A 72,089-nucleotide genomic window follows, 5' to 3' on the forward strand; every position below is an offset into this window, starting at 1 on the left:
CCTTCCGGGGGTGTAGTGGCCCTCCCGCCTGCAGTGTCGGGCCTCAGAACACCCCCAGGTGGGCATTATTTCCACAATAACACACATCCTGTTAGGCATTATTGCTTGCATTATGGATATATATCTTTTAACCTATTAAGCTTTAGGGTACACACACACACACACACACACACACACACACACACACACACACACACACATACACATTAAATACCAAGTTTGCATGTCTATATTGCTTACAAAGTCACATGCCTAGAATATTTCTACATGATAAGGTCCTGTTAATATTTTCTAAATATTATAAAGGTTTATCACAACAGAATGTCTTCAGGTCATTTACCAAGTCCTGCTGATATAAGTGCAAGCTGTGATATGCCACAGTGAGGACTTAAGTACTGAATACTGTTCAGAAAATTTTGCATACAGAAAAGGAAGTTTAAGGGCCTTCCTTTTGAGATTGTTCTTCAACTCTGCATTTGCCTATAGTGTGATTTATTGGGATGCATTTAGCAAATAACTTCTGTGAAGTTTTTCTATTCAGGTGAGCCATAACACTTGTTGCCAAAGTCGGTTTGTAAGCAATTGTAACAAAGAACATTCTAGTATGCAAGGCAATTTTGTGAAACATTTTATATAATAAAAATGCATTTTACCTGTGACAGTGCAACAACAATAACAACAGAATCCAGTGATTTTTCTTAAACTGAATGTTTTTCTCACTTGTAATGATATATTTAACTTGGTGAACTGGACAATGTAACTGATTTTGAGTGAGTAGCTTCTTCATTCCAAACTTCCTTTTTCAGGAAATCACTGTCTTGACAACATCGTTTCAAGTGCACTATTTGGTTTTATGGAATTCATCTGTATTCTGAAACCCAGTACTTTGTGTTCTCAATTTAGACATTAACCATAACTCTGGTTATATAGGAAGCTGTATGTATCCCATTCAAAAACAGAAGTACTGTGCAAGGGCTAAGACAGATGAAAGGAGTTATACCACAGTGAATGTTAGTTGATTTGGAAGAAGTGTCATTCCCTATCCTAAACATGGGTTTATGTGAAATCTCATGTTTGCCAGGGTCAGAGACAGGACACAGCAGTCTTCATTTCCCTTCATGGTTATACAGAAATATGTAATCATTTAACATAAGGCATTACACTGAGAGAGAGAAACAACAATAATGATTTTGCTGCAGTTGGTTTCAATAAAAAAAAATTCTCTCAAAAAGGTAATCTCAAGTTAAGCTTCTTTAGATCAGCTGGAGTATTAGCTTTTAAATAGCATTCTACTCTCCAGATTGCTCATTCTTTTATGTGTGATGATGTTATTGATTTATAAAACAACATGGGCATTTTCACCTTAGGCAAGCATTGTTTTAAAGAATAGCTGCAATTTGCAGAACAAAACACTTACATACAAATATGAGAACTGCATAATTAGATTTTTAGAATACTTAGGAATAATATTGTATCAGTGTTAAGGCTATTAATTAAATACTGCAATGATTTATATGAATGCACAGCTAAATACCAAAGGAAAGACGACTTACTTATCTTTCAGAAGTCAGTATATTTTTGATAGGCTTCATAACTTTAAATGGAAGCATGTTACTTCCATCTAAAGTTCATCAAAAAGAAAGTGTCAAACATCCATAATGGTGACTCTCTGAAATACTAACAAGTTAAACATTGAAATAAAAAGATTTAATGCATAAGGTAAGGCCAACTCCAAGAGGAGAACTGTGAGGAAATGTGCAGAAACTGTCATTGTGCACACAAAGTCTAGCACTAACTCAGAGTCTTACACTAAGTAAGTGAGTAAATAAGTAATTAAGTAAATGAATAAATAAATGAAGTAATATGGACTAAAACTTATGCTGTATAAATAACATACTATACTACAAAAATAAATAAATAATATGCAATCACCATATCAAACATGATGGGACTGTACTTAAACTGCTATGCTGCGGTGAAGCCATGCTTCTGTGACAATTATTTACTACATCCTTAGTAATTAAAATTCTGTGTGGCACTCTTTTAATTATTTCACCTTTTATTTCAATGTTCTGTTTGCACAATAAACTTTAGATCAAAGTAATACACTAATATGCTTTAACCTAAAGTTAGGAAGTCTTTCTGACAATATTTTCTTTTTCTTTTTTTTTTTATGCTGTCTACTCCTGTTATAACAAATCATTATCTGGCAGTTAGTGTAGAGGATAGAGGCACTGAATTTTTAATAAGTTATTTCCTGTAATTAAAGAGTACAGGGTTTGATTCTTTCCAAGTGCCTACTATGCGATTCTGAGTAAATCAGTGCTCTGAGTTAGCTGCTTAAAAGAGACAAATGTGTCTACTAGGTTAGCACGTGCATAAAAGAAGTTTTCTTCATATGCTCACCAAAAAAAAGAAATGTTACCAAGTTCAATTCCATCACTAGCCAATATCATTTCTCCTGTTATTTTATATACACCATACAACTCAGACATACTAAATCACAGTCATAGTCAATAGTGTTTACAAAATGAATAGAAAATGTTTTGCTGAAACAATGCAAATTGTCAAAGGACATCCTCATGTTCTTAACAATTTTCTCTCATCTTAGAGTCTGCTTGCTTTTCTACAGAAAGATTCCTAATTTATCATGTATGAATCCAAGATGAAATCTATCTGGCACTATAAGGGCTGAAATCCAATTTATCTAGAGTTGAAATTACAGCTGAGAGGAGAACTGAAATAAATACCTTTGCAAAATCTAGATAGGTGATCTTAACTAATAATAAAATATCTACAGCATCGATAACTTTGGTATAAAGCTGAATCAGATTAGTAGTACAGGAGCTGTTCTGGGGTAAGCCAAGTTGATTAATGTCCTTGATAATGCAGTTATTTACCTTAATGCATTGCAGCATTACCCCCTTCAAAGCACTTATCCAGTATCCCAATAAGGTTAGTAGGCCTAACATTTTCTGTAAGTCTGTGACCACTTCCTTTGTACAAAGCTATGATATTAGGAAATCTTGGTAGGATAGTATTGTCAACTAATGGTCAATGTGTGAATGACATATACCGTGCCTTTATTAAACAAGAATCTTTTTTTAATATGGAGTGGCAATGAATGGGACTACTCACCTTTATTATTACTTAGTGTGTACATAAACATATATACATATATATATATATATATATATATATATATATATATATATATATATATATATATATACATATATATATATATATATATATTGTGTGTGTGTGTGTATATATATATATATATATATATATATATATATATATATATGTGTGTGTGTGTGTAAATAAATATAAATATGGATTATTTTATATACCTTATTATATATGGATAACCTTCACAAGATCAAAATACCATAACATCAAAATTCAAATAATCAAGATGAGAAGATTGGAAGCCCAAGAAGTGACCGTTTACAATGCTGAAACTTGCAACATTGAAGCAGCTATTGTGTATGTCAAACAGCACTCTTCTGAATGAAGATTGCACTGCAAACAAATCAGCTTCATTTACCTGAAATAGGTTCAAACAGTTAAGAAATTCTCATTTTTACAGAAGTAACTAATTTAGGCAACATTGATGAATGCAAGAAAAGTCCATAAAAATCTATTTAGAAAGTACTGAAGAGCAGAAAAGTGATGGAGCCTTTAAAATGTATTTACAGTCTCTACAGAGATTCTCAAATAAAGCAGGATTTTTGGGTGCTTTTGTACTCCAAGGGAGCAGAGGGAATAGCATGAAAGAAAAAGAGTATCCGCAAATTATCATACCTTTATGACAACTCCAGTTAGATTATTTTATGGTGCAATAGATTATAAAATAATACTAACCACAAAAAGAAATGCAGAGGCCTGGCATTGCAGAAAGTGTATTCCTTTAAAAAATACCAAGTCCGGCATAGGCCTTTAACTGTAACCAAAAGGTGAGTTTAGAACTGTGATTGAACACTGATGGTATAGGTGTCTGAGATAAGAAAAAGGTATTAAGACAGCAAAGATGTGAAAGGAAACACAAGGAGCAGATGTCATTGTCAGATTCAGAAAGAAGATATAAAGAAGTGAAAATAGGAAAGAGTATCTATATAATGAAGAAGGTTACTTTAATGGCCACAGTTTGTTACGGTAAGCAGGTACTAGAGGTGATTGTGGGCACCAGATTTATTTAGACAGAAAAAATGCATTAAAACTAATATGTCAAGTGTGGTATTACAACTATAAAGTGAAGGAGGAGAAATAAATGCAATGAAAACCTGGATAAAACTGCTCCGATTGACAAAACTAGGACATTTTCCTGAGGACACAAAAGCAGTGCATTCCAAAACAAACTTACCTTAATTAGGTTATAAAAAGGTATAGCAGAAAAAGGCTAGAGGCACAACATCAGTGTTTCAAGATTTTAATGAAAAGCTGGTGACTGGGTCATAGTTTATATCACCACAATGAGAGTTAGGTCTATATTAGAACATCGAAGTTTCAAAACTTCGAATGTTTTAATATTGACCCCTATTCAGAGAACACTGACAAAATTGATAATGCAGAACAGCTAATTTTTTTCCTAGGGAAAACATTTGCTGTTCCAAAACACATACACACAACACAAGCACACCAAGCAAACAGCAATCCACACACATGCACCTAAAATCTTACATCTAACCCTACACTAAACTGTACATACACCACTAACTATCCACTTACCTTAACCCAAACCCTAACCCTAAGGTCTGTCACTATTGCACACTCACCTCACCCGCGCCCTAACCCTAACTCACCTACCCCACCCTAACCCTCACGTCCACACAGTCGCACACTTACTTGACCCACGCCCTAACCCTAACTCACCTAACCCGCCCTAACCCTCACGTCCACACAATCGCACACATACAGAACCTGTGCCTTAACCCTAACTCACCTATCCTGCACCCAATCGCATACTTACCTGAACCCGACTCATAACTTTCCACCACAGTGCTGAAAATAGTGAAGCGAAAGAAACCGACAACCGAATTCTTTCCCTAGGAAAAAATTAGTTTTTTTGTAGTTTCACTATTTTCGCTGAATAGGGGTCGATATTAGAACATTCTAAGTTTTGAAACTTCGATATTCTAATATAGACCCTGAGAGTTTAAGGCTAGAGGCAAGGATCTAAGTTTGTAGTCAGAGGTCCATGGAAAGAGACTGTTAGCAAGGAAAATGGAATATTCATTACTTTTAAAAGTAAATATTCATTACTTTGAAAAGTTAAGACTAGTAAGAATGTTATTCTGAGGCTGATAGGTAGCTAATAAACTGTGGCAAGGACTTGGTAGTGGTTTTGCTTCTTTAGTGATAGTATAGTGAACCCGTAGAATTTGTTTGCAGAAGTTTGTAAGGAGGAGAGTTTTTTAATGGAGGCAGATGCTACCAGACAGAGGTGCACTCCTTTATCAATGGCTGCTCTTGCTTCTGAGGAGAGAAAGTCAGAAATCTTGGTGACCAAAGACAGTTGTATGTTGATTTTTGCTTTTGCAATTTATATGTGATGTTGGAAGTTTAGGTTTAGATCTAACCATATTCTTAAGTAACATAAATAGAGCATGTTTCCTCTAAGGGGTTATATTGCTAAAAGTTATTTGGCAGTTGCTAAGCAGCCTAGAAAGCTTGTGTTTGGTTTCAAATACAAAGCTTATTTTTGTTTTCTTTAGAATTCTAGAGATGTTTTCATTGAGTTAACTGGTTAGAAAGTTGGGACACATCCTCTTCTGGTTGTTTTTTTGTTTTAATCACAACACAAGAAGATGAATCTGAGATGACTCAGATCAATAAATGCAGTATGTGGAAAAGGGCATGCTGCCAAAGACATCAGGGCAATCTTAAGTCATAGGTAGCATAATATAGGCTGTGAGACTGTCGTGGAAATATGGGTGAGAACAAATGGAAGAATGAAGTAGGAGATCTTAAAACAAAATGCAATGAGCAAGTTGCCAAGAGCCCCTAAGTGACATAGAAGGACATTATTCATTTTTGTTAATCACATAAGTGAACTTGTCCCAGACGTTTTTTGCCATAACCAAGATCATAGGCAGAAAATACATGTGATATGTCAGCACGCAAATAGCTAAACAGCATAATAGAAATTTATAAATTTGGGTGACAAATAAATATTTAACATATAGTAATGAATGTTTGCAAATTAAACATACATCATAAAATAGTTACTGACTACATGTGAAAAATAGAATTACACAATATAGTTGAAAGGCAGTACTTACAATATATCATTTATTATAAACAAAATACATATAAACTGCAATTAAAACAGTGGACAAGCTGGAATGAACTTCAGCTGAGCTGCAAACATCAAACACCAAGAGAAGGTATTACTACTAGCATGAGGGTAGAGTGAACACAAGCAGTGACAGTTGGGGGGAAAGGCAACAAACACAATTAAGGTAACCCATTAGTATGCATTTGTGAAAAAGATAACAGATGAGGACAGCTTAAGCTTTATATAAGCAACAACTGTGAGGAGTTTAACATTTAAGTAACTCCCGTGTATAAGAGTAATAACTTCCCAAGGCATATAATAATGGATTATTATAGCTTGTCCAGTAATATCCTTCAACTCAGTGTACAATCCGTTTCACACATTTATGCAAATCATTTGATGAGCACAAAACCTGAATAATACAACATATAGTGATTGGGTCATAGCAGGTTATAGGGACCAAAAGCACAATCACACAGCAGTAAAAAGTGTGTCTATAATACAGATCTAAAATGCTAACATATTGACTATCAACCACAAGTACGTTATACAAATATCTATGGAAATTATCATAGTCTGTTTTATAGATTTTTTTAACATACACTTTAACATCTGAATGGACATACTTTATCTTCATCAATTTGGTATTTAGCTGTTAAAGTAAGAATTGCTAGAGTAGTACAATGTACAAATAGGCAAAGAGCATTTTACAGAACTGCACTGTCATGAAGGAGCATACCATAAATACCACTTACTGTAAGGGGAGGGAATAGCAGGGGGTAGGAGTTTACCTGTTAGTTTTAAGGGGTGACTTGGGGACTTAAGCTCAAGGTTAGAGAGCAGGATATGGAATTCAGTTTAAGGAACAAAACTGAGGAGTGTAGGGTTATGGAGTAAGAGCAAAATCTATGATTAGAGACAGATCTGTAAATTTAGGTATAGGGAATGAGAGTGGAATTTATCATTAGGGAGTGACAGGGAAACTTAGGTTTAGGAAGCAACTGGGAATTTAGGTTTAGAGACTGATAGGGAAATTTAGGTTTAGGGTTAGGGAGCGATCACGGAATTTAGATTTACTGAGTAAGGGGAGATTAGAGTTTGGGTAGGAATTAAAGTTTAAGGTGAGGGTTAAGGAACAGGTGAGAGTTTTAGGGTTAGAATTGGGGTTCTGAGAATGCTATGTAGTTTGCTAGGATTAGGTTCCTGGAGGGCTATGTAATTTGCTGTGCTTCAGCTAGTGGTGGGAGGAGGACAGGTACCTACCATTTCCAATCCATGGGCAACAAGCTAAAAGTGCACTTCAGGTAGACCACATAATTTTCAGTACTGGTAGTTTTTATTGTTTCGTGTAATTTGACCCAATTTTCTTCACAGTGACTCTTAGTTGCTGGAAAGTTTTGTTTAAAAGTACATTTCTAAATTTCAGTTTTGTGAGAATCTGTCAAAGTTCACATTAGCCCATTATATATGCACATATATATTTATGTTGACATTGACACACACACACACACACACACACACACACACACACACACACACACACACACACACACACACATACACACACACATGCCTGCACTCACGCACACACCACACACACACACACACACACACACACACACACACACACACACACACACACACACACACACGCAGACTTTATCTTGATGTGAATTTGTACTTAACACACCACTGAATTTCATTTACATAAGAACATAGAGCATTTTAAAAGAAAAGCATTTTTTGTATTTTCCAAGAAGGAAATAACTGCCTTTTCCTTGAAAAACATTGAATGACATTTAACTGCAAATTTCTTTCTGACATAATGTGGCCATTGTATTGCATATCTGCATAGAATATCTTTCAGTCAGTCAGGCCGCAATTTATTTAGTTTTTTATTTTACTTTCTTTAACATTAGTTCTGGTCCAGTGACCCTTTTTAACCAAGACCAAGGATAAGCAAGCAAATACAATGTGCAAAAATAGAACACATTGTGAAAATGTATAAACATAAAGACTTGACTCAGATTTATGGATGCTGTCATCATATCATATACATACAGTTGCATAAATATCTGCATATAATACTTAGCAAGTAAAGAAACTTAGAGGATTATGACTGAAGCTCTGATCATAAACACATTGTAGTGCACGTAGCTTGGTGATTATCTTCTGGTATTCAGAAAAAGACAAACCAGTTTTGTTGTTAAGGTTGGGTCTTGCATCGTTCAGTAAAATCTGCCAGTACTCACCAGCAAATGACAGTGGCAGAAATAAAAGGTTTGTTGTTTTTGTCTGCTGTCTATACCAGTAAAGTGTCTCCAACTTCCTCAAATAAACTTATCTGCTAGAATAACAGGATGTGTTAGCATCACAAACTCTGAAACTCAAATGCATGTCATTATTTAGTGAAGTCAGGACTCAGTGATTTGTCCAAAAACACAGATTTTATGAGGAACAGACCAAAAACATGAAGCAATAATCTGGACGTTCTGTGAAAATCTGGCATGGATGTGAGCATAAATGTAATGGACTGCATTACACTGCCTTTCTGATGGCATCCACTATGTATTTTATGGCTTGGAAAGCTGGCAAAACACTTGAGTTTTTCCCCCTTTAATGAGTAGTACATGGAGCAGATAAAGCTCCATGCACTACAAAGAAGTATGATCATGTCACAGATCTTAACCCCTTATTAAGTGTTCTCAACATGGACGCCAAGATTCACCTCTTAGGTTCATAGGTATGTACTAGGCTAATGGCCCTGGAGCCTTTACAAGCCTAGCTCATAGGATTACAGTGGCATTGTGACACCTGACCTTAGTTCCCAGTGCCTCTGCCGAATAGAGCCACTGGAGTGATCCCCATTTTTTCTAATTTTTCTATTTCCCATCCACTCATCAAGATTTTTCTTGAAGAGGGCCAGTGAGGTGCTCTGTTTGACATGTATGGGAAGTCTATTCCATAGCATGGGCAGTATCTGGGTTATGAACCTGTCCCTCCAGCTTGTTCTGTTGATTATGGTAATGATGTTGAGGTCTCTGGAGGGTGTGGTGTGGAGGGATTGGGATTTCTTTAAATGTAGTATTTCTAACAGAACTGGGTCAGACATGGCTTTGTAAGTCAAGCAGAGATCGCTTATAAGTAGGTGATATGAGACAGAGAATAGTTGGAGTTTTTTGAGTATGTCCATATAGGTCAAGAGTTTAAGGCCTAGGATCCTCTTTGTGAGGTACTTTTGTGGCCTCTCCAGTTGTTGCAGGTGTCTAGTGGGCATTGTACTCGATGATTGGCCTAATGAGGGAAGAGTAAAGGGAGACAATGACCTCCGTCTTCCTGGATGCAAAACCCTTAGTAATGAGATGTGCCACATAGAAGGACTTTCTGATGACAGTGGCAATGTTGTGGTCAAAAGAGAGGTTGCAGTCAACCTGTGTCCCCAGATCTCTTATAAAGCCTTCTGTGTTCGGTGGACTACCATCAATGTGGTAATTAATGGGGACTGTGTTTTTCTCAAATGGGATGACAACACATTTTTTGGCATTGTGCTTAAGGCCATGGTTCTGACACCAATTGTTGGTCTCAGTGAAGCCTTTCTGTAGGATGTCAACATCACTTGGGGAGTTAATAATAGCTCCCAACTTACAATCATCTGTGAACCTTGTCAGCCAGAGTCCCTTCATGTTGGCCTGGACTTCAGAGAAGTAGATATCAAACAGGACAGGACCCAGGACCGAACCCTGTGTGACTCCACTCTTGACTGGTCGGCAGTCTGACTTGGAGTCAGCTACTTTCACACTGTGGGTTCTATCTGTGAGCCAGTTTGCAATCCACCTAGTGATATAGGGGTTGATGCCTAGCTTAGTGAGTTTTTTTATGATTCCTGATTGGGGAATTGTATCAAAGATCTTGGCCAGATCAAGGTAGGCTGTATGAACCACCTTGCCTTCATCCACAGCTCTGGTGACTGACTCAAAGAAGTCGATCAGGTTGAGCAAGCATGAGCTACCCTTCACAAAACCAAACTGTGTGGGATCCAGAGTTTGGAGATTCCCTGTATCCTTGTTTATTAGGTCCATGATGATGCATATCTGACTCATCAGGCTAATGGGGCGATAGTTCCCTGGGGGTGTATCGCTCCTCATTTGTGGCAAGGGATGACTGTAGCAGTGTGCCATTCAGTATCGACAAAGTCTGAGGTGAGGCTGTGACTGAATAGGGCACACAGGTGAGGTACCAGTTCACTCTGTAGTTCATGTAGAACACAGCCAGGGATATTGTCAGCCAGTAATACTGGGTGCCTGGCAATCTACTGGTATTGTGACTGGTCCTTTGGTGGGGGAGAAAAGGATAAAGTTGGCACTGAATCTGTCAGCCAGTATATTGGCAATATCTGTTGGCTCGGTATAGGAGGTACCATTGTGCAGTAGCTCAGAGCAAATCTGGGTATTGCTGTGGAGATTCTTTACATTAACTATAGAAGGCCTTGTGGTTGTCTTTACTGTCTGCTGAAATTCTGTTTTCATAGCTAGCTTTATAGGATTTGATGAGGGATCTCAACTTTTTGTTGAGGCTGATAAGGGAGTTTTTCCACTTTTGGGACTTCACCTTATTTTGCATCAGTTTCCTCCTTCTGTTGTAGAGTCTGTTTATGGCAGGGGACCACCAGATTGGCTTCCTTTTTTTGGAGGAGAGCGTCTTGGTTCTATTGGGTATGGTGAGATCCATGCATTTGTGTACGTAATCGTACAGTGCATTGGTGTATGATTTGGCAGCCATGCAACTGATCTCCATTTGCATGGGTGCCATGAAGTTAGTCACCTCTGTTTTTAGGAGTCCAAAGTTAGCTTTGGAGAAGATTTTCATGGTGGTTATATTTGTGGGGGGGAGTTGGGGGGTGGGAGGGATGTGGATTTCCAAGGTGCTTTCTTTGTGGTCGGATCAAACCAAGAAGGAGTTGACTATTGGTGTAGAGCAACAGTTGTCCATGTTAGTAATGACCAGGTCAAGGATGTTGCTACCTCTAGTGGGGGTAAGAATGAGCTGGTCCAGGGCACTGGAATTAATGAATTCTAGGAAATGTTGGGCAAGTGTATTGGTACATGAGTAGTTTTCCCAGTTAATGGAGGGGTAGTTGAAGTTGCCCAGCATGAGAGTGTTAAGTTGGACCCTAATATTCTCCATGGTGCTTAGGAACATGGAATGCGAGTCTTGGGACATGGTTGGGGGCCTATAGCAGGCTATGACCTGAATCGCTGTCTTGCCCAATATTATCTGCACCTGAAGTATCTCTGATGTGTTATGTTGGGCTGCCAGTCTGGAGGTGTACGCATCCTTTATGAATATAGAAACACCACCACTTTTGGAGCTTCGGTCCAAGTTCTGGGGCCGAAAGGTGTGGAATGAGTTATAGCCTGGTAGTGCAGGAGTGCTTTCTGTTACGTTGAACCAGATCTCTCTTACAGCACAAATGTCGATGTTCTCCATTTAAGGAGTGCTTTGAGTGAGTGCATTTTAAGATTTAGACTTCTAGCATTGAGCAGCATAACCCTCATATTGCATTTGCTTGTAGCTGTTATGGTGGCAATTTGGTCTTTGGAACAGTGCCTAAAAAAGGGACTATAGGGGTGGCAAGAGCCTAGGCCAGTATCTGGAAGCCCAGTGGTGACAGATGTAGGCCATCTCTGGCAATGCATCGAAGTCTGTCAATCATGTCATACAAGCCAGACAGATACTCGATGCCTTTAGAATAACACCAGAAACTTAGCCAGTTGTTGAAATCAATCATTTTCTGCATGTACTGTGTTATCATTCTGGGCGATGGTAGAAGGCTGCTCAGGGCTAAGGTCATACCTACCTGGGATACATAATCCGAGAGCTCCTTTATGTCTTTTTTCATGTAGTCCAGGGAGGTACATCTCTGGTCATTCACACCCACATGTACAATGACAGAGTCATATTTATATCTGTTGTTGAGGAACGGGAGTGCATGTGTTATGTGGTGGATCCTGGCACCTGACATGCAACTGACTGTTACTGTCTCCTTATTCAATCTAGTGAGTGGGATATCAGTGTGCCTCACTATCGAGTCACCTATGACTAGTGTGTTGAGCATGCTGTTTTGCCTTGGGGAATTGGTTGTGTGGCACACTGCTTAGGAGAGTTATGTATCTCATGATTAGTGTTGTGTTATGGTGGTCGAGTGCATTTCTGCCTTGGAGGTCTCTGCTTTTTGGGTAGATTTCTATTGGGAGCCATGTTCTATGTGGTGTGGTGCAAGTGTTGACTATCTCCTCTTGACCAGCTATTCTGGTCGTGGCTGAAGAGTGCATGGCTTCCAATATGGATATAGAAGTGCATCTCTCACTAGTCTGAGTGTTGGGAGGTAAGAGGAGAGGGTTGTCAGTGTACATGAGGCAGTTGCTACATTGCCTCAGGATGCCAAAATTCACCAGGTTAATAGGAGAAAGTACAGGGAACTGACCTTTAGACATGCCTGGAGGGGGTGGGCATTAATAAGTACTGGAGCTGTTTACTTGTGGAATGTTTAGTGCTGGTTTCACTTTTGTGTGCTACAATAATTGCAACTAGAAGTCTGTTAAAGTGCTAGACTAATAAGCTAGTAAAAGTGCAGGAGAGGAGAGAATTAGCAGATCTAAGGGAAAAATTAAAGAGCAGACTTTTTGGTACCACTCAGAAGCTTACAAACAGTCCTAGATACAGCAAATCTGTAGGGTAGATAGGCTGTGTTTACCACTCCCACTGATAAGCTAGAAGGCTTCCCTCTGAAACAGAAAGACTTGGGGGCTCAGAAGCTTACAAATAGTCTCGGATACAGCAAATCTGTATCTGAACTTGACTAGTTACAGGAAAGGTGGGAAACAAGTTCAAATGCAGGCCTTTAAACCAGAAAGTTGAAAGAGATGGAAAAAACTGACCAAACAACCAATAAACTATAATTTCTATCCAGAAACAACTCCTCTTGTGGTAGATAGGCTACCTAGTGCTTACCACTCTCACTGATAAGCTAGAAGGCTTCCCTTCAACACAGAAAGGTCTGGGTGGGCTCAGAAGCTTGCAAACAGTCCTAAATACAGGAAATCTGTATCTGGACTAGACTAGTTACAGGAAAGGTGGGAAACAAGTGCAAACACAGGCTTTTAATTAAGAAAGCTGAAAGGGATAGAAAAACTGCCAAAACGGACAATAAACTACAATTTCTGGGCCAGAAACCATGCCTCTTGTGGTAAATAGGCTACCTAGTGCTTATCATGCTCACTGATAAGCTAGAAGGCATTCCTCCAACACAAAAAGGTATGGGAGGGCTCAGAAGCTTACAAACAGGGGGCGTGGCCAAGGATGAACACAGGATAGCAGCAGATTTCTTCAGCTCCACCAATTTCATTACATTGACAGGAATTAATTACTTAAAAAATTAATTTTTGAAGTAATTTTCTTTCTAAATATGTTTGTTTTATATAGTTCTTGAACTATATCTAAAAAAGAAAGGAAATCTTAATAATATTCCTGTCAGAAATTACTTTGGAAATTTTCCTGTCAGTTTATCAGTCTGAAATGAGTTCCAGTAAGACAAATTCTCAAGACTCCAGCATCAAGAAAGAACTTCAGTCTCTGATAATTATAGTCCAGCAACTTACTGCTAAGATGGATAAGATGGATACTAAAATAGACACTTTCATAGAAAAAACTACAAAACAAATAGACTTGTTACATATGGACCTGCAACAACAGAAGATCCAGATGGCAGGCATAGAAGAAGCTGTGAATGACATTGAAAATAGAATACAAGAAGAGGAAATCAACATTAAGTTTCTGCTGAAACAAAATACACATTTACAAACAAAGCTGGATGACCTGGAAAATAGATCTAGGCGCAATAACATTAGGATTTTTGGACTGCCAGAAAATATTGAAGGTAACAATATTACTTCTTTTTTAACAACATGGCTCCCTAAAACTTTAGATTTACCAGAAGCATTCTCTTTTGGTATTGAAAGAGCACATAGATCTATAGCTAATACTAACTCTAACAAAAACTATCCTAGATCAGTTATAGTTAGATTTCTATCATCTTTTGATAAAGAGATGGTTCTTAAATCTGCTTGGGCTAAAGCTCCTGTTAAGATTAATGAAACAACTGTGCGTTTTGACAATGACTATTCTTCCATGGTATTAGCTAAAAGAAAAGTTTTCTGCCACTAATAAGGGAGCTTAAAAAGCACAGTTTAAAACATACCTTCTGTTTCCTGCCAAGCTTAAAATCTTCCTTCCTGATGGTCCTAAAATTTTCAATGACTTAGACTCTGCTTTACTGTTTATCAAAAAAAATAAGATTTTGGAAAAATAGAAGAAATGAAATGGGCTAGTCCTTCGTTAAAGAGACTGGCAACTGAAACTTCGTGGAAGACTTCAGAGAAGAAGAAGAGACTAAAAAAAAATGATTTGGACTATGTTTTTTCTCTCTCATCATTTTATTTTATTATTAATCTTTTTAAATATAGTTCCTGCATTTCCAAGAAGCAACAAATATTTTGAAAAAGATTTAATCAAAGTTATTCTCTGTGTGCAAAGAAATGTTTTGTTTCATAACTAGTCAAAATATCTGGAGATTTAATGGCAAGCTGTGATTTAACTTGTTTCTCTTTCTGAAGAGGAAAAATAAGGTCAGTAATTTGATACATTTTTTTTTTCCTTTAAAAGTTTATATGTTCTTCAAATGCTATTCCTAATTATACTTTCTTGATTACACTGCTTATGCTTGTTTGTAAATAATCTGTCATGCTTTAATTAATAATAATTAGAACTAAATAATAGTAAATAATATGTTTTATTTTTAACTCTATTAATATAAACAGTAAGTAACATTCTATTGTATATACTTCTTATAGCTTTCTCTTACATTTTTTTATTTCTGCCTTACACCCTTTTACTTTCTACTCTCTTTTCTTTTCTTTATTAATATATAGAAATGCTTTTGATCATATAGACACAGTAAATAATAAGATTTGCATAGGAGTTGAGTTGGGACAAAAATGTTGAGTTTTGTTACTTATTAATAATTTTGGGCTTGATTTCACTTACATTGAGTCTGTAATAACCTGTAGAATGCATTGTGAAGGTTTTGTCATGTTTAGATGCATTTATACTGCTAAATGAATGTTTGTCACTAGTTTTTAATAAGTTTCCCACCAAAATGTTAAGAGAGACAATCTGGGATGTGGGCTGTCTCATGCACAGTGTCCATGAGCTACTTCAAAAGCTTCAACTCTCAGAATTCTCACAGAGAAGCTGAAAGCAGCTGGTCTCACCTTTGACCTAGATATCACACTGACACATCACAGATACAGGAATGACACTACCTAATTATACTTTCTTGATTACACTGCTTATGCTTGTTTGTAAATAATCTGTCATGCTTTAACTAATAATAATTAGAACTAAATAATAGTAAATAATATGTTTTATTTTTAACTCTATTAATATAAACAGTAAGTAATATTCTATTGTATATATTTCTTATAGCTTTCTCTTACATTTTTTATTTCTGCCTTACACCCTTTTACTTTCTACTCTCTTTTTCTTTTCTTTATTAATATATAGAAATACTTTTGATCATATACACACAGTAAATAATAAGATTCGCATAGGAGTTGAGTTGGGACAAAATGTTGAGTTTTGTTACTTATTAATAATTTTGGGCTTGATTTCACTTACATAGAGTCTGTAATAACCTGTAGAATGCATTGTGAAGGTTTTGTCATGTTTAGATGCATTTACACTGCTAAATGAATGTTTGTCACTAGCTTTTAATAAGTTTCCCGCCAAAATGTTAAGAGAGACAATCTGGGATGTGGGCTGTCTCATGCACAGTGTCCATGAGCTACTTCAAAAGCTTCAACTCTCAGAATTCTCACAGAGAAGCTGAAAGCAGCTGGTCTCACCTTTGACCTAGATATCACACTGACACATCACAGATACAGGAATAGCAGATTAATAATATGTGTTAAAAACCTATGTCCCAAACATATACATTACTATAACTCATTTAATTCATCTGATTGACAAGCATAAATAATTTTATAACTCTATACTGGAAGAAATTGTCATGTGATATATTTTAAAGCAGTAGTATAGCATGTTTGTAAAATCTGGTTACTAAAATGTGTTTGCTGTGCATTATTTTGTATAAAGCAGACAGATTTATTGAAGGGACAGCAATGTAAGATGGTGCTCAGTAAAGATACAACTCAGTGAGATCAGATATATATATATATATATATATATATATATATATATGTATGTATGTGTGTGTGTGTGTGTGTATGTGTGTGTGTGTTTGTGTGTGTGTGTGTGTGTGTGTGTGTGTGTGTGTGTGTGTGTGTGTGTGTGTGTGTGTATGTGTGTGTGTGTATGTATGTGTGTATATATATATATATATATATATATATATATATATATATATATATGTATATGTGTGTGTATGTGTGTATGTATGTATATATATATATATATATATATATATATATATTACAAAAAACCAGGCACAAGATCCCAATTGTTTATGTACAAATACTCACAGTTCCCTTGTTAGGAAGGAGCGTACGCTTGATCAAATAGCAATGTAAGAAGCACTGACCCACGGCAATAAACGATGTAAACCACAGTTCCTTACGTTATTCCTGTACAAATCCAAATTGTCCACTTAGGATACAGACAAATAATAGTACCAACAGTAAATCCAACATAAAAGATGCGCCAGGTAGCTGAAAATTCCTTTAATAAGAATGAGCGCTTTCGCGATATTCAATATCGCTTCATCAGACAAACATTAAAACACCTACAACGTCTTATATACATTGCTTTGAAAAGACAGACCAATTACATGAAGCTGTAAAAAATTTTAAAATTCAAATACCTGCAAATCAAAACAATAGGGAGCTCTTCAGAACGACTATCTAGTCTGAAGATCCCGCTGTTTGTACAGATCAACCACACAAGCGCATAATAATGACGCCACAAAAATCCGCCCCTTCAAATAAATGAATATATCAAAGTAAGCGGTACATCAAAAAATAAAAATAAAAACTTCATGTATATGCAACAATACTAAAATAAAAGCCCTACTATGTTTACAACCAGTGTTGGTAAGGCTATTTATACTGCTAAAACACAGATTAATTGCCACTAACGGCCGTTCAAGTTATATAGTAACTTCTATAGAATAGTGCCCTATAGAAAGGGAACATATGTTAATACCAAGTACTAAAAAACTAGGATGGCATCCTATCAACATATATCAATGTTTATATTATAAATATCGGATGCTTGCCCAAACAGCGTAACTTGATTCACTACCAAATACGATCCCACTAATGGCCATTCAAGCTATATAGTAACTTCTATAGAATAGTGCCCTGTAAAAAGGGAACATATGTTGATACCAAGTAGTGGAGAGCTATGAAGGCATCCTATCGACATATATTAATGTTTGCGTTATAGATATCGGATGCTTGCCCAACAAGCGTAACTTGATTCACTGCCAAATACGATGTGTCATCTAATATTCAAGTCAGACAATGTACACAAAGTACATGTATGAATATCTAATATATATGAAATGTAAATTGATATAAAATATATAAATGTGAAGGAATATATCACACTAACAGAAATATGTGATAGACAACAATGTCCAACATGCATGCTGGAGAGTGAAAAAAGAGTGTTACTGGGTAAGACGCGCCAAATATGTACGGGTTGTCTAGAAACATAAAGTGATCATTAAATATGCAAAATTAAATATATTGGTCACTAAGGAATCGTGTATCAGGCATACTATAAACTGACTAAACATTGAAACATCTTATAAAAATGGCAATCCTTCAACCGCAATGACATGCTTTGCAAAAAATAAACATACAAACTAAAATATCTTAAAACATACGTTGCGGGTATGTTCATGAACTAAACGCTGATACAATATAAAAATATAAAACATGTGAACTAGAGCACAAATTACTACTAACTAAATTCTTGTGTAAGAAACGTAAATTCCTCATAACACATACGTTGCGGGTGTGCTCATAGACTAAACGCTAATACAATATAAGAATATAATAATACATATGTACTAGAGCACAAATTACTACTAACTAAATTCCTGTATAAGAAGCGTTATTTCCGGCATTTCAGGTCAATGGTTCAGATGCTAAAGAACAATTTACATACTATGGTGAAAAAACTTGTACAACTGAATGCAAACGAGGTCCGGGAAAACATACAACATGACAATGATGTATAAGTTGGGTGTCAACGTAAGGGTCTACCCTTTAAGTGGGGCTTGATAGAAACTGTGTCATTTAAACCTCTGCCCCTGTGTGCTCCCAACCTGAGAATCCATTTTTGTTCAGCCTGCTCTGTCCTGTTAACTATGTCCCCCATTCTATCTGATATGTTTTCCACATGGAGAACTTGAAACCAAAATTCATGCTGGGGTCCCTCGGACAACATATGTTTTGCCAAAGCACTACTACAATCCTCTCTATTAAAACAGTAATAATGGTCACGAATCCGTTCTTTTTAGTGATCTATTGGATTTACCAACATAATACCTAAAACATCTAATGCAATGTGCCACGTATACCACATTGCGTGTTTGACAATTCGCATTCACCCGAATGTCCCACAATCTCCCACTATCTGGATGTTTAAAGTAGTGGGAGGAATCTATATACTTGCATTGTGGACACTTATCACATCTGGATGTTCTCTCTAAACCTGTGCATTGTAAATAGGTTTGTGTTGGATGGCATAATAGTTGTTTTAAGTTGGGCATGTTGCTATACGTAAACCTTGGTACTTTGCCAACTATCTCTTTAATCTTGTCGTCACTCGACAAGATGTTCCAATTGTCATGGATCACTCTCCTAAGAACGTTGGTATTACTTCCAAAGGGTACAACTAACTGTTCATATCTGGACATATTGGCCCTATTCACCTTCTCACTAGCTTGGTTAGAAAAAAAGGGCTGGGCTCTATTCTGCCTTAAATCATTGATGCTGGAGTACACTTCCTGCACTTCATTTGTTAGGTATCCCCGACATAAAAGACCTTCCTCAAGAATATCAAGCTCTTTTTTGAACATAGGTTCAGTGCTCGATAAACGTGAAAGGCGCATGGCTTGGCCCTTCACTATATTTGCAAAAATCGATGGATTATGCATACTTGTCCTGTGTAGGTACGAAGGTCTATAGCATGCCTTTCTGTGTACACCAGTGAGTAATCTTCCATTTTGCTTAAATACTCGAACATCCAAAAATACTATGGAATGTGTGGAATAATCCATAGTAAATCTGATAAAGTTAGTGGCATTATTCAATCTGTGGTGGAAATCATTCAATTGATCCACAGACCCCCTCCATACTAGAAAGAGGTCATCTACAAATCTTTTCAGATATACCACCCTCTGAGTGCTCACTATAAATTTAAATTCAAACTCTGCCATCACAAGGTTGGCGTAGCTATTGGCACAGCTGGTGCCCATAGCTACGCCACTCTTCTGCCTATAGCAGTTATCCTCAAACAAGAAAATGTTGTTGTCTAACACAATTTCCATCATGAGGCAAAGGAAATCTATCCTTGTTGGTGTTAGCGTTGTTGCCCTGTTCAAGAAAGACTTAAGATACGCCAACCCTTGGTCATTGGGTATGCAGGTGAACAACGAAACCACGTCCATAGTTACCAATATAAGGTCATCAGGAAACGCCAAATTGCCAAAACTGGAAAAAAGGCTACTCAAAACCTGTTCCGTGTCCTTTAATATAGGCTCATGGTTAGTAAAACACTCTTTAAGTTGTTTATCTAAATAAATGGAGATTGGTTCCGTTATCCAACCTGCACCCGAAACTATAGGTCTAAAATCTGGTTGGTATAGGTTCTTATGTATTTTGGGCAGCCCACTAATTGTGGGAATCAAATGAAACTCCACCATGAAATATCTATACAAATCATCGGACATAAGACCTAAATGTTTACATTCATTCAGTGTATGCACTACCCTGTGTTGGATTGTAAGAACATCATTCAATGAAATTCTCTCATAAGAATCACTGATCAATAAGTTCAACATTTTGTCCTGATAATATTTGTGGTCTAATAGTAGGGCTTTTATTTTAGTATTGTTGCATATACATAAAGTTTTTATTTTTATTTTTTGATGTACCGCTTACTTTGATATATTCATTTATTTGAAGGGGCGGATTTTTGTGGCGTCATTATTATGCGCTTGTGTGGTTGAGCAGTACAAACAGCGGGATCTTCAGACTGGATAGTCGTTCTGAAGAGCTCCCTATTGTTTTGATTTGCAGGTATTTGAATTTTAAAATTTTTTACAGCTTCATGTAATTGGTCTGTCTTTTCAAAGCAATGTATATAAGACGTTGTAGGTGTTTTAATGTTTGTCTGATGAAGCGATATTGAATATCGTGAAAGCGCTCATTCTCATTAAAGGATTTTTCAGCTACCTGGCGCATCTTTTATGTTGGATTTACTGTTGGTACTATTATTTGTCTGTATCCTAAGTGGACAATTTGGATTTGTACAGGAATAACGCAAGGAACTGTGTTTTATATCGTTTATTGCCTTGGGTCAGTGCCTCTTACATTGTTATTTGGTCAAGCATACGCTCCTTCCTAACAGGGGAACTGTGAGTATATATATATATATATATATATATATATATATATGTGTGTGTGTGTGTGTGTGTGTGTGTGTGTGTATGTAGATATGTATATAAATGTTTCTGAGAATCTGCTTAACTATGAAGTATGATTTATAACAATTTCTATGAATACAATATTTTATTCTATTGGCAATAATGAGTTTGAGTAAATGCTCATATACAAGCAATTCAAGGTTTTTTTTTGGAAGCTGTTAACTGTATTTACATGACAGAAAATAGATTCATCCTAATATATGTAATGTCTGAATCATATTAGCCAAAGTTTTTGATTTAAATGAATGTTAGAACTTATTTTTCTCTCCTCTTGATTTCTAACATCAAGATTATTTGAATGTTATTTGAATACAAGTGTTTTATATTACATGGATGTATATAGTAGTATGAACAGTTTTTAAAAAAAAAAAAAAAAAGGTTTATTTTAGTTTATATTATGCTGTTTTACCAAATGTGTAGTATTGTCTTGCTAGATAATTGAATTGAGAACTGTTAACTTCAGTTAAATATAACTAGTATTAAATTGATAAGGTGGTAGCTGACGTACTGCTGCTTAGGGTAGGGGGTTAACTTGAGTGGTAAATACTACTCTAAGTTGGAGTTTACAACTCCAGGCTGGATGCAAGGTTTAATCCTTACATTATTTTCACTTGTTCATTGTTATTTGTATATAGTTTTGACATCCACAATATATTTTGTACATTCATTGTCAATACAAACAAAATTGAATCCTATACGAAATCCCATAAGAGACTCAATAAATACAGCTATATTTAAAGGTACACCTAAAGGAGGAGATGTAACATTACTTATCTTGTTATTTGTTATTTTGATAATAAGATTCTTAAGTTTTAAAAATGCCAAATGACATCTTTAAAAGGAATTTCTTTAAACATTAATGGATGGAATAATCCATGTAAAAGGGCAAGCCTAATAAGATACATTAATTTACATAAGGCCAACTTAGTCTTCCTACAAGAAACCCATCTCTTGAAAAAAGATATTGATAAACTAGCCACAAACAAATATACAGTATTGGTTAGTTCAGAGCACACTCAGAAAAAGAGGAGTGGCTATTTTATGGAATAAAAGTATGCCCATTCCTAAAACCATTAAGTCTTATCAGGATGACAAAGGAATGTTTTGTATGGTTACAATACAAATTAATGGGAAGACTTACACTTTAATTAATGTATATTGGATACCTGGAATTGGTATTAATACAGTGAAACATCATCTTGATAAGATCATGTCATTCTCTATAGGAGATATTATTTTAGCTGGTGACTTTAATTGTATACTACATGAAAGTGATACTACAACTATAGGAAAGAGAAGAATTACATCTAATGCAAAACATTTAAAGGATTTTGCTAATTCTTATCATTTGAATGATATTAATAATCAGATAGATTCAAAATCATTACCATACACCTTTTTTTCTAACAGATACAAAACTTATTCAAAAATAGATAGGGTCTTTATTTCTAACCAGATGGTAACAGATTTAATTAATTCCAAAATCATTTCATGTCCTATATCTTATCATAATTCAATTGTTTTTGAATTCATGATAAAAAATACTCATAATGTTCAGATCAAAAGGATACCAGCATACTTAACTCAACTAAAAGACTATAAAGAATATATACTTTCAGAAGTAAAACATTTTTAGACATAAATAACACTCCTGAAGTCTCCATTGTTTATGTTTGGGATGCCTTAAAATCATATCTATATGGACAAAGTATCAGATGGTATAATAATAAAAGGAAATCTTGGGATAAGGAATTGTTAGATATTCAAAGTAAATTAGACTCTTATAAACATAATAATAAAGAAAATATTATGGACAAGAAAGTTATTGAAGAAATAAACAAACTAAATGAGAAATACAAAGAAATTTTAACTCATAAAGTTAAAATAACTTTAGAGAAATACAAGTTTTGTCTTATTCAATAAGCCCCAAATACTTACATAGACTTAAAAATAAAACAAAAAGGTTGAATAAACAAAACCATATCAAAGAAATCTTTTCTCTAAGGAAAAGAAGAATGTTTCTAGTATACCAGAAATACTAGATGAATTTAGAAATCACTTTCACAAAATTAACCATAATAATATTAACATGGAACCTAAAGATAAAATAAAGGAGTTTATAACCACAAATATGAATAAAAAGCTTAATAAACAACAGATTAAACTATTGGACAAGAGTATTTCATATACAGAAGTTATTACACAAATAAATAAGCTTAAATCAAACAAAGCACCGGGTAATGATGGTATTATACCAGAGATATATAAAATCATTTCTAAAAATACATATTCATTAATACATAAGGTTTTTATTTTGGCCCAAACTGAGTTAATAACCCCCATCTTGGCAATATACATTTATTTCGCCAATTTTAAAACCTAATAAAGATCCAACTAGATGTTCTTCATATCGGCCCATCTCATTACTTAATGTTGATTATAAAATGTTTATGAATATCTTTGCTGATAGATTGAAGACAATCATTCCGGCATTATAGATATAGATCAGACAGGCTTCATTGTAAATAGAAATACTTTTGATAATATAAGAAGAACTTTAACATTAATAGATTTTGCAAATAGGAAAAAGAAAGATTTAACACTTATTAGTCTTGATATAAGTTCAGCATTTGATTCAGTAAGTTGGGACTATCTGTTTACCTTAATGAAGTGCACAAACTTCTCGGATGCATTTGTAAATCTAATTGAACATTTATACAAAGGAACATTGGCTTATATTAAGGTAGGAACATATGTTTCACAAAAAATACCCATTCTTAAAGGTACAAAACAAGGATGTCCACTTTCTCCACTATTATTCACTTTAGTAATGGAGCCTTGGGCTAATTTGATCAGAAACAGTACTGACATAGAGGGTTTTGAAATAGATGAAAATACAACATCCAAAATTGAACTTTTTGCAGATGATGTTCTAATTACATCAGCAGGATCTAATTCTTCTATACAGTCTCTATTTGATAACATGATGAATTTTAAAAGTATTTCTGGTTTAATATTCAATGAAGAAAAAACTAAAATACTACCTAGATATACATGAAAAAATATTCTCATTAGTGATTTTACTAAATATGTACCCAATTCAGGTCAGATAACTTATTTAGGTATAATACTATCTAAAGATATTAAATCTATTATATATAATAATTATAATACCTGTTTTCTTAATATACAAAATCTTTTAATACCTGGAATAATATGTTTTTACTATGGAGGAGAGACTTACAATTATTAAAATGATAATATTCCCCAAGATTTTATACTTAATACAATCAATAATACTTCCACCTACAAAAATAATTATCAAGAAACTGAACACACTAATGTTAAATTTCTTATGGGCACCTAATAGACCTAGGATTGCATTAAAGAAACATACTAATAGCTGGTCTCAAGGGGTATTTCTTTTCCAGACTTTAATTTATATACTATCTCTTCTATTGTAAAAGTTATTACTTTATTAATAGATCAGTCATATGTCACAAAATGGAAAGATTATTGGGAGCTAATTAGTATACACTTCATGAAAATCTCCTTAACACATAAAAATATGATTGTAAATAACTCCATGTTATGGTTACTAAAGGAATTTTGTACTTCACCTGTTACACCTAAACATATGGTTTGTTACCCATTAAATATTATTATTAGTTATCGTAACTTTATATTCATGCACCCTAAGTATAGGGAATGGAATTTTATTGTATTTCCTATAATGTATACTCAGGGTATGCTTTTGTCATCTACTTCTGAAGGAACTCATTTATCTATAGATAATGATCTAAAGTACTGGTATCAGTTGATATCTGATAATAAAGTTAAAATCTAGATTTCTTAAAACAAGAATTTGATCTAAGAGAAACTTGCTGGTTAGAGGTTCAGACCTTTAGACAACATCTCATTAATAAAATAGATTTAATGTCTATAACTGTTAAAGAATCTATTCCAACACTGATTGATTACTTGATATTAAATTTACAACATAAAGTTTCTGATAAAGGTAAACTTTCATACATACATAAAGTTATCAGACAAGAAACTTTTTACAGTGTAGATTCATACTGGAATTATTTCACTTCTATTAATGGGGACCCACCAAATCAACAAAATAAACAATATATATTGGAATCTGCTTATAGAACTACGTCTTCCATTGTCTGGAGACTTTATACATGGAAATTTTTACATAGATTTTTTTATACACCTTTGATGATGAATAAAATAAATAATAAAGATAATCTATGTAAGAGATGTAATGTAGAAATTAATGCTGACTGGGCTCATATGTTTTATGACTGTATAAAATTGAAAGAATACTGGAAGTCAATTAATGAATTTTTGCAGGCTCTTTTTACAGATAATTTCATTATTTCTAAATCTCTTATATTATTCAACACACCTGTACCTCAAATTGTTAAAAAGGTTAAGCTTCCCTTGTTATGGTCTATTCTAGCAGTGGCTAGGAAAATAATAACTAGAAATTGGATTTCTGATAAGCCTCCTTCGTTCAATGAATTTAAAAATGTTATGAATATAGTGTGCCATATGGAAATAAACACAATTAGGACTAGAACAAATAGAAAAACATCTTATTTTATTGTATGGGATAATTTACAAAATTTGTTAAAAAAATTTAATTTCAATAGCATGGTATTTTAGTTTAATTAATTGATCTGATTGTAGTGGATGTCTTTGTAAATACTTTAGTTGTTTTGTTGAATATTATAATAATACCTATTTTTAATTACTTGTATAAAATTGTTATGATATTTCTCTTATATGTTAAAACAATAAACCTGTTTTGAAAAAAAAAAAAAAAAAAGAAGCTTGCAAACAGTCCTGGATTCAGCAAATCTGTATCTGGACTAGACTAGTTACATGAAAGGCGGTTAACAAGCCTTAAAACTATTTTTGTTTTGTTTTGTTGTGTTTTTTTTTTATAGAAAAGCAGCTAAAACAGCAGTAAAACCAATTCAAATGCAGTGCAAGTTAGCACACATGAGTGTGTAGCAATATTAAAGCAAATACAGTTTAAATAAATGCAATTAAATTAAAAAATGACTAAAAAGTGCAGAAAGCAGTAAATTAGGGAAAAAATCAAAATGAAAGTACTTAGAGTATCAGAAAACAATACCAGCATATATATATATATATATATATATATATATATATATATATATATATATATATATATATATATATCAAATTAAGTCAAGCAAAAATTAAGACAGTGCAGAACTCTGAACAGTTAAAAAGTGCCAAAAAATATACTTATCAGCTCTATATTTCCAGATTGTTTGAGAAGCACTCGCAGTCAGAACACAAGGAGATTCTAGAAATGGTATTCAGGACTTTATGGAGAGAAGGTTTTGTTAAGGGTTTGTCCACAAGAGTGTAGACCACAAGAACCTTCTTAAATGTAAAGTAACACACCTGAAGCACAAGTGTTAAGACCAAAGCTTAAAATGCATAGAATAACAGATAAATTTAATTAGGCTACTAACAAGCAGTATTAAATGCAGCAGAATAAAAGCACTCGAACACTTAGCAGCACACAGCAAAAATAAGGTAATAAAGTATGAGGAACACAATTAAAGTAAAAGCAGGTAAATAAGGTTTACATTTTTTTTAAGTGGAGAGGGAGGAAAGAGAAGTGTTCAAAGTCAAAGAAGCAAGGGGGTAGTCCTGCCCAAATAATCTCACTGCACTATGTTGAGTGATCAAATGAGATTGGACTGGGGGCATTCATTTCTGAGGTGAATATCTTGGCATCCATGTTTAGAACATAAATAAGTAGGTTATAAATAACAATCTGATCATAATCCTCTGTATTATGTGTTTAAGCCACAGATGCTTAGAAATTCAACTCAAGAGTGAAGCTTGAGAGATGAAACCAAGCATCCATGTTGAAAAAAAAAACATAATAAAGCTTGAGAGATAAATCCTACCATTCATGTTGAAAAAACATAATAAAATGTTATGATCAGTGACCCAATCATAATTATGTATAGTGCATGGAACTTTACCTAACTCATGAGCTACTACTCACAGAAAAAAAGTGTAGGGAAGCAAAGTGTTTTACTAGCTTTGAAAGCCAGTAAAGTACTTAGCATATGCTGTCAGACAGCACCACATCTCTCAGCTTCTTTTCATACAAACTCTGGAGTAATCCTAAAATAGTCGGAGAACAAAGGATCAACATCAGGTCAGTTTTTAAAATATTACTCTAAGTCACTTAAAAAGTTAATATAATGATAGATGTGCATCAGTGTTCATGCTCTGAACATTATAACATATGAAACTCTAATATCTGACATTATTGCCAGACTAATCTACAGTGATTTACCAGAAAATCAAACAGAAAATAAAAAAGTATATGAGAAGTAGGGCAAAATATAAAAAAAGTAAAAAATGTTCTTCAAAATCCAGGGACATCTGAGAGGTATGGCAGCAAGCAGAAATAAAGTGGTCTTCTATAGTTTTAATGGCTTTAAAAGCTGTTCTGGCATACTTTCTGTTTGTAAGCGTGAAATAAATAATTTCTAACAATTTTAAAAGCCAGTTTTGCCTACTGAAACTGTTATTTTGCCAGCTGCCAGTATCGTCTGTCATTCCCTAGCCCAATCTTAACTGTGCTTGGGTGTCATTAAGAGAATTTTGTTAAGTACTCCTATGCAGTGTTAAGACTGGAGCTCACTCCGATGATGTGCTTAACAAGTTCATCTTTTTCTTTTTTTTTGAAAACACTCAGCATTTTTGTCATCACTATTTTACTACATTTCTGTGCAGTCCATATGCATGGGGCACTGATCAGTTCCTGTGGTTGGCCCATTTTAGGCATTTTCTTTACTTCCATGATTTTGGAGCATAGTGGGGTGCTCTTTCTACTACAATTGCATAATACAAGTATTTGCACTTCTGATTAAATAAAGCACATTTTTTGCAGTGAAATGAATATAGGCAATGAGACAGATGAAGAGATAGAAAACAAAGCAAAATCAAAAGGAAAGAAAGAACTCCAAATAGATGTAAATGCACATAATGCGAGGTAATGATGTAATGTGAAACTGGACATATAACTTAGATACAAAGCTGAGCTTGCTTTCAGCAGTAGCATTAAAGGTGTTGGAGAGGTAGAATTCTTACTGAAGGGAATATGGTCACAGTATTTATGGCATGTTAATTTAGCATATAAGTATATTTTATTACATAAGCTCCACTGCTATGTAATGCTGTATATATACCTAAAGATAAATAATCAGGACACCTAATCTCATGGGTGGGGCTATAGAAATATAGAAATTCAAAGCTATTCTTAACAAGAAGATATCAAAAGAGTTTAAATCCCTGACACTAAAGCCCTGCAAAGGATACATACTTAGATTTACATTAACTGTGTGTAGGTATAACCATCAAAAACATACAATTAATTGTGACATTATGTCTTTCTTTTGCTTCAGAATGTGTTTATGGTTGTCTCAGATATGCATCAAGTAGCTATAATCTAAATTTGTGCCTAAAGAGTTGTGTTTTGGGAAGAAACACATTTATTTAGTGACAATCTATGTCCCATCCTTGAATTCAGTAACTGTTGTACAAGTGCAACAAAACCAAGTTGGACTTTAGAGCTAAAGAAAGCAGAAAACTAAAAATATAATTGAATAAATAGTAAATTGTGCAATGCACTAGTTCTAAGTAACACTAAGTACAGTCTATTACTTAATATAGATCAGATGAGATTGTGAAAGATCTACTTCAATCAATGTAATCTCCCAGCCAAAAAAATAGACATATACATAGAAATATGCCAAGTACATACAAGGGCAGGCAGATTATGACAAAGAGAAATAGACAGACAAGCATACAAATGGAGACAGAACTGACAGAGACACAGAGATAGAGCGATAGATGGAGATAGACAGGCAGACGCACATGCATACAAACACATGAGTGCATGTGCGCACCCGCGTGTGTACACACACACACACACACACACACACACACACACACACACACACACACACACACAGACATGTAAATACGATATACAGATGCATAGATAAATGCTAAGAATGAATATTTGATAAGATATATACATGCACTGCTCAGCCATACATGGAAATAGCCATCAGTCAAGCAAAAGCACTTGACAAAATTAATTCAGACTAGTTGGTACCTCCCCCTTTTTTCTCCATTCAGATTATTTTTGTTTAGAGGAGACAGTAGCAAAACTTCTGAATTGAAATTGAGCTGTGCCATTATTTGCAAACACTTAATGCAGCTTAGTTTATTTTGCCAGGAAAAAATAATACTGATTATTTTACTAATCCAGGCAACAAAGAGTAAATGTACACAGCCATCAATGCCATGAGTAGATTAATATGACAAAGACAAAAGTACATTGCAATGAAGCTATATCTACTTGAATATTGATTTTTAAGTGCAATGATGATAATTTTGACAAAATGCTTTTATTATATGACATATAACCTGCTGTCACCTTTATATGTTGTTGCTTCTGCTACTGCCTAATAGTCCAATGGCCTTCCACAGATTATTAGTTAGATACATGATGCGCAGCAAATAGGGCAAAAATGCAAGATGAAGTTGAGTGCCAGACTCAAAGACTGCTGCTCACCATGGCTGCAAAAGTGATATATTTATGAATACCATGTAGTCAGCACTGCTCAGCACATATGCAGATGAACTATATAGCATTAATAACAGTGCAAACATAATTTAGAAACAGAAATACTGTATAGCAAAGCTGCCTGAAGAAACTGTTACATCAGAGATCATAGATCCAGAAACATGATTACCACCAAATAGTTTTCTAGGAGTGTGGTGTCTGTCGTCTTCTGAAAGTTACACTTAAAAGTGCATTTATGAAGGTCCCTTCTAAAGGTATGAAGGGGCTGGCATTAGGAAAAATCTGACTTAGAAGAAGGGAAATTTATTTGTTGCTTCTTTATAACTCATCTTTAAAGAAACACTGCTTTTGTAAACATATTGGACCAGTCAGTTCATACTGAATGTCATACAGTGAAAGGTATGCACTTGGACCTCCAGTAAAGCCCCAAGTCTGCTAAACTTTTTTGTTACCTTTTGCTGAATCTGGACATCACTCCCCAAGTCCATGTATGCCTTCCATACATCTCCATTTAGAAGAGAAGCAAAGTATTCTTGCTCATTTAGTTTGGGATCAGCTCCCCTCTCTGCATTTATCTCAAGTGCTATGTGGAAGGCTTCCAAATCAGCATCAGAACCAAGCTTCTTCATAGGGTAGTCGGTCTTCAGAAGGTTATCAGTGTTGTTTCTGGTTTGTGCACTACAATGGTCATTTATTTTATAAGTCTACCAAGTTGTTGCTGCAAGTTGACCAAGTATTGGTCATCAGTGGGAGATTTTAGTTTTAGGGCTGCAATAGTTTCAGCAAATCTTAGCAATTATATTGTTGATCCTGCTTTGCAATTTTGGTTGGTAACTGTAGCAAAAGCTGCCATAACTTTCTGCTGTTTTTCCTCAAGTGATCATTAATGGCTGTAACAGAGTGCCATAGCTTTAATTGTGTATTCCATTTTACAGCAGGACATGGTAGGTGTAGTAACATAAAGCCTTGTACCTATATACACATTGCTGTACACAAAAGTTAATAAGGGCACTTTCTGATATTAAATGTTTCCCTGTAATCAGCAAACCACAGATGAAAAAAAGGAACAAAGTATCATTCTCTGCAGTAAATAAGCAGCTTGATAAGTAGTACCAATTCTGTATTGCAAATCACAGGTGGGGAACATTTCATTGTAGGTTGCAGGCAGCCAGGAATGTATCAAAGTCCACAGTGCGTTACAAAACTTTAGTTGTTCACATTGTCCACCAATGTATCAAGTGCATGTTGCTTTATGAATGAAGGCAGTCACAAAGCTAATCCGTTTAAGTTTTATAGCAGGACTGTTACGGAGATGAAATCAAAATACACACACACACACACACACACACACACACACACACACAAGCAGACTAAAGTTCAAGCTCAATGCAATGTATTTACTGAGAAGCATAAAGGTAAAATGGAAATGAGCTTTCTTTGTAACCACATAACTCTTGATAAAAAAATAACAAGAAAACTATCTTAAGAAAACAAAGTTTTACATTTTTGTTTTAATATCTATCAAAGGTTCCAAGTAATTTCAGATCATTATGCAAATAGATTCATAGGTGTCTTCCTTTTGCTCTCTGTTTTCTATAGCTGGCATCTTCCAAAATACATTACTATCTGTCTAAATACTCACTGTCAAAAAGAGAAAAAAATCCCTTCCATTATCTTTTCTAACTTGTAAGTAGCAAGAGTCTCTAAGCTTGGTCATATGACTCCCTCTTTAATAAGAGGCACATGTCTCTCCCAGTCATTTTCTGGCTGGCATTCACAGATGTTCCTATTCTTGATCTTAGAGCACCCTCTAAACTAAGAAGCAAATGCCTGTGTTATGTTGTCCTAAGCTCTTCCTTTCAACTGCATTTCTGCAGGTATTTCAATTCAGTCTTTACTATTGCATGATCTCTGCTGTTGCATGCTCTACTGTAATGTCTTGTATATTTATCCCAGTTAACATATTGTATGGTATATAAACAGTATCTCAGAAAAGGACATGGCATTATTACAGCACACTCAACAGTACTATTATAATAAAACAACATTTTCACACACATGCACGCACGCACACATACGCACACACACACACACACACACACACACACACACACACACACACACACACACACACACCATTTGCATGACAACAACAGCAATATTAGACCATTTTTCCAAATTTATATTAACACAGTATGCCATATCACCTTCAACTTAGTTTGCTAAACATGAACAATCTGATATTCATTTTTGGATGGCCAAATCACCTACACATAAAAGTATCTATCATAAGAAAGAAGCCATTTTGAAGATTTTTTTTTGTTTGTTTGGTAAGTAGTATGCTATTTACAGTACAAATGCATCTGTTGTAGGCTTTGGTTTATGTAATTCTGGCTTACATTAATCAAAAACTAAAGCTGATATATCTATACTGCAAACATGTTATTTAATAAAAAAAAACTACAATAAATAAAAATATTGTTAGTGCTGCAGCTGTAGCTCCAAATATGCAAATATTTTCTAAAACTTGAAAGTCATGGTAAGAGTACTACTATCCTACTATCTTGTACTCTAGCTCAGATATGTGTTTTATTATATATTATATACAGACACACACACACACACACACACACACACACACACACACACACACACACACACAAACACATGCACAAACAAGCTCACACATATGTGCTATACAAATATATTAAATGGTTTTCTATGATGTGCCACAGAAGCCTAATACTGCTGTTGTAACATAGTACCACTCTATCAGCAATTATAGTCTGCATTGGTAGGAAAACTAACCATTTCATGTCATGTGGCTGGATTAGTCTCAGAAAATGAAGTCCAACCAAATGACATGTAAATTAACTGTAATACATAGACGTGCATGAGTACAATGTAGTTGTGCTATTTTCTGAATGGTGCTGTGCATTCCTAAATATTGCAGCTAGTAGCAGTAGCCTGCACTGCACACACCCACCTCTTTGAGTGGAACACTTGGCAGCATCCAAATTGCTACACACACACCAATATACCCATGTATGGTGTACAGGACTGCACTGCTCTACACCCTTAAAATAAGCAATCCCTCCTCCCAACATGTGTCCTTGCAAAGCAGCCCTCTTTCCCAGCAGCAGCAGCATGATTCATTCCTGTGTCTGATTCCCTGTAATACCAATTATATCACATGAGATCCAAAAAACAGTACTTGTTCATGCTCCCAGATTCACTATGAGGTGTGGCATGTCAGCTTTGCATTACACGTATTCAGGACAGCACTGCAGTGGTGCAGCGGTAGCATTGTTGCCTCACAGCAAGAGGTTCTCCCATTTGATTCTCGGCTGGAATGTGGGGAGTGCCTTCTGTGTGGAGTCTGCATGTCCTCCCCATGGTTGGATGGGCGTTTGAAAGACATGCATAAATAGGCATGCCTTCATTGAAGGTTGGACATCAAGCTAACACCTCGGCTTTCGTGAAAAATCTACTGCCAATCATTTGCGGACTTGACTTCCGCTGTGGCGACCCCTAACTGGGAAAAGCTGGAAGACAAACAACAACAACAACTGTAGTCTTCATTGCCCACCTCTTGAGTTCACCCTGCTTTGTTCTAAGAAAGGGTGATGAGCCTCCAATACTATGCACCAGTCAGATAAGCCATCTACAGAACCCAAGATTTTTTTTATCAGTTTTCTACAAGTGACAACATAGCCTGTGGTGTTGCTCACCCTGTAAAAAGCTTATCCCCCCGTTCCTGAATGTTTCCAGAATTGTGAATACAGGAAAACTTCTGGTATGAGCTGTACCCTCTATATACTGTAAATGTCCCTTCAGTAGTGCCTCTTACACTATATGGAACCTTGGGGTGATCACTGTCACAGCGCTCTCCACCTTACATGCTACTACATTCCCCACTCCTTAAATACCAGCTTGTAGACATTATAGCAGTCACTGCTCTGTTGAAATGAGTAGCATAAGGAACAATTTCTTTATTTATTTATTTTCCTTGGTGAACCACTCAGCATAATGGAGTCTTTTCATGCCTGTGTACTGGCTACAGAAAACAAAGAAGATAAGTGGATTAAAGCACATAATTTAAAGATCATAAACCACGAGTTGCAGGTAAGGCACATATTTACAGGGTTACTGACAGAAACAGTTTAACCTGATTGAAATAATGAGTGACATCATCATTAAATTACTGATGAAGTAATAGTGTCTTAAATTAAAACTTATTTCAAAAGTAAAACATTAGGATTACAGTAGTATCTACAATTAAAAAATTGTTGACATGAAAACTCATTCCCTAGTATGAGTCAAAGGAGGGTACGATAGCTAAATTGATCTCGTAGGGAAGGAAATGGAAATAAATATAGAGGAAGGGGACTGGGCGATTGCGGAAAGATGTGGGGGTGAAGAATTAATAATGGGAAAGGTAAAGCAGGACTAAAGACTAGGAGCTTAGGAATTTTAAACTTGTGGTGGAATTACTAGGACAACATAATAGAATGTCTTTAGAGTATAAAACATAAATTATATAATTAAGGTAAGACACAGAATAGAAGATTCTTTTAATTGTTTAATTGACAACATTCTAATAAATCAGTTACGGGTGACTTCTTTTTGGAGGTGTATCTTAATCCTTCTGAAGTATTTACTGAATGATTGCATTTCTTTTAGTGGTAGTGTAAGGGATTCCCATAGCTGTGTGGCAATTAGACAGAAGCTGTGTTTAACACGATATAGATATGTTTGTGGAGTATGAAGCATGAGAACTAAGGAGGACATTGACCTTAAGGGATAATTACAGGTTTGGATGGTTACTCAGTTGGTTAGTTAGGGAAATTATTCCAAAATGAGTTTTTTTATAGAGAGGGAATCCAAAAAGTAATGTGGAGATTGGTCGTCTGTGAATGTTGTGAACAAGGTACACCTCTGGAATATGACACTGGCTATGTTTGTTGCAAGCCAAAGAATTGCTTCTGTAAAAGCTCTTTACCTTGGTAACTCTGCATTTTCACTTCTCACTTCATGGAGTGAATGCTTTTAACTTTGTCAGACAAAGGACTTACAATACGTCTGTGCAATTTAAATAAGACTGACAGTCACAGTTTTGTAAAGTAAAATATGCTTCTGTGTGACATTAGAGAAAACATACAATGTAATATCTACCAACAGCTGCTGTTGTGCCTGGAATGGTACTAAAGTCCAGTTGAATACTTACACTGGAAATGTTTGGAGCTACAAAGAAGAAGAGTAATAGTGTATGATGTACACACAGTTGTTTAATATAATGCTGCTAGTATCATAGTTGCTCAAGTGTTTAGTGGCTAGCTCCTATGTGGTGCTATTGTGCGGAATAAATGGACAATATTTTCAGTGTTCAGAAAATCAAGCTCTGAGTCTCTTAAGATGTGTAGCAAGGACTTGGCAAGGATAACAGTGTAGTTATGTACACCTTTGTCAAGCCTTTGGTCCAGGGAACCCTTAGACTTCTAGCTTTTCTAATATCTAACGGCAAACCATTCCATGGTTTACCATTTCTTCCATGAAATGATCTTATCCCTACAATGCTATTATAAGGAGAATAGTTCACAAATAAACAGTTGTTTCTGGTTCCTATAACATGAGTACTAAATGCAGTTCCTAGTGTTACTGCTATGAAACAGAGTGCAAAGGATTAGTCCAGATAAAAATCACTTTAGTTAACAGATCTTGCAGATACTCTCTCTCTGATACCTTCCCTGTAGGAGGAACAAGGACACTTTGCTGAAGTTTCAAGTAGTTTATTCAGTTAAGTAGGTAGGTGGATGAGTGTTCTGCCATGATGTCATCATTCACACATTTATAGATCAAAATTAAATCCCCTCTTAAAATCTATACATCACTGAACATGATGACAACTTTTTAGCCTGTTCTCATAAGCAATGTGCTTATGCCATGTAATTTGTCAAGTAAATTATCTTTAGATCTTTTCCAGCCTGTAGTACTGAGACGGATTATACACACAGGCATTTGCATGATATTCAATTATAGGTCTTTCTACAGCTTTGTAGAAATGTAGCAGAACACTTTTTTCCATGCTCGTTATTGTAAGATACCCTTTATAATTATGTAGTACTTTCTAGTTGTTGCTTGTACATTATCCCCATACAAAAGTCCCCTATCTACAATCATATCCAGCTCCTTAATATTCTCCTCATTTTGAAGTATAATGTTCTTTATGGTGTATGAGTAACAGAGACTGTTTTTGTCAAAGTGCAATACTTGTTGTTCTGCTGGCATTAAAGCCATTTGCTTTCTGAATGACAAGTATAAGGAATCCACAAATCCCTGCAACTTAGCTGGATTCCTTACTGAGCTCACAACTGATTCATGTAATCAGCAATATTGCTAATCCATATTTTGGTGTCTACTGTAAAGTCTGACATGAATAATGTAAATAGAATTGGCCCAAGTACTGACTCTTGTGGCATACAACAGTAAAAAATGTATCTTTAGATGCAGTATCCTCTACTTTTACCTCTAAATATTGCATTAATGAACCAATTAGATATACTCAGTTAATAATATAACCATTCATATTATTTTTACATATTATCTTTATAATCTGATTGTGAGGGACTGAATCAAATGCCTTGGTGAGGCTGAACTAGCTTTCCTCCACTGACAGCCCCAGTATCCACAGTTTCCCAAATAGTTTAAAAATATTAGGTTTGATGCATAAAGAACCTTCACTCAGTATCCATGCTGGTAAATATCCAGGACAATTTTTAGTTTTTACTAATAAATTACTCACTTAAACAGTTCCAAAAATGCTTGTCAAACTAAAAGGGCATTAGGTACAACTGTATTGATTTTGTCCCCTTCAAATATTAGCACTGCCAAATTAGGTTTCCATAGTTGATGAACAAATCCTGTCTCTTGATTTCCATGGAGAAGCTTATCTAAGCATGTAACCACCAGGTCTGGCGTGTTACTCAACAGCAACCCATTTAGGCCATGTGGCCCCACTACAGTGCTAGACCTCATTTTTTAGGGCTCCTATCATCATTTTCACTGATATGTTGTGCCACTGCTCCCTCCTGTCATTACAATTGATGTCTTTTTTTTTGTCCTTTTTGATAATGCTGAAAATTTCTCTGAAAATATAGATACCAACTGAGTTTTATTGGTAATCCAAGAATCTTTTATTATATCATTGTCACTATAGCATCATTTCTATAGTTCATTAAACGTCTAAATTATGCCATGTATGTATTCACACTCAACGAGTACTGGAATATGCAAACCAGTAAAAAACATATCTGACAACAGGAATTTACACAATGGCTGAGAGTTAATGTAAAAGAAAGTGCAGGTACAATGTATGGAATACAGGTTGAGAAAGATTACAAATATAGATGAGTTAGCCTTTGAGTGGGATGCTAGTAAAATACACTAAGTGAAACATATGTGCATTTATGGGTTTGTGTGAAGATGTGTGTGTGTGTGTGTGTGTGTGTGTGTGTGTGTGTGTGTGTGTGTGTGTGTGTATGTGTGCACTACTAAAACTGCCTAGATTTTTGTATCCTCATTTTAACTTAATAACTGTGAGATATTATGCAATGTTGCTATCTACATACCCCAAAGCATAGACTCCAAATGGAGAGATGATAAAATCAGCAAGGAAAGAAGAATAGTATTGCAGGAACTGAATTCATCTTCAAGTCTTGGTGAGTACCTTTACATGGTAGACCCTGTTTTCACAAAATCTCACCTAGACAACATTGTTATATAGACTGTATTTTATATAGCATATATCATGGACAGAGGTAGGCTAAAAATAAAGAAGACAGATGGGTGAACAAGTCCCAGGATAAAAAAGTGCCCAATCTTGTTATACACTCTGGTGCCAGGACTGGTAAAAATGACAGTGTAGAATCCTAAAGACATGGAAGCATTCCTACAATGGGATTATGCCAGGCTTAGGGGGTGAATGCCCCCCTCTCTTTTACAGAAGAAAGTAGTACAGTATAAAAACACAAGAACTGACAGGAAAATAAAGAGCCATAAAGATGATAGAGTGGACTACTGAGGACAGGAAAGAAATTATGCATTTTTAGTATTATACAAGAAATCCAGAATTTCCAGATAGAAGATATTCAAAAAGATTATGAAAGATTTTCGAGGAAAAAAAAATACTTGCACAAGAAAAAAGAAAAACTGTCAAAGTTTCAAATGTAAATTTGTGTTCATTAATATAACAGATCCATGAAAAACATTACTTAGAAAAAGAAAAATGTGGCCATTTGGAAAAAAAGAAGCAACATAGGAAATGTCAATATATAAGAAACTAAACCTACAGATTTTTGAAAGATATAAAAAAGAAAAATGGACATTGGACCAAAAAGGAGATCTGATAACATGCAATATTTATACGAGAAAAACAATCTAATCAATACAAAAAAGCTGCCAGAAAGATATTTGAAGAGAAATACAGCAAAGGCATCCATATTTGGAAAATTTCACAATACAAAAAAATAAGATCATAAAGGGGGAAATGTAGAAGACAAGATTAGTAAAGCAAAAGTTAAATAAATCAGTAGTGGAACTAGGACAGGGCAAGAAGGGCAACTGCCCCAGGTACAACGTGTTGTGGGAGTGACTAGCCTAACCCGATCTTTTGTTAATGTAATACCAGTTTTTAAAAGCTAGTATTGCATTTGAGGTTGAACCTGAGTATTGTAATACTCTTTGTGTGGTCTAAACTGTGGCAGCAGCTTGTCATATTGTAGAATGCTGTTTGCTACAGTTGAAAAGTAAAAAAAAAAAAAATTTCTGTTTTAACTAAAAACCTAAGCATCATAACTCTCCATGCAGGCAGGGTATAAAGTGTACTAAAACCTGAACACCTTAATGCTCCATGCAGGCAGGGTATAAACTATAGCAACTGTTTGATACATTTGCATTAAGCAGTTTGCTACAGTTTAAAACTTGTTTTAACTAAAACATGAGTGCCATAGCTCTCTGTGCAGGCAGGGTATAAACTGTAAAAACTGTTTGCTACATTTGTAGCAGGCAGTTTGCTACAGTGAAAAAGGAGAACTTTTTTTTTCTTTTTTAAACTAAGGTATAAGCACTGTAACACTCTCTGCAGACAGAGTATAAATGAGGAAGCAGGACACAGAAATGGGATTTCAATGGCTCAGGTGGCGAGCTGGGTCATGCATCTGTCCACCTGGTTGGCCGGCTATATCCCACCAGACTGCCAACAATTAATGTGACACCCCTTACTATCCTGAGTCAGTAATTAAGGAGCTTCAGTCCTCATGATTGACTCCTATGAGAGAATGTCACTTAAACATGAAAAATGTTTCACAATTTTCCCCCAAGAGCAGAACAGGAACATAGGTCTATAATCTGGGACTGGACTTTATACTTCTGTCCACTCCTAATGTAACTCCTTATTACACATTTCAGAGCAATGTGTCCCGGTGTAGGACCTCTGATGCACCCACACTCAAAGTAAATTTAAATCTCACATATCCAAATGCTTCTGGGAAAGCCTGACACAGAATTCCAGCTGTGTCCCTTCCCCAAAATCATATGGTAATGCTACAGCCAATCAGAGAGTCTTCATGCCCTTCTAAAAAGGTGTCCAATTATGAAAATTAAATATCAAAATACATGACACTATGACTAGAGCAGCCAGGCCTTCAAGGAGACCTGGGGGGTATTAAACAGGTAAAAACTCTCTCTAATCTCTAAAGAAAAATACTGATTTCCAGCCACAATGTAAAGTAATGAAAGATATTTAATAATACGTAAAATGATTATAAGAATCTATATCAATAAACACCAGAATTCAATCACCAGAAATATAAAATTAAATTGTACGATAGGAGTCCATCATGCTAGAAAAAACTCCAGTTGAATAACTAAACTTTCCTAATCTAACTAGAGATTATTGTCCCTGATCTAATCTAAAGCATAACAGCAAGGCAAAGGCAGGCTTACAGTTTTTTGTGAGTTCTCTCACTGACTGCAACTCATCACTAACAGTTGCTTTTCACAAACTGCTTAGCACTTGACAAAAGGCACAGTTTAACAGTCTCAACTGTCTTAGTTTAAAAATAACAATCATCTGTTTGAAAAAAAAGTTCTTTGTTCTGTCAATCAGCTGTTTAATAATTAACTGACAACCAGGAACATTCTAATGACATCATCTACCATTCAGCTGATTCTCCACAATACTTTAGAATGTCCTTCACAAACATGCAATTGGGAATGTATCAAAAAACAGACAAATTCTTTAAGCATTATATATAAACAGGGAAATACTCAACATTTAAAAAATATATTTTACATTTTCACAATTAGACATGCTTGCATACAAAACAAGTTAATATGAGAATATACACAAATCTCCTGTCAGACATGTTAACACAGATGACAGTGTTTTCATTTTCTTCACAAGAACATCTTTTTTTTTTCGTCTTCACTTGAAGAGTGGAGGGGGTGAGGTGTTGGCTCAGAATACCATCCCAAAGCAATGCTTCAACCAGCTATGCTCCTGAAACAAATAGAAACTCAAGTTACAGAATACCTGTGAAGTGAAGGATTTAGTGTAAAAAGTCTAACACAGGTTATGCCACATCATGATGGAAGAATGAGTCCCCAAATTAAGGAGAAACAGGTGGAGCAGGAGACATCTAAATAAGAAATATCGACATGAGAAAGAAAAATAATTTAATATGGTTCACTATTTATGCAAATGAGAAAGCAAAACTGATCAATGCAAAAAAGCACCACCAAAGATATTTGAAGAGAAATACTGGCAAAATAATCCTGATATGGAAAATTTTGCAGTACAAAACAAATAAGAAGACAAATGGGGAAAACAGAAAAAAGGACTGGTAATGGAGAAGTTAAAGAAATAGAAACTGATATTGTGGATTACCTGCAAAGTGAAGGATTTAGTGTAGTAAATCCGACTTGGGTAACATCACAGCATGATAGAAAAATGAGTCCCCAAATTAAGGACAAACATGTAGAATGGGAAACAACTGATCACTTGCCAAGATGGTCTGGAGCCTTCAGTCAGAAACCAGTAGAAAAGTTCAGTTGGAGTTGCACAGCAAGGGAAGGAGCAGAAAACAGTGACAACGCTGATGCAGTCAATGTTGTAGAATAATAGGCCGATGAGTTCCCATGTGACAGATCAATGGGTAACGCAGGATGCAGATGAAGAGAGTATATTACAGGAAGATGTTCTGGAACTTTCTGCAGAATGCATGCAGGAAATAGAGAGCAAAGAATGTGCCTTCAGTTTAGATGAAAATAGTATAAAGGAAGAGTTGCTTGATTTAAGAGAGATGAATAGACATACTAAGATTGAGGAAAAAATAGATTACATAGACAGATGACATAAATGACATAAATAGATCGCTGGGAACTATGGCTCCATTAGCCTGACAAGCCTGGTCGGTAAGGCCATGGAACTTATAAACAAAGACATTGATAATCTCCAAACTCTGGACCCCACCCAGTTCGGGTTTGTAAAAGGCAGAACATGTCTCCTAAACCTGATAGACTTCTTTGAAGCAGTCACCAAAGCCATAGACGAGGGTAAGGTGGTTCACACAGCCTATATAGATCTTGCCAAGGCTTTTGACACCATCCTTCACTCTGGAATTATAGATAAACTCACTAAACTAGATATAAATCCCTGTGTCACAAGATGGATTGCCAACTGGCTCACTTACAGAACCCACACTGTAAAAGTAGCAGACTCCAAATCCGACTTCAGACCAGTGACAAATGGAGTACCACAGGTTTCAGTCCTGGGTCCTCTCCTGTTTGGTATCTACTTCTCTGAAGTACAGGCTAACACAGAAGGTCTTTGGCTAACAAAGTTCGCAGATGACTGCAAACTAGGAGCCATAATCAAAACTCCTAGCAATGTGGACATTTTACAAAAGGGCCTCACTGAGACAAATGCCTGGTGTCAAAGCCATGGCCTCAAGCTCAATGCCAAAAAGTGCATTGTTATCCCCTTTGGTAAAAACACTGTACCCATGAACTAGGCGGTAGTATACTTAACACTGAAAATGTGATAAGAGACCTTGGGACACAGGTGGACAGTAGTCTCTCCTTTGATAATCACATCACCACAGTAGTCAGGAAATCCTTCTATATGGCACACCTCATCACAAAAGGTTTCTCATCCAGAAAAAAAGAGGTCATTGTTCCCCTCTACTCATCACTCATTAGACCCATTATAGAGTACAATGCCCCTTTTGGTATATACCTTACAAGACATCTACAACAATTGGAAAGGCCGCAGAAATACCTCACAAAGAGAATTATTAGCCTCAAACAGATGCCCTATGCAGACTATCTCAAAAAACTCCAACTTTACTCCATTGCATATCGCCTACTCAGAGGTGATCTCTGCCTAACATACAAAGCTATGTCAAACCCAGAGCTGTTGGACATGCTCCACTTAAAGAAATCCCAATCCTTTCCAGCTACATGCTCTAGGGACCTAATCCTTGTCACCACAATAAACAAAACATGCTGGAGGGATAAATTTCTGTCCCAGAGACTTCCCATACTCCAGAATAAACTACCTATCTATATCAAACAAAGCTCCACATTAGCACTCTTCAACAAAAATCTTGATAATTGGATGGGAAATAATAAATTCACCCCAGGGATCACTTCTGTGGCTCTGCTCATCAGTGGCAGAGGAAAATAATTTTCTTGGGTGACAAAAGCCAGGGTACCTTTTTGGCTGGGCTTGTATAGGCCCTAGGGCTGATAGCCTAGTACCTACCTATGAACCTATAAACCTACAGAAAGTAAATAAGACGCAAAATGCTAGAACTCTAATAAAGCAGATGAACACAGCAATTAAGGCTATTAGCAGACATTCATGTGATATTATCAAAGCAAACAGAGTATATTACTGTGCAGCTAAATAATTAATAACAGATAAAATCTTACCACAAAAAATGCGGAGCAAGAAGGGAAAGGAAGGGAAAAAATAAAATGCCATCATGGAAGCATATAATAGAGAAAAGTATAAAGCAATTAACACAAGAAGCATCACTGTTAGAAGAGTATAGAAGAGGAAATAGAACAACAAATATACTTAAAAAGATGTGATAAATGCAATGCTTAGTGTCAGAACAGACCAGGGTCTATCATACATTATTGCAAATAGCACAAGTAAAAAAAAACATACAGAATATGCAGATAAACATAAAGAAAAAGTGCAAAATAAAGAATTCAACAATGACCCAAAAGGGTTTTGTAGATAATTGGGAAACAAAGCAAAAGGAATATAAATACAACCAAAAAAATATAAGAAATAAACAGCTTTTGGAGAAATATTTATGAAGACCCTGTGGAACCTAATGAAGATGCTGAATAGATAGAAAAAGAAAAATAATCAGTAAGAAGTTCAAATGTACAGATTATGAAATGGCATAAAGTAATAGCCAGAGAAATTAAAATTAAGAAAATCTCCTAGTTGGAAAACCCCAGGCCCAGATGCAATACCTAACTTCCGGCTAAAGGTATTAACATCTTCACATGAAGATTTACCCTTGAGTAAGAACTAATTATATGCACATTCTGAACAGACACCAGCCTGGTTAACAAAAAAAAAAAAGATATTCCTCCGTAAGAATTAACCTGTAAGCCATCCTAAAAACAACAGACCAATAACTTGCCTTCTGTTGATGTATAAATGATATACTGGAATTGACGCTGACAGAGTCTATAGTCATTTAGAAGAAAACTCAATTATGGCAATAGAACAAAAGGATAACAAAAGAAAGTCATATTGAATAAAGGATCATTTGTTACTAAATAAAGTCATAATGGAGAATTGTAAAAAGGGGAAAAAATCTAAGTATGGAATGGATAGATTACTAAAAAGCATTTGACAGCATCCCACATTCGTGGATAAAGGAATGCTTACAGATGTATAAGATACATCCTACATTGATCAGTTACATTGTAGTGACTATGAAATAGTGACAAACCACTTCACAATTAAGTCATGACAAAGGGAAAATTTTTATCCCAGGGATAAAAATTCAAATTTTCCAGTGTGTTTCTTTGTCACTGCTGTTTCTTTGTCTTGCCCTTAACCCATTAAGCTGTTTACTTAACAGATTAGTTCTTTGTTATAACTTGGCTCCCAGAAAACAAACCTGCTTAAAGATTTCTCATCTACTTTTTGTGGATAACTTTAAACTATACCATTCTTCAGATGAGGAGCTGAAAGCACAACTACAAGTGGTTAAAACTTTCTCAGATGATATCTGAATGTCATTTGGTCTTGAAAAATGTGCAAAAGCAACAGCAACATTTAAAGCAGGAAAGTTGCAGTACCAACGAAATATCAGTCTAGGACAGGAATGTAATATAAAGGAACCTGAGCAGGAAGGAGTGTATAAATATTTGGAAATTGATGAAAGATGGCAATAAAACATGAACAAATGCAAATAAAACTCAGTAAGGAATATTTCTGACAACTGAAAGTAATATTGAAAACAGCCTTGACATCTAGGAATAAAGTCCAAGCTATAAACCAATTTGCTCATCCTTATTAAACTTACAGTTTTGGTGTAATTGATTGCCCTCAAAAGGTTTTGGAAAAACAAGCAAATGTGTCATGCTTGTAAGATGATACATAAAAATCAGTGTATACCAATATTATGTATCCTTTACTCTGAAAGATGTATGGGATTCCTTGAAATCTATTATATGTATAGATCTGTGATCACGTGGCTTCATATATACCTGCTGACCTTGTCAGATCCAAACATAGTGAATGCCTTAAAACATGAGAAGCCTAAAATGACCTCTCTGCTTAGTTTAGCAGAAACATTCAGGTTTCAAGTGGGAATGGAAATCAAACGAGTAGACAAAACTCAGCAACTGAATGTGCCAAAAACAAAAGAAATAATATAAGAAGGATCAGAAGAGAAGGAATGAAATGTGAAAATACCAAGTACAGAAAATTCCTGAAGCAACCTCATGTTGATCAGAATTTGATGCTGGAATGGTTAAGGAGAGGCAAATTTAAACTAAAAGATAAAAAGTTAATATTGGCAGCCAAGGATAGTGGACTACATACATGTTGGTTTACAACGTCAGTTGAATATGTGGGATTAACAGACAAATGCAGGCTCTGTAAACATAACTGTAAATAGCTGCATACCTTGTTGCTGGGTTTGACATACTAATGGCAGAGTGCCTCTGTACTGAAAGGCATAATGATGTGGCAAGACTTGCTCAGGAGATTGTGCAAATACTACAATATTAAAGTTGATGAGAAGCCTTAGAAACATGAGCCACAAATCATTATAGAGAGTTATGCAGTTTATATCACATGGGATCAACCATTACCAACAGTTTAGAAAATAGATGCCAGAAAAACAGATACAGTAGTCCATGAACAGAAGACATAAGTAACATTTATCATTGAAATTGCTATACTCAGTAATTACAGTGTCTTACATACAGGGCGACACAAAGTCATAAAATACCAGGACTTGTAGGCAGAAATGAGAGCAATGTGGAAGAAAGATACCCAGAAAGTTCCATAAGAAGTAAGACCAATGGGTCTCATAAAAAATAATTTATAGTTATATTTAGAGATCATAGCTATATGTGTAATTTTGTATGAATTGGAAAAGGAGTCAATTCTGGACACATTGTGGATGCTGCGAAGACCACTTTTGGCTAACATCAAAGATTGAAACAATACGAATTTCATGATCTTTAATCATACCCTTACTTAGGAATGGGGTCCATTCCCATCATGGTATTAGAAACCCAAAAGATTTGGAGAAATGAAACCAAATAAAAACATAGATACTACAGAGGAAATCCTTCATAAACTTCAGTAAGTATCAGACAACAAACTCCAATACTATAGCTCAATATGGATTGGCAAACTATTATTAATAACTCTGACAATAATAAAATTAATTTACATAGTTTCACTCAATTCATTTTCACTCCTACTAGATGCAATAAATCCAAAATTGGTTAGATATTCACAAATTCCCCAGGCAATATTGTTACTTCTAGCTCCTGCACTCATTCCTAAAGTGAATACACCCTTACTTTCAGAATTATGCAGGTTATTTCCCCAAAGAAAACACCACCACTATAATGTACTTTGTAAGCTCACAGTTTTCCATTAACATACTTTCCTGGCATGCTTAAGACATGTTAACTAGAACTGCTTTTATACATTCTCTTAAGATCATGCTGTCACATACTTTAATAATGCATTTCTTTTCATCCTAAATGAACACACCCCACTATGAAAAAAAAAGAACTTAAAGTAAGCAGTGTTCCTTGGTTAAATAGTAAAAAAATGATAATGAGAAAAAGAAAGATATAGAGTTTGGGATACTTGTAAGCAAACTAAAACTGAGTCCAGTCTACAAAACTCAGCAAACACATGACCAAACTTGACAAAAAATAAATACTATGCAGACATCCAATATATTAAGTAAAACAACACCAAGCTTTTCAGGTCCTCCATCAACAAACTTGTACATCTTGGCTACATAAACCATCTAACCCTTTGTACTAATTACACAAATAATAGCACTGTCAGCCAATTCAAGATACATTTTAATACCACAGTAACATCCCTCTAAAACAAGTCTGCCATGTATAACACCCCCCCCCCCCAAAGTCAGCAAATAACCCTAACATTTTTTTTTATTTTGAACAGATCCCTACATCTACTATCAGGAAATACCTTCTCAAAGTAAATCCAACTACACTTCCAGCAGAGTATATTAAACTTTCAGAAGACACCCTAACTTACCCAAATCTCTGTCTTAACAAACCACTCAATTATAGAAAGCTACATCCCCAAATTAAAAAAAAAAATCTTATATCTTACCTCCTGCACAAAGTTGGATCCTCTACCGATATCTCCAGTTACAGGCCAACAGCCAAGCTGCCCCCCCCCCCAAGTCTTAGAAAATGTGCCCAATATCAGCTACTTAAATTTGTTACCACAACCAGTATACTAATGCCCACATAAAATAGTTTCTGGCTATGACATGGTACTACTTCAGTTTTTCTCAGCTTTGCTAACACCAGCAACAGTAACAGGAATGCAGGGAACTTAGTAGCAGCACTTTCCTTCATTTCTCAAGTGCTTTTGACGCAGGGTCTCACCAAGAACTACTCTACAAACTCTCCTCCCTGTAACTACAAAGCCAATTTCTCAGATGTCAAGCTATAAAGTGGGAGCATATATTTATTTATTTCCAGTTTAATGCCCAGGGAAGTCCACTGGACCAAGCAGAGCCCATTTTCAGTGGAGGCCCGGGGGAATAATATATCTCCATTTCTCTCATTGCACATAGGAGTGCCTCAAGGATCTAGCCTTGGTCCTCTGTTATTCAATGTTTTTATAAATGACTTACGTACTGCAACTAAACATGCTGCCATTATTCAGTATGCACTGTCAGAAATCTACAACAACTTCAAACCTAAACACAAACAGAAGAATCACTCAACTCCATTGAAACACGACTCTACAAGCCTCAATTACTATCACACCCTAAGAAGACCAAACTAATGCTGTTTACACCTAAACAATACTGTAATGACAAACATTTATTCACTATTATTTCTTTTGACCACAACAAAATTAAACTTTTAACTCATACCATGCTCCCAGGTGTCATCATAGATAATGCAATGAAATTTAACCACAACATAAAGCAAGCTATCAGCAAAATCACAAAATAACTCGGTACCCTATACAACCTAAACCTTCCCTAACTGACCAGGTTATGCTATGCTAGAAACAATGCTACAACAAAATAGTTAAATTTGCAGCTGCTGTGCATTATGGTTCCTATTACTGAATGGTACTAAAACAGATACATTTGTTAGAATTGTCTTACTTATATTTACAATATTTGCACAACTAAAAACTGTTCACAATCTAATTTTCCTACCTCAAAAATATCAAACACTAAAACTATCATCCAACCCTACTCCCTATGTAGAACTCTTCTCTCTGCTGACAAATTCTTACTACATCTAATCAAATCAAACAATATTGCAGATGACTCACTGTATCCCTCTCACATCTCTATTCTCCTCTCTCAGACAAACTACTAACCTGAAATTCATCAAGCTATAACTGAAAGAGCTGCTAAAAATCTCTTGGCTTATTCATGCACCTCACCTGGCTAATCGCCCTAAGCTATCCTTATCCACTCTATTCCATCCTGGCCTAAAATTACTACTTTGCCAGTGGTCTTCTATCTTAATTACTTGATCACTTGCACTAAACCCTGTTCTACTCAACTTCACATTGTTATGAAAGTTCACTTTACCATTGTCATACTGTTATAAAACATCATGGATCTAGACTTTGTTAATTTTGATCTACCTATGGATGATTTCTCATGTCATTCCAGTGCTTGTTCATATGTATCTTGCCAATAGACTTTGTTTTCTCACAATTGTATGCTCAAAAATTCATTGTTTTTTTCTTATGTATGTACATATGTATGGATGAGTTTACTATCATAATGTTGCAATTCACAGCATTTTTTGCTCAAATAGTCAAGTAAGTACCTTGAAAATGATAATGGGGAGCTGTCAACATGTCAAACATGTTAATTGTGATGTTCAACATTCAAACTCCTCAACTTCTGAAATCAAAAGTCCGTGTTTACATTTATGTTTTGTGGGGGGGGGGGGCAAGCCCCACTGCACCCGCTACATATTATATATATATATACCAACTACAAGATTGCACTATAGTGAGGAAAAGAGTACATTTCCTGATCTGCACTGTACTGCCAACATTTCCTGATCTGCACTGTACCGCCAACATTTCCTGATTCGCACTGTACCGCCAAAATTTCCTTAGTCGCACTGTACCGCCATCTCCATTCATGACATCAACCTCATATCAACAAATGAACACTCACAGTAACTAAAGTAAATTCAAACAGTTTCAGTTTGGCATTACGCAAACTGTGGATGCACACATTCGACCATCCCAGTTTCATGTAAGTGCCATTCCAAATTATGATAGTAAACTGGATGGATGTACATATATATGGCACTTTCTCTATGTACCTTGCGTAGCTTTTTTACCCAGGCTTCCCCTGGAAAGAGGTTTTTCACCCAGTCAGACACCTACCAGGTCACATAAATGCAGCGACAGTAAATAGTTTTACGGTATTGCTTGTGTTTGATCAGTGCATGAATAACACATCTTAAGGAGTAACGGGCAGGATTTGTTGAGTTATTTAACAATGCTTCACTAAGATGACATGAACTAACATGAACTGACAGAATGTGGCATGAACTGACATGAACTAACATGAACTGACATGTCATAAGGCATTTTAGTATTCAGTCACAAGCATTCTCCTGATTTACTGTTTGAAAATGTTCAAATCACGAAAATTAGAGGCTAATGATACCTGTTTAGGCCAGATACAAGGGGAAAGTAATGCTTTACAGCAGTGAGACACACTCATAAGTACAAGTGCAAACACACACACACACACACACACACACACACACACACACACACACACACACACACACACACACATGTGCACACACGTGCACACACGCACACACGCACACGCACACACGCACACACGCACACACATATACACACACAGGCAGCCTAGTCAAATGCAATGTCAGTATTACAGTTTTCTTTAAAAAAATGAAACATGATACTTTAAGCAGAAAAATAGGAGTTATCTGTTTTATCAACCTGTTGTTTGTGTTCTATTTTATAACATTGTTAATCAGCCAATGGAAGAGGCCACTGAGGACTAGCTGGTTTCAACAGCAATGAAACAAATACTATAATATACACCCATATCTCATTCATACACTAATGCCCACTCAAATTCAGGATAACTGACTGACATGGACTTGCAGAAGGCAACAGCCATATTTCACTGTGCATAACTGACATCTCTGGCCACATATTCACTTACTTATAAATCATTGTGTATAGACATAAAGAGGCAAAACAAAACACTGCACAGGTATTCGATATCTCAGTACTGAATATAGTGTTATAAAACAACATCTACAAAATCTGGTTACTACAAAAATACAATTGCATAACAAATGTAATATATTTATGCAGCCATGCCATCACAAAAGAAATTAGTATATGGAATAAATTCAGGATTCTATAATGGTGTGGCATATTATTTTCCTCAGCAGTTCTACTGGCTATCAAAAATAAAACTTCTCTGACTTATCTGATGAAACTCTACATGGACCACACAGTTTTAAAATGGAAAATATCTTGTCACAGTTAGCCCATCATGTTTTGCCAAGGGTAGTCCATCACAACTGATTGCTCAAACCAACATATATTTGGATTTTGTCTTCTGCTGCAAGCTGCTCAAAAATGTTCTCATGTGCACTTCTGCTCCCATTACTTAATATCAGATTATTTGATTCACACTCAAATTTACCTTGGTACTATTTGACTAAACTATATAATATTTTTGATGGTAGTAGCACATTACTAAAGGGTGACTTAAACTATCCTGATATAAACTAGATTGATTTAACAGTAAACTGCTCATATTCTAAAGAATTTACTAACATCATATCATATCATGGTTCATCTTAAATACTGTTTTTCCTGATACAAGAGGTAATAATATTCTTAAAATTATTCTGAATAATACATGTAATATTATTTATAATGTCGCTATAACTCATCCCGTCGGAAATTCAGATCATAATTCTTTTGTGTTTTAAATAACAAACTGTTTATTTTCAAAATCTTGTCCTTAGCGTTGTGATTATAGTGACATTGACTGATTATCAGGTAATCCATAATATACTTGATTCCATTGACTGTTGTGCTGGGTTATCATTAAGTCAAACATACTTTTGTTACTCCAGATTTGAAAACATTCTGAAATGTAGTATGATAGTACAATAAAAACAATAATAATCCATTTAGCTCTCAAGCTTCCTTTTGAAGGAACTCTAAACTAATCAAGACTTTTTAGAATTTACAAAAAGCATCTACTAGTCATAATAAAAAGAAACTAAGTAATTCAATAAAGATTTAATGGCAAAAATTCAAGAAAGAAAATTAGAATGTGAAAAGAAACCTTGCTGAAATATATCCAACATTAAAAACAATTGCAAATATACTAATATACACGGTAAGTAATATTCCTTGATAAATATTCTGAAGATTAATATAATTACATATATAATCATGTAATGCTAGCCAAGGAATTTAACAAATGATTCTCATATAGAGGGTGTAGCACAAATGAAATAAATATCAAGCTTAAAGAGTGTATCATTTTATATGATACCCTTTGCCCTATTATCACAACAGTGTTTTAAGTATTATGTAAAATCAAAATATCAATATCAATAGTTTCAAATAATTTTCTAGCCATTCCACTTCAAAGTATAAAGGTTGGATCTCTTCTTAGACAAATATTCAACAAGCTTTTACATGATGGTTTGGTTACTGAGATATGAAAATTATCTCATGGGACACCAGTATACTAGAAAGACAGCCAATGTTAATGTTAATCCATAAGTCTGACATCTAATCTAGGCAAATTCTTTCAATGCTGCATTATTGGCCTCCTAAATGAAAATATAAATAAGTTAGCCCTACTAGATGTACACCATGTTACACCCTCAGTAACAAGCCTGTTAGAATTCTAAGATCAAATATGTTTGCCTTTAAATTACAGTCTGACCCATGGCTTTATATATCTGGGTCTGGCTAAGGCCTTTGATTCTCTCCGTTAGTTCAGGACATCCATCAGTCAAATTAGGAGTCACACAAGGGCCAGTGTTGGACCCCGCAATATTTAATATTATGTTTCCCTCAATCCCATAACTAAAAGTTGTTGCCTATTGAAATATGCTGATGATTGCAAAGTAGGGCTTTAACCTCAAGTAAAATGTACATTTCAATCATTAGTAACTATTTGGAAGAAATAAGTAACTTAGGAAAAGAACTGGTTTAAAATTAAGTGTAGATAAATAAAGGTTTGCTCGGAGAAAACCAAATAAGGGTCAGAAACCAAAATTAAGGTGCTGGATCGTAATAGCACAATAATACCAGGCTGGATGGTATTAATGCAAAAGTCCACCAAAGTTTGAGCCACCAAGCAGTTTATTTAACGCACACACAATAAATACGTTTTCGACTCAAAACAAATGTCTTCTTCAGAAAATGTAGAATGACAATCAAGAGACCATTATATATCAAACCAATTAACCAAATTAAGTAATTAACCAATAAAAAGAATTAGTGAAAAAAACTCAAATGCTTGTAAGATAAAACCACATATTACCAAACCTGTCGTTTGGGTTTTGGTTTTTGTTTGGTTTGCTTCCATCCATTTTCTTGGTAGATAAATAAAGCATTATGTATTTTGGCTAACCCTCAATTAGGGATAATATGTTTTTTTTATAGGTTCATAGGTTCATAGGTTTATACTAGGCTATCTGCCCAAGGGCATTTATAAGCCTAGCCCATAGTTATGTGGCTTTCGCCACCCCTTTAGTTTGAATAAAACTATGCCTATTATTTTGCTGTGCCTCTGTCAAGCAGTGACACTGAAGTAATCCCTGGGGTATATCTGCTATCTCCCATCCATTGGTCAAGATTCCTCTTGAACAAGGCCAGCGAGGTGCTCTGCCTCACATGTACCGGGATTTTGTTCCACAGCATAGAGAGTCTCTGGGTGATGAATCTGTCCCTCCAGCACGTTCTATTAATAACTGTGTCAAGGTTTAAGTCTCCCGCCCTTGTGGTTCTGAGGGATCTAGATTTTTTGAGATGAAGCATATTCATCAAATCTGGGTTTGACATGGCCTTATATGTCAGGCACAGGTCACCTCTGAGAAAGCGGTATGAGACTGAATAGAGCTGGAGTTCTTTCAGTCGGGCAGCATAAGACATATTTTTGAGACCCTTTATCCTTTTGGTGAGGAACTTTTGGGGCCTTTCCAGCTGCTGCAGGTGTCAGGTCAGATACATTCCGAATGGGGCATTGTACTCAATCATAGATCTAATGAGTGATGAGTACAGGGGGACGATGACCTCCCTTGATCTAGATGTGAATCCCTTCATGATCAGGTGGGCAATGTAGAAGGTTTTCCTAACTACTTTAGCAACATGAGTGTCAAACGAAAGGCTACTGTCAACCTGGGTCCCCAGATCCCTGATGACTTCTTCTGTGCTCAGTGGATTGCCACCTATATGGTAGCTAGGGGTAACCTTGTTTTTCCCGAAGGGTATGACTATGCATTTCTTGGCGTTTAACTTTAGGCCATGGCTCTGGCACCAGTTATCCATTTCTGTGAGGCCCTTCTGAAGGATATCTGTGTCAGATGTGTTTTCGACTATGGCGCCCAGTTTGCAGTCATCTGCAAACTTTGTCAGCCATAACCCTCCTGTGTTTGCTTGTACTTCAGAAAAGTAGATGCCGAACAAGAGTGGATCCAGGACTGAGCCCTGTGGGACACCACTTGTGACAGGCTTTGAGTCTGACATGGCTCCAGCAACTCTGACCCTGTGGGTTCTGTCACTTAGCCAGTTTGCAACCCATCTTGTGATGTATGTGTTTACATTCAAGCTGATGAGTTTTTCGATGATACCTGAGTGGGGTATTGTGTCAAGGCCTTTGCCAGGTCGAGGTAGGCTGTATGGACTGCCTTTCCCTCATCAATGGCCTTGGTGACTGTCTCAAAAAGTCAACCAAGTTTAAAAGGCATGATCTGCCTTTGACAAAGCCAAACTGGGTTGGATCCAAAGTCTGCAAGTTCCCTATGTCTTTATTTATGAGTTCCATTATGATCCTCTCCATGGCTTTGCAGATAAGGCTTGTCAAGCTAATGGGATGGTAATTTCCAGGGTCGGTGGAGGCACCGCCCTTGTGAAGTGGGACCACAGTCGCCGTGCGCCACTCCTTGGGTACGTATCCTGAGGTGAGGCTAAGATTAAACAGCTGTCCTAACTGCGGGTTTAATTCCTCATTGAGTTCGTGGAGCACACAGCCGGGGACACCATCCGGTCCCATGGATGCTGTGTCTTTTGCCTTGGAGAGAGCAGTTCTCACCTGGGCGTTGGCGATGTTTGGTGGGCTACAATCCTCTGGTATAGATATCTCTCCTTTTGGTGGGGGGGAGAAGTTTGCACTGAACCTGTCAGCCAGTATGTTGGCAATGTGTGTAGGTTCAGTAATCTTCACATCATTTTGAACTAATTCTGAGCATATCTGGGAGTTTCCTCCTAGGTTTCTAACATAGCTAAAGAAGGCCTTATGATTGTGTTTTGAGTCCTTGGCGATTTTTCTCTCAAAATTTGCCTTGGATGATTTTATGAGAGCTCTTAGTTTTTTTACTTATAATGATCAAAGGTGTCTTACCTTTCAAGGATTTTGCTCTATCTTGTAGTAGCTTCCTCCTTTTGTTGTAGAGCTTGTTTATGGCTGAGGTCCACCAGACTGGACGCTTGCCTTTGGTACAAAGAGTCTTAGTTTTGTTTGGGATTGCCTGATCCATGCAGTCCTGTGGGTGCTGGTAGAAGGCATTTGTAAGTGATTCAGCAGTTTGAGTAATGTTTACCACTGGCTCAGGGGCCTTAAAGGAGACCACACTAGTTTTTAGAAGTGTGAAGTCGGCTTTTGAGAAGTTTTTCACTGTGGTCTTTTTTATTTCAGGTGGGGGCGGGATGAGGACCTCCAGCGAGATTAGTTTATGATCTGATCTCACCAGTGAGGGGTATACATCCGGTGTTGAACATTGTGATCCCATGTTCGTGATGATGAGTTCAAGTATGTTTTCTCCTCTTACATCAACAACTTTAAATAAAGTTGATTTTTAAGGACATTGGCAACTTTAAATCTGCCAAGTTCTCCTTTAAATGACATGCTGACACCTTTAGATGCCAGTGTATGAAACTATTGGGCCTAATACTGAAATGTCTAACTAAGGGGATATTACCTGTCTGATAAGTTATATTAAGCATACACGCATCTCACATTAGGATATAAATGTAGCTTCTGCATCTACAATATTATACGGTTGCAATCTATGCAGAAGAGGTTCACCAATAAATTAATAAAGCAAAGTGTGTGTGTGTGTGTGTGTGTGTGTGTGTGTGTGTGTGTGTGTGTGTGTGTGTGTGTGTGTGGGCGTGTGGGCATGAGCAAGAGTGCCTGTGCCTGTGCTTATATGTCTGTGAATGTTTCTTTTCCATATAACCAAGTGTTACAAGAAATGTTTGTGGTCAAGGAAATAAAGAAATTACAGAAAAAATATATATTAGTAAACCCAGAAATTAACAAGGCTGTCAGAAGAACATTTAATACCTCATTTGGTTTACTGAATAGATGCACAGCTACTAAAAATAATGCATTAAAGAAAGGTGAAAAGGAGGTGTCTGACATTTTTTTTGCTACTATGACTAGGAGGTTGATTCCAAATGACTACTGTCTCTACTTTGAATCTGCAAAAGTAAGTACCATTATAACTTTTCTTTGTATACATATATAGCTCTTAACTTTATAAGTGAAACCTTTGAAAACCTAAGTGTTTCCAGCAGGTCTAAAAGTTTCATAAAGAAATTGAGTAGAAACCATTATATATGAGGTGGGCATGGAAGTTGGTAGGAAGGATTTCATCCTCTAAGAATTACAATAATCAATCCTTTCTTTTTTTTCTAAAATCTGATTATAAAATTAGTAATGGCTGATTAAAATTTTCAGTAACACAATAAAGTTTATCCAGACCACAGACTGCAGTGGAATAATGTAAATAATATAGATATTTTTACCTTCATACATTGGCAAGTGTCTTGGCCAAATGGAAGGCAGAGTTTTTTTCTCTTCCAGCTGTACGGAGGTATCTGTTTCTTGTCTGAGGGTTGGCTGTATCTCATGAACTGAGAAACCCTGGAAGAATGCCTTTGCTTCATGTGTGTATGTAGATTTTTTTTCATTTTACTAAGTAACAATGTTAGGGTATGTGACATTAGACTGTGTACCTTCAGACAGATTTAATGGTTGCTGCTGGGAAGTCTTTATTTCTGAAATCCTGGATAACAAGCCAAATTGTTTTACAAGATTGCCATATATGTTGCTCAGTAAAATGTAAACCTTGTGAAAAAAAAATTAATGGGAAAGTATAATGCCACTACTAAAAGACAGTTGTTTCCATTTCTAAACAGCATAATGAGCAAATATTTGTTCTTGGAGAATCTATCAGAAGTTGGAATAAGATATACATTGCATGTAACAGCTGCAAAGTAAGGTTCACCGTCTTGAAACCTGGGCCAAGAACATGTCATTTATAAATATTTAGAGTCACTTTTCCAAACCTCAGGCAACTGAGAAGTCTTATCATGGTGGCTTGCATGAGGTATCCAACTCACCAAAATATTTTGTTGCTAAATGTCTTAATTTTATGGAGAGGGATGCTTTTTTACATATGGAAATGCTAAAATCATGGTCATGCCATGGCGAGGAAGAAGAAAAATTAACCCTCGATTATTTACAAGCTATATCTAAAAATGAAAATATAGATGGTTATGTTATTGAGCTAGAACTGAAGTATATCTCCCTTAAAATTATATATTTTTGTCAAGGAAGATTTCAGCAGGTAACTAAATGACTAGCTATGTTTCCTTGAATGATTAACAGGCTATATACAGCCTTCTTTCTGCTTAAACGTTTTTCCTTCACCTTAATTCGAACAAGCTGTTTGCTTTTTTGGCAAAGGTGTTGACTTTAAATGAAATATGCCACCCAGGTTGACTATGGTCATTGATGTAATCTAAATAAGGGATTATCCCCTCCCATCTTCAGGTGAGGTTTGAATTTCTGATATTCTTGAGTTCATGGCCCTGTTATCAAGTATGCATCTTAAAAGCCAGGGTCAGGACCCATACCTTTTCAGTCAATTTCTCACCTCCATGGATACCATGGGTGCAATAATGTATCAATTTTTGGGGGGAGGGCAGAGCCTGCCACTAATATGATAGTTGCATAATTTCACATTACCCCTACCAATGGTATTTTTTCCACTCTTTAACATCTGCTGTTTATTTCTTGATTAGGATATGCCAGCACTGGCTGTCAGGTTTACAAACTATTTGGATCTTAGCAACATGTTTTGCAGCATCTATATCATATTATCATATGATGTAAATAGCGAATGCTATTTCATCGTACCAATAATATCGAAACAACAAAATATCGAACAAATGGAACAGCAAATTTATTCCCAGGGAAAAAATTTGCTGCTCTGTAAAAAATAAATAAAAAAACACAAATTTAAGTGGGGGGCTGTGCCCCCCACACTCCCCCTACTTGAATATACCAACTCCGAGATCGCACCATAGTGGAGGAAATGGCAAAGTCCTGAAGACGGACCACCAAATTTTTTCCCTGGGAAAAAATTTGATGTTCTGTGACTTTGCTATTTTGCCATTTCGACAGTATCGGATCGACTAAATAGCATTCGCTATTTAGTCAATTTGATAGTGTCATATAGACCCATTTTGCATGTCTCAGGACATGTTAGAGACTTCTACCTTCTGTTGAGCTATTACCACATTATCAGACCTCCCACAATCTGCTATATTAAAAGTTAAGCATGGCAGTGTTATAGACTTAGTTTCATAGATATTGGTCAGCACTTCTAATTTTAGACCTAGGTAGTATGAAACAACATTGAAACTGATGCCTTAGAGACAAAGACAACTTTGTGTGAGTCAGATCTATCAATCCTTTAAATCCTCCTACAATCTCTGCAGAGAATACATACATACATACATACATACATACATACAAATGTTTCAAGCATGGGCATTAAAGCCCTTCTAGCTTGCCAATATGCCAAAACACTTGCTCCCATAATAAATGTCTAAGCTTTTCTTAAAAATATCTAAACTAGTACTTGCTTTAATGTAATTTGGTAGTCTGTTCCAAGCATCAGCTACTCTGTCAGAGAATCAATTAGTACACTTCTCATTCCTATAGAATCTTCTCCATAGGTTATCTGACAATTCTCTAGTACTTTTTGATAACCCAAACATTCCCAGAGGTAGTTGTCCCTAAATGCCCTATATACTTGAATAAGATCTCCTCTTAAATATCTATAAGAGACACTGTACAAGTTCAGATATTTTAGTCTTTCATAATAACTTAGAATTTCACATCCATGGGTGCCGTTGGTATATTTCTGCTGTACTCTTTCCAGTTTATTTATGCTTGTTTTCCTACAGGGTTTCCATATTGTTATTCCATACTCAAGTTTGGGTTTAATGTAACTAACAAACAATGACTTTATTGTGTTTGATTTCCCTGACTTTATAAATCTTTTTATACAACTTATAGTTCTATAACTATCATTAACCAATTGGTTGATATGATTAGAAAAATTCATAGCTGAATCTACCCATATACCCAGGTCCTTAAATGAGTCTACAGTTTTAATCACTGTGTTCTGTATTAAATATTCACCTTTCAGTTTATGGCTCCCAAATCTCATATGCTTAGTTTTTGATGTAATTATCAACATATTATTTTCCTGTGCCCAAATGGTCAAGTTAGTCAAATTATTTTGCAGACATGCCTTATCTGTAACACTTGTAATCAGTTTACCCAATTTCAAGTCGTCAGCATATAGATTGTAGAACACCTCAGATGAAAAATAAGGTCTGAAAGATACAATCTAAACAAGTATGGGCCTAGTACAGAGTCCTGTGGGACACCTTGACTGTACAGGCAGAAACAAAAGGAGCCAGCATTCAGTGACCTGAAACACTTTTTCAATAAACAACTCAATAAAGTAGTGACAGACCTTAATATTTTAGAGAATCAACTACGCACCAGGAAACTTAAAAAATTTCAGAGGGATCAGGGTGACTATCAGATTGCCAATCCCTTTGCAAGTTACATCAAACAGGTTAGATTTACACCTAACTCCACAAGGACTCCCAAAAGAAAAAGACCTCGTTCTATCCTTAAAAAATCAAGCCTAGCATTTGGCTCTTCAACTGAGGATATTTCATCATGCACTGATAATGAACTACAGTCAGTATCAGGATCACTGCCCCCCAAAAGGATACCGGGCCCAATCCCTTTAGGCCCAGATACCACCGGAGAGGGTAGGAAACACAGGAAGCATAACCAATATACAAGGTCTGTTGAAAATGGTCATGCAGAAATAAATGCCAATGTCAACAACAATGTTTTAAACCTGTCGGATTTTGTTTTATCACCCATTCAATTGTTGGTTTTGAATAAAGGACTTTCTTCTGTACCTGGTTTCATGATTTCTGAGGATATATTGGCTCAGGATGTGGTATCATTTTATAGAAATCTCAATCTTAAATTAATTTTTGGTGATACTGGAAACTATAGTGGTGACAGATTTATATATAATAAATCTTCATTTAATCCACCTATGCATCCATTGGTACATCAGTTTCAAAATAGTATTCTCAAAGATCTTCATTTTTCTAGATTTGATGTACATTTTAAATCTAACAATATTTCCTTGGCTGAAAGGGAAGCTATTTTGGAACTACAGAATAACAAAAATATTGTTATTATTTCTGCTGACAAAGGTGGGTCTGTTGTTATTTTAAACTGGTGTGATTATGACAAAGAAGCCAATAGACAACTGTCGGATCAGAGATACTACTCTCCTATGGCTATTAATCCAACTTTCAGGTTCCAAAAACAAATTGAGGACTTCTTACTTTGGGCTAGGGATGAATTTATCATTACCAATGACACTGTACAACAGCTTATGGTTCAGGATCCAGCAACCCAATTTATTTATTTTCTACCCAAAGTTCACAAGGACCTCATTAATCCCCCTGGTAGACCTATTGTTTCAGGTAGAGGGTATATCATGGAACCTCTGTCATTATTTCTCACCAAACATCTCAAGCCTTTACTTAGTTTGATACGTTCAAGATTACATGACACTACCAATTTTTTACAGATTATTTCAGATAGTCAGTTGGAGCAAGATTGGTTGATGTGTACTCTTGATGTTAGTTCTTTATATACCAACATTCCACATCAGGCAGGTTTGGAAGCTCTGTCCTATTGGTTGGACAAGGTGGGTTTATATCAACCGACTTTCAATTCTTTTTTGGTTGAATTTATCCAAATTTGTCCTTACAAGTAACATCTTCTTTTATCAGAATAATTGTTATTGGCAAATGAAGGGTACCGCCATGGGAGCTTGTCAAGCTATTTATGCGGACTTATTTATGGCTTTTGTAGAACAACAAATTATTTACGATTGCCATAACAATTCCTTTTTGGAATATAGTGACATCTGGAGACGTTACTTGGACGATTGTTGGATGGTATGGAAAGGTGATATACATGGCTTACATGAGTTCATATCTTATCTGAACAATAACATCTGGGGCCTACAATTTACTGTTCATTATGATAAGAACATTATTACTTTTTTAGATGCTTCCATCACTAGATTACCTGATCATACATTAGGTACAGAAGTATTCAGGAAGCATCCTGAGTACAACACCATCCTTCATGCATCGAGTTTCCACCCACCACATGTTGTACGCAATATCCCAGAATCACAATTTATTTGGATAAAACGTATCTGTTCTCATGATTCTTCATTTCAATCACAGCGGAAGGATCTTACTGACAGATTTAGATCCAGGGGTTATGGCATGGGTTATGTTTCAAGTGCCAGCAATCTGGTTAATTCCTTAGATAGGCAAAATTTACTGAACTATAAGGAACATACCAAAACAAATTCTGTACCCCTTAGGTTTACCACTACTTATGCTAGGAATTCTGACCAATTAATACAGAGTGTACACAGGCATTGGAACATTTTGCAATGTGACCATGAAGTAGCAAAGATAATACCTGACAGATGTCTATTTTCATTTCAGAAAGGGAAAAGCCTTGGTTCTTGTTTTAACCACTACAAACATGGTACTATGGATCGACATCCACAATTTTTGCAGACCACACTGACAGGTGACCCATGGATAGGTTGTTTCCCATGTGGCCACTGTACCAACTGTGACAAGGTGAATAAATCCAAGCAGTTTTCCAGCAGAAATTGCTCACTGGTTTATGATCTTAATTTTTTTGCTAACTGTAGTAGTGACTGGGTGGTGTATTTGGCCACATGTCAGTGTGGCTCATTTTATGTTGGTCAAACCTCCAGACCATTTAGAATTAGAATTTCTGAGCACATCAGCAATATTAAAAACAAAAGGGCTAATAACGCACTCTACAAACATCATTTGGTTCATAAATCTGCCAAGTTCTCTTTTATGATTATTGACATTATACAAGGTAACAGATCTAATAAGACAGGGTGGAATTCTATTTTAAATACCAAAGAGAAAAAATGGATTGTGAAACTGGGTGGATTATTTCCACCTGGTCTGAATGAATATTTTTGACACAACCAATGAGATTGTAGATGGGTTTACTTAAGGTTCAACAATTGATGTTCTTTTTTTACACTGATGAAGGCTGTGATTTGATCTGGCCGAAACCGGTCTGTGTCTTTTGTTGTTTTCTATGTTTTTTTTAACATTAAAGTGTTTCAGGTCACTGAATGCTGGCTCCTTTTGTTTCTGCCTGATTAGTTTCTGTTTTGAGCCGTGCATCTGCTCACCGTGCAGGAGTTCCTTTTTTGATGTTACACCTTGACTGTAACCAAGGATTTCACCTGTCCACTTGGTGTGTGATACTTGCCATTTCCTATTTGTAAGCCATGCAGCCATCCATCTTATCAACAGTACATCAATACCTAGTTGTACTAATTTATTGATCAGTGTTTTGTGCATGACCCTGTCAAATGCTTAGGTTAAAGCTATATAAATCACATCACAGCGCAATTTTCATTCATAGCTGTTATTACATTGTTATAGAACATCATGTTACAGATGGTAATAGATCTATTTCAACATATGCATGCTGATATATGGTTTCAAGTCCCAACCTATTCAGTTCTGACAATAAGTTATCCAGTATTACCTTCTCCATTAGTTTTCCAAAACATGAAAGTAGACTTAAGGGTCTATATGATTCTGGTTTTGTCCTACTCCCCTTTCCCTTAAAGACAGGTTTAATAAGTGCATATCTCCAGTCTTGAGGAATCTCCCCATATTTATATGACCTAGTGAATTATAGATGTAATGTGTAAGTTCTTGCTTAAGTGTTCTCAGGTCATTGTTACTTATTCCGTCTCCTCCCTGCTCTTTGTTTGGATCATCAACATTGGTTTGCCAAATGAATAAATAACCTTGAGAATCAGCAGAGGTGGGTCATCTTACATTTGTTTGAAGTCAAATAAGGAGTTGATGGAAGGGAAATGATTACGTTTTTTGGAGTCTACTATACTGGCTATACTGCTGCTCTATCAGTCATCACAGAATGGACCCTTCAACATCCTGGCCAAACTGCATTTTGTATATTATGAAAGACGGGAAACATTTTCCCCTGGCTAGCTGTCAGGTTCAAAATTTAAGACAATTGCTACCTGTAGGGAAGCATGTTGATCAGGCAACTCCTTTATAAAATTTGATTGTCATCAGTCTTAAAGTATACATCTACCTTTACCCTCAAGTGGAAATCTAGTTCTCAGTGGTTAGACTCTCCTGAAGCCACCTACATTCCTGTATGAAAATATCCTTACATAAACATTGGCAAAATTCTATATTCTGGAAAGATGGGGCAGCAAGGGGTAATCCAACTGGTGGACCTTCTCCAGACTTTACAACTTTTCCTCAATTTTGGAAACTCAAGTTTCATTTCAACTGCTAGCAACTGATTCATGGATGTAGCTGCAGATCATTGCTGGATTTCCTCATTACTAGGATTTGTGCTACTTGTATTAAAGCCTCACATTAATCTGGCAGTCTGAATTATGCTCCCAAGCTACTATAGGGACTTGGAAATAGGGGCACAGAAGCCTGTACTGATCAGAGTACAGTCTTCATTTCATTAATAAACAATTGTCTTATCTTTCAAACCTTAAGCATTCTCCAGATCTAAAGGAACAATGGTTACTGGTAGTGGTTAATGGGCCCCTTGAGGTAGTTGGTCAATGGAGTACTAGATGCACACAGTTTTGCAAGAATGGGCAAGTAATTTGTTATGACAAACCAAATGACCATTTTTCATTAATGAGTTTAAGTATCTAATGTAACATTCAAGTTGAAATCTAAGGATATTCTATCCTCCTATCATGTTTGGGTGGCCTTGTAGCACCCAGAAGTGACAGATCACTTTAGAGAAGATTGCACTGTAAGTCAATCTAGGGGGTTGATGTGACTTGTAAGAGAACAAGGGAGTAAACAATCACTAAGTACTGTATAGTAAAGCACTAGAAGAATCTGTCAATAATATCTCTCCACCACTGTTCAAAACTGACTTAAGGTAATGAGCAATGTAGATAGCTAATTTGTCTAAGCATATAAACAGCATTTGTCCTAGACTGAATTCTGGCTGAGATCTGATCACTACATGCTTGTTACAGAAATCCATAAGCTATACCATGGTGTTTGTTATAGTTATTAAACTATATCAACTCACATTTTATTGGTAATGTTATTCAGGAAGTAGTTAACATGCAGCTTCAGTCAAATCCAAGAGCTCAGTATCTGAAGGTGCCTTTTCAGCCCCCCCCCCCCCATTTAAATTCACCATAACATTGAGACTGCTGTCCGCAATGTAATGAATTGTTGAATATTTGTGTATATCTTTAAGGCTAATAAACTAGCTAGCTACAGTGATAAGCAAGTCACATGATACATAGAAATTATTTAAGAATCATTTGGAATATATACCTAATGAAGACACATCATAGCTTTTGTACCTGTATATTAATTATTTAGCTGTGTGACTTGATATGATATATGAGAGTGGAAAAAGAGCTTCCAGAAGAGAATAACTGTATCCTCAAAAGAGAAAATATATTTATCTTCAAGACTTTATGCGTTTTTTAGAAGAAAATGAACTGTTTACAATATGATGCTTTGGAATACAAAAAAACATCAGACGCAGTGAATCAGGTTTGTAGAGTTGGCAGTTGGAAAGAAATGTTGAGAATTAGTAGACATAATGTATAATTTAAACTACATAAATGTGAGAAATGCAGTATCTTGTCAAAAATTATATAAAGCCTTGGGATTGCAAAATAAGCAAAGTGATCTGTATGTACATTTTATCCAGGGGTGTCACCATAGCTTACAAGCCTGTGAAAAATGAAAAGTTCAGTTTTCTCTTCAAATAGTGAAACTTAGAGGATAATTCTCTTAATATTTAGTGTGTGCTTTGTACAAACCTAGGAATTGTAAAAAAAAAATCAGCATTAAAGGCCGCTTTGTCTTTCTTTTATAATAATATATGCCTGTATAAAAGTAAATATAGTAATCAGAGGAAATGGAGAGTATGCACATCATTAAATTTAATCAGAGCTAACACAGCGGATGTATATTATTGCCAGTGTTGTGAAAAATAAGCTATGTATTTGTATTCTCTACTTTTTATGAATCTAGTAAATAAGTGTGCCATGAATGCCAAATACATTTTTTCTCAGTTCTAAATAAAAAACACAGGATTTGACAGATAAGTCTGGAAAAAGAAAGCCCTAGATTGTGCACATTTAATTTACCATTAGGTAGGAAAAGGATTCTTTATTCCTGTTGGTACTATATTAGTAACAATGCTGCTTCAAAGAGCAGGTGCCCAAAAAACTGGGGACTTGAAAGCTGATGCAGACATAACTGATTATCTCTTAATGTGAGGTCCCACATTGGAAAAGCATGACAAGAGACTGTAAAGGTGCTCTAGAGATTAGAACAACAGAATTTCAACTTATATAGGATCAAATATAAAAGGCTGAAATACATGGGTGATATTCTAACATCAGACAATGAGAAATCTAATCCAGAAAAATCTAAGCAATTGTACACATTTCAAAGCCAGAAGGCAAGCATGGACTGCAGAGATGTATATGAATTGTTGCTATTGCTTTGCCTTTACTTATATTTCCATGTAAATACTATTTAGGAAACTTTTGTATTTAGATTAGAATTTGCTGCCATTGCTTTGTCTTTTTTATATCTCTATGTAAATACTATTTAGGAAACATTTGTAAAATGCCTAAGCTGTGTGAATTACATATTGTTATTGTTTCTTATGGAGACTTTGTCCCTGGACCTCCAGTGAAAATGGATTATTCACGGCCCAGTGGACTATTCCAATAAACAAATGACAAAATAAATAAATAAATGGTGTGGTATACTGCAATGCTTGTGCCTAATATATGTGAGACAACTATGTTTTTGATATAGTCATTAGAACAGGATTAGTCTGGGAAAGGAGCTATAAACATAAAAAACATTTAAAACTTGTTAAACACGCTCCAGTATTAAAATATTATTATATGAATAAATTCATTGCTTGCAAGCAGATGCCAGCCAGAATGATATATTAGCTGTGATTCTACAATAAATATATGATCAGGCAAAAAAACAAGTAATTTTAGAAATATAGTATGGATGCGAGATATCCCACGACAATGTCTGTGGTATGGAAATTCAAATGGAAACTGACCACAAACTCTTGCAAAGTATATTTGGAAAATCTATAAAAGACAGTACTGAGGTTACAGAGAAAGGTATGAGCTAAAAGTGAAATGCAAACCACAAAAGGAGCAGATACCTTTATTTGAAGATAAGAGAAGATGTAAACAACTGAGAAATACAAAAGGTTGTACTGCAGGAGGCGTCAGAGGAGGGGTACTAAGTTTTTGGCATGTATTAAACCCTCTATTTTTTCATTTTTTTCAATACAAGAGGGGAGTTTGGGTGGGAAGTAAGTAAGAGGGTACAGGAGACAGGAAAGGGAAGGGGGAAATGAGGAGTTCAGCCAAGGAACCCTGTGTCCACGGGACCTCAAATGTTTCCACTGCTTGATGTTGCAGTGGACAACCCTGATGTTGAGAGTCAAGGGTTTGTGGAAGTTGGCAGCAACTATGGCAGTGAATCTTCATCCCACTGAAGAGCATCCTGGACTGGTTAAAGTTATCTCTCCTCTACCTGCTCCACCATATCCACAACTAAGTCCAGAAGTACACAGTAAGTGCAGCTAGTATCAGGATATCTACATGACTGGTGCCACTGGCTTAACCCTGTCAGGCATCCCTGGGTGGGGAGAGTGGAAGGTTCTCTGACTTGGGAGGAATGCAGTTAGGTTGCTCCTAAGGATTCTGTACCTGAAGAAAAATGAAGAGAAATGGGAGAGAAGGAAAATAAAGGACAAATGAATGCATGATTAAATAAGAAACACAGATAAAGGAGAGGAGGAGCGACAAAGAAATAATGGAGACAATAATTTCATGCACAATGTTATACATCTTTGCAGTCTTTATTAGTACTCAGATTTTATTTTTATTAAATCTTTATGCAAATAATACAAAATTCTACAGATACATGGGAAGATTAATATATTGCTATCAAGTGGTAGTGATTTTTACATTTGCAGTCTACTGATGTTGATGAGATTTTCTGGTTTAACATAAGAAATAGTTTGAAATTATCTGAGATGAATTTTGCTGCATTACTATAGTGAAAGCACATTACTCCTTCTATTATCTTTGTATCTAAATTACTCTTGCAGCTAGAGTAATAAAATCAATTAAAACAGAAAAAAAAACAGTCTTTATTAGTACTCAGATTTTATTTTTATTAAATCTTTATGCAAATAATACAAAATTCTGGGGGTTACAGATACATGGGGAGATTAATATATTGCTATCAAGTGGTAGTGATTTTTACATTTGCAGTCTACTGATATTGATGAGATTTTCTGGTTTAACATTAGAAATAGTTTGAAATTATTATCTGAGATGCATTTTGCTGCATTACTATAGTGAAAGCACATTACTCCTTCTGTTATCTTTGTATCTAAATTACTCTTGCAGCTAGAGTAATAAAATCAATTAAAACAGAAAAAACATTTATTTATTAACATTTCATTTTTTTTAAGTATTTGCTAGTACCCTCAGTCAGCCTCACCATTCTCATGTTCTGCTGGGCTGAATTATATTCAACTTCCTCAACAGTTACATACAGAAGACATGACAGCATGGCTGTTTGTCTCAGATTTTCCTTCCTTAATATTTCTGACCTTATTAATCATACTATTCAGCAATGCATTGAAGTTATTCTTACACTTGCTTACTAAGTGTGGTTATCAATAGCATAGCTCGGGTGGGGCAAAAGAAGCAACTGCCCCTTGTAACATGTTTTACTAGGTGTGCCAGCTTTTAAAAGATGGTATTGCATTTACTTTTAAACCTGAGTGCTGTAACACTCGGTGCCTGTGGTCTGAACTGTAACTACTGTTTGCTACATTTGCAGCACTTGTGTGGTCTAAACTGTAACTACTGTTTGCTACATTTGTCGTGTGTGTGTGGTCTAAACTGTAGCTACTGTTTGCTACATTTGTAGTGTGTGCGTAGTCTAAATTGTAGCTAGTGTTTGCTACATTTGTATAGTGTGTGTGTGTGTGTGTGTGTGTGTGTGTGTGTGTGTGTGTGTGTGTGTGTGTGTGTGTGTGTGTGTGTGGTCTAAATTGTAGTAGCTACTGTTTGCTACATTTGATGTGTTGTCTAAATTGTAGCTAGTATTTGCTACATTTGTATAGTGTGGGTGTAGTCTAAGCTGTAGCTACTGTTTGCTACATTTGTAGCAGGAAGTTTGCTACAGTTTAAAAGAAGAATTGATTTGCTTTTACGTAGGGTACAGAAATGGGATCTGAATGACTGGGTTAAGAGGGATTTGGGGCATGTCATTCATCTGGTCACCTAGTTGGTATGGCAATAGAACGCATGGACTTTTTTGATTTTTTTGCTCTGGTGAGGGTGGGACAAGTGGATTGGGTACTATGGCAGTGTAACAGTCTGCCGGAGGCAGGTTTTTTTTTTTTTTTTTTTTTTTTTGCTCTTCAGTTGAAAAACTCCTAGTTAGTTAAAGAATGACCCTGAAGTTAGAATATATAGTTGGGGGTGTGGGGGGTACAGCCCCCCACAATGGGGGGGTGTGGACTGAAGCCCCCCACTTAATTTCATATTTTATTGTTGAGTTTTGCTATAATATTGCTTAGTAAAACAAAAGTAAGTGCCCCCCACAACCCATTAACTATATATTCTAACTCCAGGGTCGCACTACATTGGGGAAGGGGGCATATCCCATTTACTTGCCAATAATACTTGCCGGTCAAATTAAATTACGGTCAAATGGGGTCGGGCAAATGGGTGTCGGTCAATCAGTAGTTAGTGCAAATGAAGTAGATCCATATATATATATATATATATATATATATCTATATATATATATATATATATATATATATATATATACATATATGTATATATATATATATATATATATATATATATATATATATATATATATATATATATATATATATATATATATATATATTTATTTATATATATATATATATATATATATATATATATATATATATATAGATAAACACACACACACACACACACACACACACACACATATATATATATATATATATATATATATATATATGTATATATATATATATATATATATATATATATATATATATATATATATATATATATATACAGGGCTGCTGTCAGCATTTTGGGAGCTCCCAGCAAATGTCAAGTTTGGGGGCACCCTAGGCACTTGGATCAAAGTATCACCCTCTCACTGCCACCGCCCCAAAGCAGCCTTTTAGTTCATGCTGCATACTTTTAGTAGTTATGTACAGACTAACCTAAAATGCTGTTACAGTATGACAGGCCTATGTACCACACTATGTTCACCCTTCTAACAGAGGGATGTTCACAGTTACTGGTATTTTTGTTGCAACAATGATACATAATAGCAACTGTATGTATAGTTTTGGACGTAGGTGAAATGCTGTCGATATGCTCTAAAGTGCATTTTAATTTTTTTTCTGTTTACATAATCTTTTCATCCAAAGATGGCTTGAACAGAAGTGATGATTAAGGAAAGAAATTTCAGTGCTACTGTTTAACTTAAGTTTTCCTTGCATCCTTTCAGCACTCCCTTCCTGACCAAGACAACACATTAATAACCACTTAGGAAACAACTCAGATAAGCCAGGGCCCAAGAAGCCATATATAGGTGTTCTGAGGCACATTTTCGAGCATTTTCCCAACTTTTTAATCCAATGGTGTCCTAAACAAAAACCACAAGTAAGAAAAGAATGTCACTCTTTTCTTTCAAGGATGACATAAGATGTGCCCAAGGCTTAAAATTCAAAGATGACAAAATAGTAGCTCACAAAAAAAACTAACAAGACATTTGTTATCTAGATACATAGGTCCAATCTGTGAATATGGACTGCCTCCCTATCCCCCCCCCCCAAAAAAAAAGAAGACAGTCACTGCACATTCATCCTCTGGTGTTAGACTGGAATGAATGCAGATGTTCAGCTTGCCAGTGTCATGTGTTTCAAGTGAGTGCTGACATACATATATATATAGCATGCCTCCTCACTCCTCAACCCAAACTGTCAAAGGCAGCTGCCTATGTACATGCCTGAAGTGTAATTGTGAGGAAAGTGAAAATAATCACCATTATAGTAATGTATTCAACTTTGTTGCTCCTAGATGGTACACACTGCCCCTACACAAGGTATAGTAACCTTCTTTGCACACATCTGAGGTCTGGGAGAAATGTAAAACAAACAATGAAAACACTGTCCTCAGCCTTATGTGTACACCTCTGTGGTTGGACTGTAATGAAAATTAAAGTAACCCACCATAACCTACAGCAGCTTTCTGTACACACACACACACACACACACACACACACACACACACACACACACACACACACACACACACACACACACACACACACACACACACACACACACACACACACACACACACACACACACACCTGAGCAGGACTGGTATTAGAATGGATTCAGTTGAGAGCAGAGGCCATTATCAGCTTTATCCTAACAGGGTCAGCCCTGTTCAGTTTAAAAAAGTGTAATCAGAAAATTAATACATTTTTTTTTCTCAGTTTTCCCCAACCAGCAACAACTTTTATGGGGTCCTCATACAGTCAAGGATGATTACCTGTATCAATTTATACAGTCTGAGCAGTCAAAACCTCCAGACTCTTGAAAATTGAAGCATCTGAATGTTCTGTGATATATTTTATGCGTTACTTTTGAAATATAATTACTTGTTATCTACATTTTTCGCTGATACCAAAAAAAATAATGTATGTGTCCTGGCATTATTAGGTGTGTGCAGAGATAAAAATCAGTGATATTTTATACAAACCCACACAAAAGCCATAGTAGTACTAGTTCAGTACTTATTTCAGCAAACAGCAATACATTGTGCAACACTGGTACTGCCACAACAAATCAGGGACTGCTGTTTAGCAGTCAACAAACAGCATCAGGGGTAAGTCACTTTTATTTACCTCATTTAGGAGTAATGCATATCTGTCACTGTCCCTGATTTCACAGACTTTCCCTGATTTTGCTCATAATTTAGCTCTGTCCTTCATAGAAAAGTTTGATTTGCTAATAAATCATTCAGGAATACAGACAGTCAATAATTCCTGGCATCAGCAGTTTATACTTTGTATTATCCAAAAAAATGCATGTTGATGCAAATGGTGTTACTTTTTTAATTGCGTTAGAGTAGTATTTAAAATGTGTTCCTGATTTTGAGCCTTTATTCTGCTAATAGTTTTGGAATTGTGCTGAATTTTTGTGCAAAGAAGTTGAGAGTTGTAGTATCTGGCGTTCTACCAATATTTATAAAACCCTCTGAAAGAAAAAAAAAAATCTCTGAAGATCGGAAGCATCAGCTCTTCTTAAAATACAAGGTTTGCACTCAAATCACTCTGACCTGTTGATCTCTGTAGTGCTTACCTTGCTTGTGTTCATTATCAGCTGTATCCTACCAGTCATACCATAACCCTCTTCAGGTTAAAGAGCATAATTCGTCAGCTGCTTTTGTACAGCCCCATGCAGTCAAGGATGATACAGCCACAGGTATTGCAGGTATCTAAAGCTGGCTATGCTGTGGATGCTACTATAACCAGAGATATCTTGGAATTTTAGAGGAGATATAAATAAGTGTTATTACCCATACAAGATTGCTGCACTAGCTTGTGTTAGTTTGACATACATGTTAAAAAATATCAAGATAAGATAATTTGCTGTGGTTGGGGGCCCCCCAGGAGCAGGGGACCCCCAGCGACCACAGGGTGCGCTGGTGCCTAAAGCCGGCTATATATATATACACACACACACATATACAGGGTCAATATTAAATCAGCGAACACTTAAAAAAAGCGAATGCTGATTTATCAACCCCATGTAAGTGAAAGCTTACAATCCCGAACACTTGGAACGGTGATTTTTTTTTCCCAGGAAAAAAAAAAATTGCTGTTCCACAAAAAAAAAAAAAATAAAAATAAAAACTTCAAAACATTACATAAAGTGGAGGGCTTCACCCCCCACATGCCCCTACTTAAATATACCAACTTTGAGATCGCACTACAGTGAGGAAAACGGCAAAGTAATGGAGGTGGCCAAGCAATTTCGTTCCCAGGGAAAGAAATCGCTTATATGCCGTTTCACTATTTTGCTGTTTCATGCTTTCAGGTTCGATCAAGATGCATTCAAAGGATTGTGTTTTCGATTATATAATAGGAATCCCATATATACATATGTATGTATGTACAAACATCTTATCTGTTTGGAGAATGGGTGTTTTCTGCAATCTTTACATATACTTCCAGTGTTGGTTTTGCTTTTCACTATGTTTTGCACACTTATGTTGTAATTTTAAGTAATATCATGTGAAGTTATTTTTGCATCATTCCAGATCAACTTTAATTAAACAAAACATGTTCACTGTTACAGACGGATGCAGTAGTCTATGACAATGTGCCCTTTCATAATTGTTGTTTAATAAATATGAGCCTATATGGGAATTATACAGAAATGTATAGAGAAATAATAAAGCTTGTCATCTCTCATTAAAACTATATGCTGGCCATTCACTTGTTACTTTAACCCCAACCCCTCCACTGACCTCCATTCTGACTATGGTGTGGTGGCTGACTGAAATCAACCATTGTCTAGGTGCAGTTAATATTGTTGAAGAAATTAATATCTTATACAGTTATCATACTAATAAATATT

Source organism: Protopterus annectens, chromosome 17.part0 (genome assembly GCF_019279795.1).
Source record: "Protopterus annectens isolate FY-2018-M chromosome 17.part0, PAN1.0, whole genome shotgun sequence".
NCBI lineage: Eukaryota > Metazoa > Chordata > Ceratodontiformes > Protopteridae > Protopterus > Protopterus annectens.